General features: G+C 40.7%; 1 protein-coding gene and 1 long non-coding RNA gene across 3 annotated transcripts; one reads left to right on the forward strand and one right to left on the reverse strand.

Annotated features, from left to right (window-relative positions):
- The first annotated feature begins 7,471 nt into the window (after positions 1-7,471).
- On the forward strand, positions 7,472-32,986 carry CNR1 (cannabinoid receptor 1). 2 transcript variants are annotated; one of them, XM_053222476.1, is made up of 2 exons: positions 7,472-7,613; positions 27,290-32,986. In XM_053222476.1, the coding sequence occupies exon 2, from the start codon at positions 27,353-27,355 to the stop codon at positions 28,769-28,771; it is 1,419 nt and encodes a 472-aa protein (XP_053078451.1). In that variant the 5' UTR covers positions 7,472-7,613; positions 27,290-27,352; the 3' UTR covers positions 28,772-32,986. The 2 variants fall into 2 exon arrangements, with proteins under 2 accessions (XP_053078451.1, XP_014925020.1); XM_015069534.3 differs by lacking the exon at positions 7,472-7,613 and adding an exon at positions 8,490-9,043 and having other exon boundaries at positions 27,290-32,985.
- A 14,310-nt stretch (positions 32,987-47,296) lies between these two features.
- On the reverse strand, positions 47,297-49,168 carry LOC128315425 (uncharacterized). The gene is made up of 3 exons (XR_008298170.1): positions 48,787-49,168; positions 47,934-48,140; positions 47,297-47,477 (listed from the first exon to the last, which is right to left on the reverse strand). It is a non-coding gene; the product is annotated as an uncharacterized LOC128315425 (long non-coding RNA).
- Positions 49,169-72,089: the final 22,921 nt, after the last annotated feature.

The following is a 72,089-nucleotide window of genomic DNA, read 5'->3' on the forward strand; positions in this document are numbered from 1 at the left end:
GTTTTTCATTATGATGGGCATGTTTTAGTTTTATTAAAACAGTAGTTTTTAAGTGCTTTTTTTTACTCAAAAATAATAAAGCCTAAAAATAAAATGATCAACTTGAGTGTTGAACTCATGGTTTGCTTCAGTGCCTCAATCAATTGGACACATTAGCCCCAATGTATTATTGCGATGTCACTAAAAATTGTCATCTTGACATTATATTATCTTTGAATCATTTTTAAATAAAATTGAATATCCGCACTTTGTCTCAAGGTGCTCTTTCAGGGTAATTCTTAGACCAGTTCATTTCTGGGAGGTTTTTTAGAGGAGACATGAATTAGTAGGGAGCTACCGTCTCTGACTATGCCACCAATTCTCCAAAGTCAGACCCCAGGGGCTGCCTCTGAAAGCTGAGCTTTGTATGTTAGGCAAAGTGTCAGATCACAAATGTCACATATCATTTCCAGCTTCTCATGTTTAGTATTTAAGGGACTCTAAAAGGTACAGATATTCTGGAGAAATCTTTCTTATTTTCTACTTTCCTCCTGTTTCTTTTTTCCTTCTGCTTCTTTTTCCTTTTCCATATCTCCTATCCCACCCATCCAATGGGTTCCTTATTAACAAAAACATCTGTTAAATGGAGAAAGAACTACAGAAAGGAAAAAGAAAGCCTTCCTCAAAAAGGTGACAGGAGAGAATACTTCAGACCACTGGAGGCATGGTCTTGACATTAGGATTCTCCTCGTAACAGATTATGACAGAAAATTTGAGAACTGAAGTTATTAAACATTTTTTTTTTATTTTAGAAAGAGAGTGTGTGAGTGAGTGAGTGGGGGAGAGGGGCTGTGCAGGGGTGGGGGAAGAGAGAGAGAGAGAGAGAGAGAGAGAGAGAGAGAGAGAGAGAATCCCAAGCAGGCTCCATGTTCAACTCAGAGCCTGACATGGGGATCAATCCCATAACCCTGGGATCATGACCTGAGCCAAAATCAAGAGTCGGATGCTCAACTGACTGAACCATCCAGGTGCCCCAGAACTGAAGTTGTTTTAAAATGACATTTACTGATGATTCATTTCCTCCCTATATATTCTTTAATAATTTTGACACTGCAAAATTGTCACATGATTTCTTTTTCTAGACTATTGTGCTGAGTTGACACACGAGATCACATGTGACAAATAACAGCTCCTCAATGAGCTTCTAGAATGATATTTCTACCCTTACAGTTGTTCCTCTGACACTTGAGAACCATACACGACACAGAGATGAAGTCCCCCTTATTTTATGTAATACCTACTGTATGGAAAATAGGAGTTGTTCAGTCTTAACACTCAGCAACATTTTGAGGGAAATGATATATTTTTTTAGTTAAAAAAATTTTTTTTAATGTTTATTTATGAGAGACAGAGAGAGAGAGACAGAGTGCAAGTGGGGGAGGGGCAGAGAGAGAGGGAGACACAGAATCCAAAGCAGGCTCCAGGCTCCGAGCTGTCAGCACAGAGCCTGACACGGGGCTTGAACCCAGGAACTGCGAGATCGTGACCTGAGCCGACGTCAGATGCTTAACCAACATAGCCAACCGACACGGGTTTAGTGGTTTTTTTGTTGTTGTTGTTGTTGTTTTTTTTTAGCATTTATTTATTTTTGAGAGACAGAGAGAGACAGACTGTGAGTGGAGAAGAGGCAGAGGGAGAGGGAGACACAGAATCTCAAGCAGGGTCCAGGCTCTGAGCTGTCAGCACAGAGCCCGACGCGGGACTCAAACTTCTCAGCCGTGAGATCATGACCTGAGCCGAAGTCGGACGCTCAACCGACTGAGCCACCCAGGTGCCCCGAGACAAATGATATTTTTTTTTTAATTTTTTTTTCAACATTTATTTATTTTTGGGACAGAGAGAGACAGAGCATGAACGGGGGAGGGGCAGAGAGAGAGGGAGACACAGAATCAGAAACAGGCTCCAGGCTCTGAGCCATCAGCCCAGAGCCTGACGCGGGGCTCGAACTCCCGGACCGCGAGATCGTGACCTGGCTGAAGTCGGACGCTTAACCGACTGCGCCACCCAGGCGCCCCTGACAAATGATATTTTTAAAGAAAAAATAAATAGCACGTTTTCCAGATTTTTATGTATAGGGAAACAGTCTTCTTGAGTTGCAAAAGTAACCCCCCAGTGGGCAAGAATTTGTAGCATGCAGTAGCAAGAACCACAGGTGGATCAGCCAATCTACCATCTCAGGGAGACGTACCATCAGGTCACAGACTGAAATTCCTTTATCTACATAGTCATCTATTACATACATCCAGTATTCTTGCTTAGGAGCCTTCAGCTTGGTGATTAGCATACTACATGCTCTTTCCTGGGCCTTGGATACAAAGTCACCGCTTTCGAAGCTCGAAGATTCATAATTTATTTTATTTTTTATTTTTTATTTTATTTTGTCTCTTGAAATGAACAGCATAGTTAAAATATTCTATGTAGTTTGATACAACTGAGAAATCAGTGGACCATTACATTGGATAAATTATTAATGGTAATAAAATCCTTCATCAAATTTTTCTTAAAGTTTTTTCCAATGTGTTTCTACTTTCACTATCTTATTAGACATTCTCAAAGACTGTATAAAAAACAGTTAGGGGCGCCTGGGTGGCTCAGTCGGTAAAGCATCCAACTTCAGGCTCAGGTCATGATCTCACAGTTTGTGAGTTTGCCCTCCCCCGCCCCAACCCCGCCATGAGTTCTGTGCTGACACCTTGGAGCCTGGAGCCTGCTTCAGATTCTGTGTCTCTGTCTCTCTTTGCCCCTGCCCCGCTCCTACTCTCTCTTTTTCTCAAAAACAAATAAACATTAACAACAACAACAACAACACAACAAAAAACGTTAGACAAATTGGTGTTTTTCCCATATCACAAAACAGAAAAGTAAGGTCTAGAAACGGTAAGTTACGTCCTGGGTCATCAGTGCCAGAGTTGCAGTTACAATCAATATCCCCAGATGTTCTGCTCCCAAGTCTCACCTATATTCTGTGTAAATCGATAGTTCTTTAAACAGGAATTCGAAAACAATATGATACTTTCAACTCTTCAGTGCTGTTGAAACCATAAAGTCTGAGCTCTACCTGTTTCCCTAACATGTTTTGGATACAGCAGACAAGGCAAGGAAGCCACAGACTAATCATATACCCCATTGGCTTTTGCGAATTCTCATTTTTACTGGCAGCTGCATTTCAAGGGAAAGCTAGTGAACTGCAGGGAGTAGATAATGGGGCTGTCTCAAGGTATCAGTACATCCAGGCCACTGTGTAAAGCAGATAATCGGCAGCATCTGTTTAGAATGGGAGCCACAGCAAAGAAGTCACAGCTGAGCCCCAAGAAACCCTCAGAATGTGAGCGCTCTGTTTACAAATCAGCGGCCCACCCACTGGTTTAAGAATGAAAGATCCTGTAGCCATACTGTGGTCCTGTCTAGATATTTGATACAGATGTAGCTACAGTGTAGCAGTAGGAGAAATAAAAACAACTCTCAATTATTGAAAGCCTAAATTCCAGGCACCAGGCTGGGAGTTTTGTGTTTATTATTTCACTTAATCTTTATAACCCAAGACAGGTAGACATTTCCCTTGTTAAGTTCCTACCCGAATTTGTGAAAACCATGAAGAACACCAGGAAGAGAGTTTGCTCGGAAGGCAGGCCCAGTGACCATTTAAGAAGTACCTCTCTTTTTAGCAACATTTTTTTCATTATTCACCATATTTTGATATTATAACACTGCTGCTTGCCCTATTTTTTTTTAAATGAAACATTTAGATGTTGGTAGCCTTTTTAACTACAGAGTTTTGATGACTATTTTGCAAGAGTTAAATCAAGGGGGACAAAAGCTGAATTAACCTGTTTCCTCACTCCCCTTATTTGCACTACATGCTTGTTTATTGTCTGTTAGGATATACTCCTCACATGGTTGGAAATGAAAGGATGATCCATCTCCTCATTACTGATCCTCTGCTTGGTGATGAAAAACAAAACAAAACATATGAACAAAGGAAAAACGCCTTCCTGTCATTTCTCAGCCTCCTTGGCTGCTGCTCAGCTGGGATGTTAAAGAGTGGGGTTTAATGAAAGAAGGTGAGAAGGTGAAAAAAAACGCCCTAATGAGCATGTGTTTAGTTACATGGGAAGATCACTGAGAAGCGGCAGTGATTTTCTTTGTGCCCGACATAAGGCAGTGGCCCCCAAGGTCAAGGAAGCCCATCATCCTTCCTTCCCCATCCATTCATTCCCTACCCTGGCAACCAGCTTCTCCACCTAGACCAGATTTCATTTTTGATGGTAGAGTAAAAAAGAACGTTATTTTTCTTCTCCAGCTTGTAGCTCTTGAGAAACATGCACAAGTGGTGCAGGAGGTTCTTTAGGCTCCTTGCATCACTGCTAGAGCATCTCGTGAGCAAGCACTTCAGATCTCAAGCGTGGGATGACAGAGCCCCAGCCCGGTCTGTGGACTTGCTGACACTTACCCTTTAGAGCGGGCAGGGGGAAGCTAAGTTCCCATCTAGCAATGCGGAGCCACAGAAAAACAAAATGCTTTAATGCTTCAAAGGACAGCCAATAATAGCTGTCGAAACTCTAAAGCAATGCTCTGAATTAGAATGAAATCGTGCAGTCATAATATCATTCCAAAAATGTCTTTAATCAGTGAGCGTTCCAGCCCTATGGTGTGAGCGTCACACTGAAAATACCAAAGAAAACATGAGGGTCAAACTTGGACAGAACTCTCAAAACTCTAAGAGAGAGTGATGTTTTTGCTTTGCCAGTTCCCAAACCAGGAAATCATTACTCATCAATCCCAACAGACCACTCTGTGGGGAGTGGGAGAGAGGCACGACCAACCGGAAGTTAAAAAAAGAAACCTCAAAGTATGGCTTCTTTAGGATCAACAGCTATCTCAGGGAGGCAGGACATGCTTCTCTAATGTTCTACGTCCAGTGAAACTATTAACATTTTGGCAGAAATAAATTGAGAGCTTTCTTTGAAGTTGAAATATGCAGTCTTAACTGTGTTCTCATCCTCTACATTTCACTGAGTGAATAACCTAAATTACACAGAACGGCAGTAAATTGGCTCATCATAGCCCTGTTCTAATTTTAAAAGGATAAAGAACTAAAAAAATGAGACAGGCTCACATGTAGCAGTGCAGGGACCGGTGAACTCTGTTAAAGGGCTGCCAGAGTCTTTCCCCAGGAGGTCATGGGTTCAAATTCAACCTGGGTTTGTGGTGACCAGAAGCATTCAATGTCTTGCATTGAATGTATGCGTGTCCTCAACATAATACTCCTAATAGGGGTGCTGACAGTTTGCCTTTGCCACTCTTGCTGACTTTCTCAGGAGTATAGAGGCTGGCCAACCACATGTGGAAACTGAGTCATTTCCTCCCATTTAAAGGTGATCCTTGCAAAAGGTGAACTTTGAGGCATGAAAAACCATCTTCCTTTCATGCTGTTTCCTGTCTGCTCCTCTTCTAGCTCTGAGGAAAAAACATAGCTGCTCTTTGACTGGCGGGGGTGTGGGGGGTGGGGAGGGTGTCTAACATCCTGATGGGCCCAGGACAGATTGTAAATTTGAAAGGCATACAGGCATGCCCACAAACACTGCATTTTTCAAGCAACAAAATAACTCTCAGTTTCTACAAAGCATTCAGTTGTAGTGATAAAATGCCAGGTCACAAGTCAAATTTTGACTCCATTACTGAGCATTATCCTTGAGCTCTAAACGGAAAGTCAGTACAATTCACCAGCTGTCAGGCTCCAGCCTTCCCCCTCACCCTGAACAACAACAGAATAACAGGCAAAATAGTTATAGCTGTTGGAATCACTACTTGATTAGATTCTTAATGACTGGCTCTGTCCACAGGTCACTTCAGCCAGCCACTCAACAAATAGACTTCAAGCTATTTAGATCCCAGGATTCTGCTTGGAATTTCATAGAATTCAGTGAAAAAAAAAAATCCACCCTCAATCAAAAGAGATTCAGGATGACTCAGAGACCCTTAAGGTAATTAGATTGTTCCTCTTTATGAAAAAGCAAAATTCTGTGTGAATGAATTGAGACATTTCCAGGGAGTACCTTTCATAGGTTGTAAATGGTTTCTACCTGCAGATGTGATGTTGAACGCCAAGGGGTAGGTTGATGAGCAGGAGAATATCCCATAAGAGGTACTCCTGGGGATGTGTCAGAATTGTGTGTGTGATGGATGGTAAAATCTGGGCTGCCCCAAGAGCACAGGTCACCAGTCTGCAGGGCAGAGTGGCAGCACCCTGTGCAAGCCTTCCATGAGTTCTCCAGTTCTCCTGTAGCCTGAAAGATATGCTCATCACAGCAAGAAGATCTACCTAGATCCTTTCTTTTAAGGGCTGGCAATCATTTGAACGCGGGCTGCCTGGAAGTGGCAACACTTTGAAGCTGGAGTCAAGTCACCAACTCACTTGGGAAATTAGAGGCTGGGAGTCACAAAATGGGGAAAACTGTGAATATTTCCTCCTGCCAAGGGTGTAGGTGAATATAAAAAAACGTGGCCCCTAAAAGAAAAAGAAAAAGCAACAGATGCTGAAGCCTCCTTCCTTGCCTCTTACAGCTGTCTCCCCAGTGGAGGTAGGCTGAAGACATTTCCTCTGCTGTGGGTAAGGCCTCACCAGGCATCAAGGTTGATGCCCACAGATCATCTCACATCTACCCACATATCAGTTATTCCTACATCTGTTGATCGTTGTTGATAACCTATTCCATCGACCTACCTAGTAGAAATCGATAGTTTCAGCTGTGGACTTTCAAATGGCCATTTCCCTGATGGAGAAATGGGACATACTCTTTCTAACCTAAAGTAATCTGGGGGAATTTTCAAAGACTGAACTAGCACTCTGCAGGAAACCTAAGATTGGCCTGATGTCTCCAAAAGGCACTTACTTGCCTCTAGGGTTCTGAGCCACCAACCTTGGGCTTCCTCCCCACCAATTTCCCTTCTTCCTTGCCACATAGTCCAATTATGGGGCCCAGATGTTATGACTGCTATTGGGCTCTGGCCTGGGGCTAGAGGAAAGTGGAAGTTGCCACCAGAGGGCTTGCGGGATGAGGACTGGGGCAGAATTTGCCGGATCTCTGGCGAGTGTCACAAAATGAACGCTGAGGCAGCCACCGAGAGAAGGGCTGGGAATCGAACCAAGTGCCTTCGGTGGGGCTCTTGGGAAGCGGAGTGACGTGGCTCCCTCCGTCAGGTGGAAACCGCGCAGTTCTCCCTCGACCCAACTCACGAGAGATAAAGATGTCTAAATAACCACCAGCGCCGCCGCCACAACTCTGCCTGGGCCCCGGAGGGAGGAGGAGCGCCTTTTCTGCTGAAGCAGCGACTAGGGCTTGTTTGTAGGTTCGCAATTCACCATGATAAATGTAAAGACCAATTAAGGTTTGATCCGTGCACACGGGAGGCAGACGGCGGCTGATAGTGGAACCAATTAACGAGCATGTACCCTAATTCCTGTCGCGGCCACCGGGCGCACCGCGGATCCCCAGGCGCCTGCGGCGGCTGCCCCCGAACCCCGCGCGCCCCCCGCCCGGCCCTGGAGGGGGGCGTCCTCCTCGTGCGGGAAGGTGCGAGGAGCGGGGTCCCCAGGGGGCTGGGGAGGGGGCAAGCCGGGCGGGGATGCGGAGAGCCACCCGCCTACGGAGCCCAACTGTTTGTAGCCGGGGCGTGCGGGTGGGGCGCGCCGGAGTGGTCCTCGCGGGGCGGAGGCGGCGGGGGCTGGACAAGGCGACTAGCGCGAAGCCAGCCGGTGCCCCGAGGGCGGAGGACAGGTGGCCGCGCAGCCGCCGCCAGGTAGCAAACTGCTCCGGGGCTGCGCGGCGCGGTCCCAAGGCTTCGTTCGCCCCCGGGCCTGGCTCTCAGTTCCCCGCCGCGGGGGCGACCTGGGGAAGGCGGAACGGGCGGGTGGCCGCACCCCCGGCCGGGCGCGCCTCGGCCTCTCCCCTCCTGCCCCCCTCTCCCTTCTGGCTCGGCCCGCTGCCCCAGACGTGACCCCCGAGCAAGGTGTTGGCGCTGCGCGCAATCGGGGCGCGCGTGATTAATGGCCCCGAGGTCGGGGGCAGCGCAGGCACGAGCCCCTTCTTGGCTCGGCCGGAGTGTGAGGGTATCTGGGAGGAGAGCCAGGTCCTGGCCGTGGGAGCCCCCGGGACCGCGGCGGCGGCGGTGGCGGCGGCGGCGCAGGAGAAGGAGGAGGAGGAGAAGTAGGTGACGCGGGCTGGAGAGGCTTGTCCCCTCTGGCCCCGGGGCCGGCGCCACCGCAGGTCCCCCGCGCCAGGAAAGTTTGGAGCCACGGGCGCCGCGCTGCGCGGCGCGCGGGTCCCTCCCCGCGCAGTTCCCTCGGTGGGGTCTGTGCCGCCGCCGCTGCCAGGGCAGGACAAAGGCTCATTAACACGTGATGGGACCGCGCTTCATAAATGGGACTGGAGCGAGAGGGAGCCAGAGCCAGAGCGCCAGCGGAGGCAGAGGCGGGGACCGCACGAGTGTGGCGAGGCGACGGGCGCCCGGGCTGGCGGAGACCTGCGGCCCCACGCCGAGCCAGGCGGGGCGAGTGGGAGGACCCATTGAAGAGCCCGAGGAAGGGGCGAGGCTAGCGGGCGGCGGGAGCGGAGGGGTCGCCAGTCCCGGTCGTTGTCGCGGGCGGGCGCTGGAGGCAGGGGACGCCGGCGCGCGGGCAGTGTGGACCGACTGACTTACTGACCGACCGACGGAGGCACACCCCGCTCCACCCCACCCCACCCCACCCCACCCAGCCTCGCCCGCATCCCCGCGCCGGCGCCGCCTCCCTCGGCCACCCCTTCCTTCTGCACTTCTTTTCCGCCTCCGCCTCTTCTTGGCTCCCGCGGCGCCAGTGCCTTCCCCTGGCCCGGGCGGGGCGCCTCGGCTCCCGGCAGAGCTCCGTGGAGTCGGGCGGAACGTTCCGTTCTAGCAGAGAAGCAGCCCCAGCGTTGGGCGAGAGGTGCCGAGGGAGCTTCTCCCCGAGGACCGGGGGATGCGAAGGGTAAGACCTGGCAGGGTTGCGTTTGGAAATACTTTTTTTCCGCCTCCCGCCCCTTCGGGTACTGACCGGTGTGGTCCCCAAGTGTCCTTCGTGGAGTTCTCATTCCGTGTGAGCGAATCGTGCGTCGATGTTTACTTAGCTGTGTAGCCCCAGCTTGCAAACTGTGGTCTGTGCTACTTCTGGAGGTTTCTTCCATTTACTAGTTTTTGAATGTGTGTGCACTAACGTGTTTGTAGAAAACGTGTAATTGTGCATGTTTGAGAAATAGGCGCTTGAGTTGGTGCTGAATGTCTGTAAACCATACCAGCAACTAAGTCCTCCCAGAGAAATCCATCGATCTCTGCACCAAACCTAGAAACGGTCTAAAATATTAAATGCCATATGAAGAAATGTATGTCAAATAATAAACTTTTGGTATGGAAAATATAGCTGCAGGAGCCACTCTGCTTTGAGGAAAACTAAATGTACATTTAATATCTAGATTCGAATGTTGATGGAACCATTTAACTCCGAACTAGCCATTAGATGAAAAAAGTTGCTGTGTTTTTTGAAGACATTTCTTGGTGAGGCTCACAATCATAAACGGCTCACCTCTCCAATGCAAACGTTTGCAGTGATAAACACCAGAAGCCGTCATTTGGTCATTTGAAAGTTTGAAAGCAACATGCATGTTTCTAATTTTAGTTTTAAATTAAGCAAATGAGAAAAAAATTAGTAATCTAGTAATCATTTTGCCTCCCATCTTTTTTATTTCCCTTTAAATGCGATTCTTGTCTTTGTTGTTGCTTTCATGATATATTAAGCATCCTTGGACATTTAATAAGAGATTAGAACAGATTTACTGTTTTTAAAGGTGTTGAAAGATCTCTATGGGTCCCATAACTTCTCCTCATTTTTTATTACCAAGTTAATATCTTTTCAACAAAGGGGGAAATGCAATTTCTTAGCAGAAACTCAGTGGACATTGAGTATCAGTGGGGTGACCACTGCCATCAATCTATTTTGCAGAATATTGAGAAGCTCAGAGCAACTAACCTTTAAGGTTCCCATAGGACTTTATCTGATTTAAAGTGTTGCTTTTCTAATCCCACCCTACTGACAGTTTGCAAGGGAAGATACACTGATTGATTTTTCTCTGTCCCTTTTTTTCCCCTTGGTAGTCCTTCTAGCTCCCCCCATCTCTAACCCAGTTACAAGCAATTTTATCAAAATAAAAGGCCATGCATAGTTTCTTAAGTGAGACCTATAATTTTCTGATTATATCCATACATGAACAGAATCCATGCACCTCCAGAATTTTAAATGTTGCCTGCTGCAAGCGGTTACTGATGGGCACAATAGCAGTGGCTGTAGTTGGGCAAGATGCAAGAGGATGGACATGGTTTTCAAAAAACTAATCCATATGAGGTTATCAAGAGAACTTACTGTAAACAGACTCTTTTTGTTCCAAAGATGTCTCCCACTCCAGGCAAGGAGCAATCCTGGCTGAGGTAAGTATCAAGTGTCTGATGGGGAGAGGTCTCATTGTGTTCCTAAGTCTCTGTGGGGGTAAAGTGATACCACAGGGCGGAAATGCTCAGCACTGACCTTTCTAAAATAAAATTACTATGCTTGCATACTCCTTGTCAGGAAGGCAGATTAGATATTCACGCCTCCCCCCCAATTTAATAGGTAGCCTCCACATGTATGCATACAAAAAGAATGTTGTGGCTAGTCCCTTCAATAAGCCATAGGTGATATTATTTAATTTGGTGTGTAAAGTTTTACATTTTGGTGAAAATCCGATTTTACGTTGGAGTAGTGCTGGGCTTTGTTTGTTATCCACTGTTTTCTGTCTTTTTCTGTTACCCTTTTCCCAGTGGACTGTGTGCCTCCCTGTCGCCTGTGAGATCGTTCTTCTCTAATAAGCCTAGCTGCAGGATCAGTGTGTTCTTTTTGGCATTTCAAAATGTTAAAATAGTGAAATTGTTAAATGTTACCAAGATGAAACTGCTGGGAATGAAATTCTCTGGGAGAACCACTCTATCTGTGGCATATTATAGTCTATTCCAAAAGAAAACTCCTCGCATCGGTTTACCTATTTTTTCAAGAAAGAAGCAGCCCCATTGATTGTGTTGATAAGTGTTTAGTATGCAGTGTCAGCTTATTAATTACTAAGGCAAAGCCTGAAAAACTCTTTCAAAACAATCTTGTGACATTCTTCTTTGCTTTGACTGAGAATTAACATGAACCACCAGGAAATTTAGACAGGCTCCTGGGTTGCCTTGCATATTAGTGTTTGGAATTAGAATTGGAATACTTGGCTGTTTAAGACTAAAACTATTATGAAATGGAACTTATAATAGCAGTTTATAGTTCACCACGCTTACCAAATGTTTCTTCCCAGAAAACAGTTGGCCTAATAAGAAAAGGGATTATTTCCCATAATTAGCTCTCCAGGAATGCTGCAAAAAAAAAAAAAAAAAAAAAAAAAAAAAGAGAGAGAGAGAGAGAGTAATACATTGAATTTGGAGATACCTAACAACACATGATGAGTAAAATGAGATTTGGTTAGAGCATCTTGAATTTGGTTAGGAAGATGGAGCCTGTCCTTGAGGTAGCTGCCTGTTCTTCTTGGGGTAATTACGTTAGCTCAGTTGCCTAAAGGACACAGAGTAGAGCTTTCTTTCCTGCAAAGACAGACAGAAAGAAAGAGAAAGAAAAAGAAAGAAAAGGATGCCGTGTCTTCACCAGTGTGATCTGTCTCTTCTGTTTTTGTATTCATCATTTTCTAATTGAACTGACAAATTAGTTAGAGGGAATCCAGCCTTTGGGTTTAAATTATTTATAATTCTGCTTTTGCCTCTGAAAAGACCTGGCCCCAACATTGTTTGAAAAACTGCTGGGGCTGAGTTTATATATTGCACGTCTTTATTTTGAGGGACTGCAAGGTCTGCTTGTTTTTCTTTTCTTGACCGAAGAGTGATAGAGAAGTTAAAGAATAAGAGGAAATCAAACCCAATTGTACTTCATATTGGCAAAATTTTAACTTCATCCCCCTCCCCCATCTTTGGCTCTTTCTCAATCCTGTCCTCATAACAATGTTAACTTTCTGTTACATCTGCATAAATGCTGTTTCTGAGGGGTTGGGGGATAGGACACTTTGCCACTGAATTGTTGTCTAGTGTTCTGATAATCATTTAATTCACTAATCTGTATCTTCTTAGATTACATTGGGTTAACTGTAGAACATAGATCAACTCCAATTTCTTCCAGATATTTTCTGGACTAAAAGAAGCAATAAATGTCATCCAGAATATATATAACATGAAATTACATACTACATAATTAAAAAATTTTTTTGAATGTTTATTTTTGAGAGAGAGACAAAGTTTGAGTGGGGGAGGGGCAGAGAGAGAGAGGGAGACACAGAATCTGATGCAGGCTCCAGGCTCCGAGCTGTCAGCACAGAGCCTGACGCAGGGCTGGAACTCATGCACCCGGGAGATCATGACCTGAGTTGAAATCAGATGCTTAACTGACTGAGCCACCCAGGCACCCCTGTACTGCATAATTTTATATGATTGGGATGTATAATTACACTTGTATACATATATGTGAACAAACTTTCTCATAGATGTGTATCATGACCAACACAAAAGTTTAGACCGATTGCCTTTATATATTTCAATATATAATTCAGATTTTAAATAAATACCACAAATTTGGGTGAAATGTCCAAAATTAAGGCAGCTGTGCAGATGGACACAGAAGACTCAGGCAAAAGGAGTATCCACCTTGAATCCAAACAAGGAAGGCTGTTCTGATTTTCCAGGATAGTGGAAATCTGCTCCAATCTCATGTCATCTAAGAATCTTGTAGAGATGCCAGGATGGGCATAACTACCTTTGATTATGGTTTTCTCATCAACACTGACTGATGTGTTTAATACAGTTTTCACCAGTCTTGCTAGTTGTTTATTATTTTTAGAAAATGAAGTTGGGAGAAAAAGTACAAGGTTATTACTCTGTCACAAAATGCACATCAATATCGTTATATTTGTAACATATAGCACATTGTCGTGCTATCACAAAAACGTTAAAACTATAGGAAATATTAGAGGGGGCGGGGAAGGGAAGGTTGTTTTTTGTGGTTTTCCAGGGCCTCTCTTGGTCCCACTCAAAGAGTTTGATGTTAGAAGAACTTCTACCTTAAACAGGCCTGAACGGATAATAGGTATGTTTATGACCTATCAGTGATAATAGATCACAGCCATTACATAAAGTAATCAGTGCGATTACCTCTAGTTCTTAACAGAAAATATTGAGTAAAAGGTTTCCTGGGTCATATATCTTCACTGAACAGGGTGCCTCGTGGAAAATAAAGCACATTTCATTGTAACAGTTTTTCTAGTACACTTGCCATTGCAAATACATTCTTGAGCTAGTTTTCATTGATATTTTCCATATATTTGAGGCATTTTTCCATATGGCATACTGACGAATCACTTCAGCATATCCTTTAATTTAAAGTTTCATTTGGCCAGGTTGATGTCATAATTTAGTGAGCATGAGGTTCATAGTTGTGTTTGGATGGGTTTTCAAAGGAAGAATTGTTTACTAGCCAGACCTGAGCAAATGGGCCTGGCGGAGTCATAGCAGTCGTTCTGGAATACTACAAATTCTGTTTTAGCCCCCGCTGGAGAAATTTTCACACCTGCACTTGAGGAAAGCTTTCAAAGTTTTTCTTTGTTTGTTTGTCTTTTTTCTTTTGTTCTTGAATATATGAGTTGAGACTGGTTAGTGGGAATCAGTGTCTCCTAGCCAACTCTTTTTTTAAACTATGGTGCTGTTGCATTATATCCTGTATTTTTGAATACGCTTATTAAGGTAGGTTTTGCATTTTGTTAATGCAACAAGGGATTCAAGTTCCCATTTCTCCTAACCTAGATGGCAAATAGTTTTTCCCTACAAGCACAATATTTTATTATCTGACTCTTATCCTTCCACTGGAGTTTGGATTCTTAATTGCGTAGAGTTTGGATTCATTGAGTAGAAATTTGATATCTTTGGCTTGATTCTTTACCATCATTATCAACTCTGAAAAGCATTTAAAATTTGTTTTTGACTTCAGGAGATAAAGTGCGGTATAGTTTCCTAAATCTGACAATGTAATATCTATTTTTTTATTCCTACTAGCAAATTCCATGCTATTGCTTTTTAAGGAAAGGCAGAGGCATTTTTCAAAGATGTGCCAGGCAATCTGTTGTGGTAGTTGAATATACTGGCAAATGCTTTCACAAACTGTGTATGTCAGTAGTATATTTAAATATAATTAAAATAAAATACAATTAGGAAATAATGTTTTTCAAAGTTTATGTTTAAATGGAAGGGTTCCCTTCTTCCCTCATTATTTCTTCATCTGTTCTTTTAGACCATATATTCAGAGAAGAATGTTGGAATATGAGTTCTATAAATTGAGTTAAGTTACAAGGAGCTTTACATTTAAATTGGTGATAAATTCCAGTGTGCTTTTTAAAAAACAAATTTCTCCTTGCACATATGGACATTCATACTATAGGAAATTTTAGAGCACTGACTTCTGTCGGTCAAGAGGCTAAACAAGATGTTTGTAATATAGCAAGTAAACTGATATCATGTGTAGTGTGCCTTTGTCACTCATTTCCTTTTAACTCAGCTGTATTTAAAAATCATCAACTTGATTTATCCTTTAGAAAAGAGACTTAATGTAATGCCACTATGATCTGTGTATGCTGGTTTATTCCAGTGTGGCTTGTTCAGTGGACCAGATTTTCAACTCATTTCGATGCACTGCTACCAGAATTTGTAAATGTTTTCTCTAGCATTTGTACAAGTTGTGGTGAGCAAGTGATATGCATGTGGAGAAGGAAAGCTGAAGAATTTAATACAGAACCAAAGTAAGCAAAAGATTGTCCCAAGAGTCCTGTGTCTTTGCATACATGGGGATTTGACTTCAGAAGATAGACAACTACTTTTGGAAATTATATCAAACTTCTTACAAACAACAGCCAGAAAAGGGAAAACCTTTGAATGATTTTAGTCCTCAGCTAAGGAAATGAAGGATGAGTAATCTATGATCCATTTTTATTGATGAAGTAATTAAAGAGGAAACAGTCTGCCCAAAGTCAGATATTTAAGTACTTTGGGATACATTTCCATGTATTTATAGCTTTTAGGTATTTTTGCAAGATATATGCCAGCTATAAGCAGTATGAATTGCATAATCTAATTCTGTAAGTTAATTTGCAGCCGGTCTGCATTACTTAGACCTCCTGCAAGATTTCAATTTTAGTTTGTTGTTTTCTGGGTTCATCTCCTGCGATACATTATTTTACAGTTTGGGGAAGAGAAGAACAGAAACAAACATTTCCAGCTTAAAAAAAAATAAGCTGAAATGTTACCTACTTTTACTGGTTTCCCTTCTTTTATTCTCAGCCATCCTTCCCAGGGGTGTCGAAAGGAATGGCTACCAGTTCTAGAGAACTTTGCACACATAGACTTTGTAAATAGAATTAGGAGAAAATTGTGTGGAGTTCTTAATTTATGCCTCAGTGCTGGGTAAGTACATATTATATCTTGAAGCCACATTGCTTTGTTGGACAAAAGTATAACAATAAGTTTGCTGAAGAAGTGCAGAGAAGCCCAGAATTGTAGACTGAAAAACCTTGAGAGGTTCCCCACTCATTATGTTTATTTTCAGGAGAGACCACATTATTCTATTTCAGTCACATAGAAATATCTTGGTTTTAAACGTCTTTTAGAGACTACTTTGTCATGAGTGGGCTCCCTTAGCAATCCATTTCAATGATCTAAAAGCCTGTACTCCTAGAATATTCCTTGTTCCTGTCTAACCTCAATTCTTCTTAAAGGTTAATTTTTATTTCTCCCCCTCATTTAGTGTTTCTCATGGGCCTCCGTAATCTTTAACAGTAGCTTTTAAACTTTAGAGTGTGTTAGAATCTCCCAGAGGCCTTGTGCTCCAAATCCTAAGGTTTCTGACTCAGTAGGTCTCAAGTGAACCTGAGAATTTGGAGTTTTTGTAAGTACGGCTGGTGGGGAGACTACCCCTTATGAACCTCCGACCTGTGAAAGAACTGTGTGCACTCACAGACCACTGTGTGACTTCTCACACTGTTCTTTGAGATGTGTCCTAGATGTCCAGCCCATTCTTACCTATCTTACTTCCTAGTTCTTTACCTTCACGTCACTTTTTCTGAATACCTGCAGTTCCTCAGCTCTGTGCATAATCGCAAAATTGCATCACACAAATCTCAGGAAGAGTTTGACCTTGAATGAGTACAATAAAATTACCTTATGGTTTCAGTGACATCAAAATCCTATACTTGCATCCAATTTGCACACTTACTTCTTAATCAGAACTACATTTTCAAAGCATATTCTCCATCTTTACTGAAACCTAGTTCAGTTCTGTTAGCATACAATTATTTGCATCTTTTATTGTATCTTTTTCTTGAGAGACAGAGAGAAAGCACGCAGAGAAGGGGCAGAGAGAGAGAGAGAGAGAGAGAGAGAATCCCAAGCAGGCTCCCTGCTGTCAGCACAGAACCTAATGTAGGGCTCGAACTGACAAACCGTGAGATTGTGACCAGAGTCGGGCGCTTAGCCAACTGAGCCACCCAGGCACCCCTATAATTATTTGCATCTTGAAAACATATTTTTATGTTTGTATCTTGCATGTTAGTACACATTTAATTTTTTTTAACATTTCAGCTAAAGAAACTGGCACATAAGTACCTAGTTTATAAAATCATGGTTGAAGGGAACCCTGGCTTTATACAATAAGAACTTATTTAAAATTATTCCAGTAAAAAAATGATAGAAAGGAAATTGAACTATTTAGAAAGCTACCATATCTTGATTTGTATGAGTACTTGAACAAATATTCACTTACCTTGTGAAATATTCCATTTTAGCCCCTGTAATGATAAATATTTTTCTGTTCTTTTTCATCACATAATTATGGCCTGTGTTGGTGATTTTGTATCTGCAAATTGGAGAGCCAAATGTTTTGTAAAATAGAAATGAGTTGGGTTTGTTATTAGAATTGATTTTGGGCTCCTGAGATATCCCCATCTTACATTTAGCATCTGTTGGCATAAACATATCATTTGTTTTTAGTAGAACTACTTTCCTTTTCTCATCTTTAATTACTTTCTTGAGGCAGAATTCCAAATATTCACAATTAATTTTTATCAATATATTAAATTTTCTCAATGCCCTTTTGCCCCAGAAAAGCAATTAAAAATTTAGTTTTTGTATGGAGTAGTAATAACCCATTTTAATCCTCCATAACATATTTTCTTATTTATGTTTTAATTAATTCAGTTGTAAGATACATGAAATGTTGTAGCAGGAAGAGAAGTTGCTCAACCAAAGCAAGAACTATGTCCACTGAATAGAATAACAAATTGATTCCTGAGGGTTTATAAAAGCCACTCCATCTAGTGGTTGAATTTTCACATAAACTTCTCTTGACAAGTTGTTTTCAAAACATACTTGCACATGGGGAAACCCATTTAGGAAAGATTAATGCATAATAACATGTATTTGAGATAGGGAAAAAGTTCATTATCATCATCATTTCATACATTGTCTTTAAAGGTCTATCAACAGCATGTAAGTAGGATTCATTCAAGGTTGTGCACATCACAGAAATCTCTCTGTATATCATGGCTGTGTGCCTCAACATTGAGGTTCATGACACACACCGGGGTAACCAAGGATAAGAATTAAAGGTAGATACCTGTTCTTTTGCCTCTAGCTTCCACTTGCCATCAACATAACTTCTGTTTAATCGTGGGATAAAAGATCCTGGGGTAAATAATTGTTGATGCCTTTTATATAACCTTTACATTTGGGGAGTTGTTTTTTTTTCCAGGTAACTCTTTCGTGTATTAGACCAAAACTCAGTTTTAATTCCCTAACATAACCAGCTGACTTTATGCCAAGGAAAACTATCCACAGTTAAATACCATTCTGCTAAGATAGATCTGCCATGCTGCTGATGAGCACCAGTAAGCATTTAGGTATTGAGTACCTGCCCTGTGCCAGGCAGAGGGCATGCGAGGCATATAAGACAGGTCCCTATTCTCAAGGCGTTCATGATTTGAAGGGTTCAGCAGTGCCCAGTCTCTCTCCTGGGAGAAAACCTCAAAGCAAATATAGGAAGGGGATTACACAACCCAATTATTGAGATGCACAACCCAATATCGTTTGATGATGAAATATCATATGCCTATTACATGTTTTCATATCCTACTGTATTCTGTCCTCTGTGGGAGGAGAAGGACAGATGGGTGGCTTTTATTTGATGGAGTGGAGTGGGGTGGAAAATCATTCCTCTTGCTTCCTTGACCCAGATCTATTACACGGGTGTAATACATGGATATGTATTTAATGTCTACATTGCTAGGCACAGAGTATGTGCCCAATAAAAATGTGTTACGTGAAGCATGCGAGGGCCTGTAACTTTGTATCCATCAGCCACATTGCTGTAGTAACACCGCTTTATGATCTTTGGGCACCAGAGATCTGTCACAAGCACTCCCTTGTTGGAGCCTAAGGTTTACAAAATTTCTTTTTCCTTGATTCCAGCCACCATCCTAGGAACAGGCCACAGAGAGTCACCTGTCTGAGCCGACCAAAACTATTCTGCTCATGGTGGGAAATTGAGTGATTTCACGGAGTTTGAATTTCTCCATATGGGAATGAATATTTCAAACTTTTGTTCACTAACAACCATCATGTCTCATTCAGACCTAGAGAAATTGTCCTCTCTCTTCCTCGCTGGTATCGTGGAAACTCATTATTGTCCACATTCCTTACAATTAATCGAAGGGGAAAAAAATCTGTCTAATTCTTTAAAAATAGTGAAAAGACAAGTTACATTTTATTTATTATTTGCCAACAGTCAGTGAAAATAAGGTGCTAATCCAGGGTTAGGATTTATTGCTTATAGTTAATTATCATACTTGTCCCTGGAGACCACAGGGCAAGAATGATTTGCAAGTGCTGTGGGCAATCTTTTGCTGTCAACAGATCTTCCTTGAGATTTTAGTTGTTTATTGTGTAAAGTGATCACGTACTGTCTAGTACCTCCTTTTCCCAAAATCAATTCTTCCCCCTTCCGTAGAAACAAAGAAAAGTGTCTTATTAAATGGTCCCTGGACTTCAAAGTTAAGCGCAGGGACTTGAAGTTACACAGACTTGGGTTGAGTTTAGCTCTGCCCTCTAGGTAGAGACCTTGGGCAAAGCATTTTACCACTCTAAGCCTCAGGTTTTTCATATGTAGAATGGGGATTATAATAGCACCTAATTCATGTAAATATATATATATATATATATAGCACACAAATATTCTAATTTTTCTTACTAAAACATTTGGGAATTGGAATTTTCTCTATTGTGCATTTAATCACCCAGATCACCCAATCACTCTGAGATCTGAACCTGGAGAAACAGGACTTGATTTTTCATTGGACTTAATTTGTATGCTCATGGATTCAAAGAGAATGTATTCTTTTGTTGAAAGATGAGGGAAGAAGCTGAAAGGTATGCTGCACCATTGGACAAAAAGTAGCATGCTTTAAACTACTTCTGTCTTTGGTAATGAACTGTCAGATAATCTATCTGCTGGGTTCTACATATTTTATGGGCTGGAATAATACATCACTTTTGACTTTTAATGGCCAAACTTCACATGCAAGATAAAGACAGTCTTAAGGAGTATTTGTATATGGACCATGGCTTCAATTGAATTGAAAATTTTGCATGTTCTCTTTTAAGGGAAAGCTGCATCAATTATGCTTGATCACTTCCTTTACAGATATGTAGAAAAAGTAGCTCTCTCTGAAAAAAGATATAGGCACTTAGAGGAAACATCAAAACAGCAGAACAGGGGTGCCTGGGTGGCTCAGTTGGTTAAGCAACCAACTCTTGATTTTGGCTCAGGTCATCATCTCATGGCTCTTGAGATCAAGAACCCATGTTTGGCTCTGTGCTGATAGCAGGAAGCCTATTTGGGATTCTCCTTCTCCCTCTCTCTCTCCGCCCCTCCCCCACTCATACTCGTGCTCTCTCTCTCTCTCTCTCTCTGTCTCAAAATAAATAAACTAAAATAGATAAATAAACTAACTTTAAAAATAGTAGAACAAAATTAAATGGCAAATGGATAAATAGAATTGGCTGTAAAGCCAACAAATCATTTCATTTATATCATTAATTTGCTTTTGTATAGGCTTTTCTTATGGAATCATCACCTCATAGTGAATGTTTAATCTGATGTAGTTTTAAAGGTATTAATTCTTAAGCCCTAAAACTATTTAAATTTTAATAAACCTTAAATGTTAAATAATAAACCTTTAAATGTTAAATAATTTATAGCCTTATAAATGCCTTAATGTCTATTTAGTTCATATTAATGATGTATTTTTATGAAATATATTTTTTTACTAACAAAGACTAACAAAGAGAAAATGGTGCATTTAATAACTTCTATTCGACATTAGAAAATATATGAAAAGCTAAAGCTTTGAGGACCAACCAAGCATTACCTACATAATGGAATTTTCTTTTATATATGGGAAAAGGAGCTGACATTAATACAAAGAAGAAGGATTATGTATTTTTGCCTGAATTATCAGGATAATTAAGTCAATCCTTTATTTCTCTTTGCTAGAAGATAATGCAAAAAGTGACCAAACTACTTGAATAATTCCCAAACTCTGGTGGTTATGTAAGAGTTAGAAAAGACTCAGTTGCCCATTCAGCCATAGCAGAAGCATCATTCATAGAGTGACAATGTTGGCCCATGAGATTTGCCATGTATATTGAGGACATATCTTAGACATAATGCAATTATAAGGGTCAACTAAAATTTTCCTACCAACTTTAGAGAAATATATTATCAAGTAATTTTTTCTTAATCAAATTAGTAGAAACCAGACTTGTTCCTAGAAATGAATGGAGAATAATAAATACATCCACTGGCACCTTCATTCTCTTGAACCTTCACAAGGCTCTTTTACAGGGCTAGTTGAGCAGAACACAAAGCCAACAAAGAAATTAGGGAGAACGATAGGGTTAAGCAAGGGCCTGGGACTCATGCATTTGACATTTTGGACTCTTATCAGCCTAGAAACTATGAGATTGGCATTGTCTCCTTAAAGCATTTATTAACGTAGGATATTAGAGAAGGAGCCTGGCGGAGGGGGGGGGGGGGGTTGCTGATACAGTCTATATCAGGAGCACTGGTCCTTCTGATGTGTCTAGAGGGTTTTCTGCCCAACTAGATGTGACATCCTGCAGGGAGCAAATGTTGCCTCCTGCCTGTTTCCTCAGAGATGCCGCATAGGCCAGAACTGCAAAGATTTGGACTCCAGATAGAACAGCAATAAATATCTAAATTATTAAAATGTCTCTTTAAAACAAAGAAAGTCTTCAGCAGGGCAATGAAGACTAAAATAGCCTGCTATTAATTATATTGATATAGAAAAGACTCTATTTGAAGTCTTGTTTTGATATTCAGTGCTCACCTTAATGAGGACACGGATATTTTATACCCTTAAGGGTTATAGAAACAAAGATGTGACTCTAGGTAGACTTTAGAAAACTTTATGCTGCCGGTGTACCCAGAAAATTTCTTTGATGATACCGCAGCCTGCCAGTTAATGCAGAAGTTTGGGGGTGGTAGATGGGAAACAAGTGTGCGTGTAGTGAGATGGACAAACACAACAGGTGATGTCATTCTAAAAACTTGAGTTGTTTCTTTTTTTAAATAATAGATTCAACACAGGGAAATATTTTTCATTTTTATAAAGGCATAATTTATAGCTTAAATTACTAGAACAAGTTGATTATATTTTTAAAAACAGAATCCTAGGAAAATCCCCTTAAATGTCATTCAATCATCGTTTTACTATAACAGTAATAAAAACCAACAGCTTCTTTAATAGGTGCATCTACGCACCTTGCTAGAAATTTCCAATTATGATTTTCCCAGTCGCACACAAAAACACAATTAATGGCAGCTGCATCCCCCAAAGCCTAAACTATATTACTAGTGAACTCTCAAAGAAAATTCTCAATGCGAAAGATAATCAGGTGAAAATTACTGTAATAATCCAAACGTAGAAATAAAGGGAAGAATTACTGAAATGCAGAGGACCACTTTCCCATCATGATCCCATTAACTGTTAAAATAGCCTGTGCACAGTGGTACTTTGACATTACTAAGATCCTTGAACTGCAGAAAATCCATGTATACTTTAGAACTGTATTCCTTAATTAAGGTTGCCTGATACTGGACAGAAATTACTCTATATTTCATAACCACACCATGCTCTGGCTCAAATGTAACAAGTTAGTTTGTTTTAATGAAAGTCCTTGGTTGCATTAACGTGGAAAATGTGAGCACATATGTGGTGATCTTAATACAGAGTAAGTCACAGGCACACATGTTCTGCATTGATGAAGAAAGATCTGTGATCTTTTGTCATCACTGAAGAAGGTTTATAGCTCTTCCAGATACTAAAATTTTAATCCTTGAGGTCATGCCAGTAGGCAGATTTACCTAGATGGGCTGGCATAGGAAATAATGATTTAGTAGGAGGTAGTCTTAATTACTATTGACAAAATGCCTTAATTTGAGTTTGTAAGAAGCTTGAATATAATACAGAAAGCAAAATGGCTTTATTCTGGTTACTGTTAGTGCTTAAAACAGTGCATAAAGTCCAAAAGCAAAAATTCTGGGGTCTGACAGACACGGGTTCCACTACAAACTCTTCGTCTTCCGGACAATTTGCTTAACATTAACAACTAATGATTTCCATTCCTTTATGTGAAATGGTGACTATAAATAAGCACCTGATAGACTTGTCATGACAATTTAATGGTAGAATATGCATAAAGTCTCTGGAATACCTGGGGTATAATAGAGTTCCAAATAAAGTTTCCTCCTCCCTCACCCCTGTGTGCATCTGCTATTTCCTTCATGCTTTAAGTGCTGAGACAAAAATGAAAACTGAATAAGCAGCCTGTGATCTAACAAAGCAATGTGTTGTCTTGAGATAATAATTTATGGTAAGAGTCATAGTACTAAGTAATGATAATAATTAATATTTATTGAAGATTTACGTTTTGTGCCAGGCACTATGTTAAGTGCTTTACCTGCCTTTTTAAAATTTAATTTCTATGGGGCGCCTGGGTGGCTCAGTCGGTTAAGCGTCCGACTTCGGCTCAGGTCACGATCTCGCGGTCCGTGAGTTCGAGCCCTGCGTCGGGCTGTTGGCTGATGGCTCGGAGCCTGGAGCCTGCTTCCGATTCTGTGTCTCCCTCTCTCTCTGCCCCTCCCCCGTTCATGCTCTGTCTCAAAAATAAATAAACGTTAAAAAAAATTAAAAATAAAACAAAAGAAAATTTAATTTCTAGGACAATTCTGTGATTTAGGCAATATCATCATCAAACTCATCCCCATTTTGCAGATGAAATGCTGAGGCTTAGAGAGATTAACTACTCGCCCAAGTACAAGTCTCACAGTAATCTTGCTCTTCTAACTCCTAATTCAATGTTTTCTTCATTACTAGTGTTTTGACTGGTTGGAATTAGTGGGGAAAAGAAGGGAGATAGTAGTAACCCTGGCTTCAGTTAAAGGGTTGATGGTTCATCAAGGCTAAAAGCAGCTCTAGACATACTGTCTAATATGGTAACCACTAGCCACATGTGGCTATTAAGAACTTCAAACATGGCTGGTACCACATGTTGAAGTGATAATATTTTGGATCCACTGGGTTAAATAAGATATTAAAATTAATTTCACCTTTTACCATTTCCTTTTTTTACCTAGATAGTGGAAACTTTGATATTGTATATGTGGCTCACATTACATGTTTATTAGACAGCACTGTTCTAGAACCAGAACATCTGGGTTCATTCTGGCTCTACCACCTACTGGCTGTGTGAATGGCAGGTTACTTACCCTCTCTGTGCCTTTCATCTGTGAAATGGGGATAATAACGGCACCCACCTCATAGGGTCATTGTGAATGATAACCAGTTTGAATACTTACCTGGCAGGGGAGATATCCTGATCACGATAAGCAATTTGATACACATAAGAAGGTCAGGATGCCACCTACACATAAGCTCTCCAGAAGTGCTTAAAAAGGGAATATCAGCAAGATTTAGTAGTCTTCTTATTATAAAGGCCAAGAAAGAAGAGGAGTCCACGGTAAGTTCAAGGTATGAGCTTGGACAACTTAATACAGTTATTCATAATTCCATAAGAAATGTGAAAAGAGACATGACTGGAGGCCATTTGCTGCAGCAGTATCTGTAACAACAAGAAGTGATAACCTAAACCTTCATCAGAAGGAGGCTGGTCATGTTCATTTAGTGGATACGTGAGGCACCTGCTGAAGGGAGGGAGGGTTCATGGACCAATGTGCAACTGTCTTCACGTATATGGAAAAGCAAGCAGTGGAACAGTATGTATAGCATCTTAGTATCTGTTAAAAATAAAGCAAAGAGGAAATGAATGTATATATCTGCTTGAATATGCATGCACAGTATCTTTGGAAAGAGTAACAAGGACCTTCTTGCCACTGAGGAGGAAAACTGGGTGGCTGGGACATGGGGACGAGAGAGCCTGGCTTTGCTGTATGTCCTTCTGTGCCTTTTGAATTTGGAATCGTATGAATGTAATATATACATATAAATGATCAAAATTTCAAATAAATTAGTTTTTAATTGGGCAGCGTGAAGGACGAGTTAGTTACTTGACATAGCAGGACTTAGGGGTTGGAGTTCCTGGACTGGCTCCCGGGAGGAGATGTTGGGCTCAAGTTTTGATTTTCAGGCCAAATATCCATTGAATTCATTACCTTTCTCTCCTCTAATTTTAAGAAAAGACAAAGAAGTAGTATTAAATCACTGCTTTAATGCACCCGTTAATAAAATTCAACTGCCACTATTAGGTTCACATGAACATTTCTAAGGGAGACCGGCCCTCTCTTTCTCATCTGCTATTGTGCATCAGGCTGGTGAAACACATAAGAAAAAAAGACACCACTCCTGTGCTTGGAAGCCATTTTCTAGTTATGGAAATAAATATGTAAGCTCATGATTAAGTGATATGGTGGGGCCTGTAATAGAGGGAAAGCCTGGGGGTACTAGTTCTGCCTGGTGGGGAGGGCTAGCCAAAGAGATGTCAGAAATGGAGGAAACTTAATGTAACGGAGAGCTTGGAAATGGGTATTTCGGATGGAGGGAGGCTAAGAGGAAAGAAGGAAGGTGTGCAGGTGTGATCCAAAGAGCAGCATGCCTTCCAGGGCCAGAAAGCGCTGTGTTTTAGTACGGGTGGGAGTTGAGAGGCAAAAGTCAGATTTGAGGATATGCCAGGACCATTCACAGCTCTCTCACAAATCGTGGCCATTTCTGAATCCCTCAGATTGCGGGTGAAAATTTTCATTTGTAAATGGAGTTGTTTAGCAAAGGGAGGTTTGCAAAGAGCAGAGTTGATTCAGGAGACAGCCTGGACTCAGGTGTGGCAGAATGTGGGGAGGTGGGCCACATTTAGCCACTGTCCCTGGTTCAAATTACTGTATAAACGGAACAACCCCCCCCCCCCACATCGTGATACTGAAGGTATTCATTTAAATTTTATTTTCTTTGCCTCCATATTCTGTTTCCACTCACACTAATCCTACATACTCTTGGCATAAGCATCCTTTCCTTGGGGAAGCCTCCTTCAACCCCCTAGACTGGCTGCTCCCACAGCATCTTGCATATCACCAGTCACAGCTGCCACCACACTTCATCATAATTACGGGGTCAGCTGTCAGTCCTCTGCCACACAGTATACTTCATGTGACAGGGACTCTTTCTCGATACTCTTAGCCCCTATGCCTACCTACCACAGTGCCTGGCACATAGTGGGTGCCCCATAATTTGTCAAAGGGGTGAATAAATGAATCATTAATTCAGATAGGTAGGATCTCTGTGTTTTAGCGGGAGGACTCAGATCATTTAAATTTGTTCCAAGGTAGTAACTATCTCCCTCTCCAATAGGAGAAAAATACAATTAGGAAGTAAAATGCTGGTTTTTATGATTACTTTAAAATTATTATAGGTATCACTCAGTCCTTCTAATATCTTTAGAAGCAAAAGAGCCTAATAGCCACGTTTTAAATAAACATTTATAAATAGTGAAATCAATTTTCTGGATGTTTATTTTGAAACAAAACCAAATTGCTTAGCTTAGAATTGAAGAACCCTTAAAATTTGGCCTCCTTTTCTCAGTCGTCCTCATTTCTGGTGCCATCTACCTGGAAAGACTGGGACTCCATAAAGGCCTGTTTCCTGTCTCCCAGCATGCTTGTGTCACTGCACCACTCATGGGGGACACTGTCAGGAAGCACTCTCCCATCATCACCGCTTTCCAGGGTTAAAGATCTTGGTCTTCCCATGAGCCTCAGTGCAAGTTTGCCCTTCATGACATTTGTCTTGGTTGGTGTGGACATTTTTGAAATTCACCTCAGCCATAGCTTGGTCCAAATGTCTCCTCTGGGAGAGGAAACTTGCCTAATGGAGACAGGCCAGAATCCAGATCTTTTCCCACGGAAGGATCCTTTGGTTCTAAGCCTCTCTTCCTCCTCCTTCGCACTCAGCACACAGGCCGTACAACACAGTTCCTGATTCCACACCATCTTGCTTTGGGGTTGTGCTGTATGTTCAGTCTTACCTGTACGACAAGATGGTAGAGTCTTCAAGAGCAGACGTTGTGTGACACGTCGATCTCCCCCATCCCCACCAGCATCAGGACACTGTGTGTATGTGACAGTAGAAGCCCGGTGGTAAACACTTCCTAATGCGACCATGAGGTGCATGCCATGCCCAAGGCACATTTCCTTTCGCTTGACTATCAGGAAGTGTGTACAGGACCACACAGTGACTTAAATCCAGGCAGCTTAAATAATGAAAGAGATATTTTTTGGTGGGTGCCACCAACATCACCAACTTCGGGTGGCTTTTCTCTGACTGACTGACTCATTTTGTTGATTAAATCTGACAAGAATTTCATTTAGGCTCAGAGACAGGAATGAAGTAACGTGATGGTACACATTTGGGATATTTACAGTAGGTTTCAAAAAAATTATTGTTATTCTCCCAGTCTTCTCACCATTCAGCTTATTTGTTTTCCCTCCTGTTAGGATTCCCTGCTGCGGGTCTCCTCCTCAGTCATTTTGAGTTTGGCCTAATCCAAGACGGAGGTTATGAAGTCTATCCTAGATGGCCTTGCCGATACCACCTTCCGCACCATCACAACAGACCTCCTCTACGTGGGCTCCAATGACATTCAGTACGAAGATATCAAAGGTGACATGGCATCCAAATTAGGGTACTTCCCACAGAAATTTCCTTTAACTTCCTTTAGGGGAAGTCCCTTCCAAGAAAAGATGACTGCAGGAGACAACTCCCAGTTAGTCCCGGCAGACCAGGTGAACATCACCGAATTTTACAACAAGTCCCTTTCATCCTACAAGGAGAATGAGGAGAACATCCAGTGTGGGGAGAACTTCATGGACATGGAGTGCTTCATGATTCTGAACCCCAGCCAGCAGCTGGCCATCGCCGTCTTGTCCCTCACACTGGGCACCTTTACGGTTCTGGAGAACCTGCTGGTGCTGTGTGTCATCCTTCACTCCCGCAGCCTTCGCTGCCGGCCCTCTTACCACTTCATCGGCAGCCTGGCAGTGGCCGACCTCCTGGGCAGCGTCATTTTTGTCTACAGCTTTGTTGACTTCCACGTGTTCCACCGCAAAGATAGCCCCAATGTGTTTCTTTTCAAACTCGGCGGGGTCACCGCCTCCTTCACGGCCTCAGTAGGCAGCCTGTTCCTCACGGCCATTGACAGGTACATATCTATTCACAGGCCCCTGGCTTATAAGAGGATTGTCACCAGGCCCAAGGCCGTGGTGGCATTTTGCCTGATGTGGACCATAGCAATTGTGATTGCTGTGCTGCCTCTCCTGGGCTGGAACTGCAAGAAGCTGCAGTCTGTTTGCTCAGACATTTTCCCGCTCATTGATGAAACCTACCTGATGTTCTGGATCGGGGTCACCAGTGTGCTGCTGCTGTTTATCGTGTACGCATACATGTATATTCTCTGGAAGGCTCACAGCCACGCGGTCCGCATGATTCAGCGCGGCACCCAGAAGAGCATCATCATCCACACGTCAGAGGACGGCAAGGTGCAGGTGACACGGCCCGACCAAGCCCGCATGGACATCAGGCTGGCCAAGACCCTGGTTCTGATCCTTGTGGTTTTAATCATCTGCTGGGGCCCTCTGCTTGCGATTATGGTGTATGATGTCTTTGGGAAGATGAACAAGCTCATTAAGACGGTGTTTGCCTTCTGCAGTATGCTGTGCCTGTTGAATTCCACCGTGAACCCCATCATCTACGCTCTGAGGAGCAAGGACCTGAGACATGCTTTCCGGAGTATGTTCCCCTCGTGTGAAGGCACCGCACAGCCTCTTGATAACAGCATGGGGGACTCGGACTGCCTGCACAAGCACGCCAACAACACAGCCAGTGTTCACAGGGCCGCGGAGAGCTGCATCAAGAGCACGGTCAAGATTGCCAAGGTGACCATGTCTGTGTCCACAGACACGTCTGCCGAGGCTCTGTGAGCCTGACGCCTTCCTGGCAGCCCAGGAAAAGAAGTTCATTTTTTTTTAAAGCTTAAAATCTAGAAAAGTCTGTCGTCTCATCGGTTATATTTTTTTAAGTTTACCATGCTCAGTGAAAGGTGATTGTCACCAGGATCAGTTATCAGTTCTCTAGCATTTCAATAGCATAGGTACTGAAACTCAGTTCTTCAGGAGTTTACAGTGAAGAAAGCCTGCTGCTTATGTGACTGAAGCTTCTTCAGAGTCTCAGTGAAACGGGAGAGAAACCTGTGGCTACACAGTTTGAAGTCTAAGTAACCACAGGGAAACACCGTCAAATGAGTAATGCCTTTGTAACCACAACTTTCATTATAATGTGAAATGTATTTGTCCATAAGTATCAGAGATGTCCATTTTTACAAGTTACAGAGTACTAAAGTAGAGCTATTTTGTAAAAATGTATTGTGTCATGTGAGATGTGTATCCGTGTTTACTGTGTGTTATTTATATTTGTCTAGTTCAGCAAAACTGAAAGGTAAACTTTCATGAGAACAGTGGAACACAAGCAGCAGATACGTGCCAGTGAGATCACTTTTTAAAAAATTATTGCCCGTGACTTTTAGACACCTTAACATTTTTTTCCAATCTATTCAAATTTGACATTGAAATAACCATAAAGGTTTATTTTTTGTTAATGCAACGGGAAGAATTTGAAGACTATCCAGAATATTGAGCAGAATTCATTGACACTTAAAAATTTGTTAGCCCTGCATTTTCATACGTGGACATTTATTATCTTCTGGACTATAGCTGTTCTGTTGGGTGATGGATTGCAATCAGAATGGAAGAGAGAAGGCATATTGACTTTTCTGGCTGACATCTCTGACTTTCTTTAGTCTTTAGCTATTACTAGACCTCTTAAGACAGCATGTGTCAATCTTAATGTATATTGTTATCACTGTGCAATTGCTGTTTACTTGAAGGGTACTGCATTCTTATATTCCAGGTTTAAATAGATTTCATGCCTGGGTGGCCAAATGAGTCTTCATTTTTTCTTAATTGAAAAGAAGTATTGTCTGGATCAGTAAAATTATACCGTGTGTGAGTGTGAATATAAATGTGTGTGTGTGTGTATCCCGTAACTGTTACAGTAATGTCGTAAAGTGAGAAAACTGTGACCAAGTGTAAACCGTATCACTCGCTGCATTCTTGCACATGAAGTCAGTTTCTAAAATTGAGTTCTTCCAGAAACCTTGTTGATAAAAATACTCACCATAAACGTTCAGGAAATTCTCCTCCCTTCCCCCAACCTTGAGAGATTGGGTCAAGTGCTACTAAATTGACCTTTAGATAGTTCAAAAGACCAGTGTCTGGCAAGGAATCATCAATGACAGATGCAAGTGAAGGTCTGTATTTACCATGTCAGTGTTGGGAAATGAGTGTCTTGGTTGCTGAGCACCTAATGTCAACCAAGTCCACGGATCATCAGAAGGGAAGTGGTTCTAAATAAAGCCCCCGTGGTAACATTTTTCCGTTGAGTGTGTAGTGATATGACCCTGTTTAACTAGCACTGTACCCCTCTTGCTGAAGTAGGACACCAGGTCTGGTCCATGTGGCGAAGGAGACCAGTCAGACAGTGGGCAAGACAGAGAAAGACAGTGAGGAGCCGACACGCTTGTGACTGAGGCTTGGATGACATGTGACTCTTTCTATGCTTCATCCAGATGCCCTTGGTGACAACCCCGGACCCAGCTTTGACTGGGTAGGTTTGGGCTAAGGAATAGACCTCTCCCCTGCTCCTCGTTAGCAAGATCTCCTGGAGTATAAAGATGAGCATGGCTTGCTGTCTTTTTATGCCCCAGTCTCATATTCTTTAATGGTGCCATGGGTGCTCAGAATTAGGCCCTTCCCCAGTTAGCATTAATATTGCTTCAGAGGCCACTTGACCCTGACAAATTACTTATAAGCAGTCTCCTCCTTAAACAGATAAAGCGTGGCTCCTTGAAGGACCCAGAGGCCTGGGTAGCATGGATTGAAGTGGAGAGGTAGCATTCATCGGGTGATTTCTAGCTCTCTAGATAGATGAGCAGCCTACCGGGGCAATCTTTTGTGCAGTGTATGGCCTACAGCTGAATGTGGACTGTGGGCCAAACTGGGATGCATTTAACCATCTGTCTATATGGCTCAAATGTGCCTGTTGGTTGCTTCACTTTACCTCTCTGTGATATGCGGGGGAGGGCTCAGGGTGCTGGAGGATGAATAAGGTCTCTTTAGAAGAAAGAGAAAAGATTATTTACAAACACTCACCAGGGTCTGGTTCCACTGAAGAATCGCTACTCGTTTGTCCGCATTATCCTTAATATTAATCCATGTGTCTCAGAGCTCACCAGGCAGGACCAACTTTCCTCTCACAGCTACGAAGGCCTGGTGAAGATGAAATTCTTGTTACTTGTGAAAAATTCCAGGATTCATTTTCGAAACTGTATTTGTGTATACGCGATGTAGATTTTATAGTGTGCTGTGCTTTCAAGATATAAATCATATATAATAAATTAAGGGACAATGGGGCTGACGGCACTAAACTTGGTGCTTATTGATATTCTAAGAAATATCTGTGAAATATCATCACATACGTGTTACACTACCTTCATTTTAAAACATTTCAGTTACTTTGAGTCACTTTGACACTTTTAATATCATTTCGTAACCCAAGAGACTCCAATGTCCTCCCTAATGAATATACTCATTAAAATTACCATTCATTAGTATCCCTTAATTAGGCCCATTAACTTAAATATAATTTAAATTTCAATAAGTTTTATAAGGTCCAACCTCAGACTTACCTACGTACCTCTGAGGATAACATACTTGTCCTGACCATGCATTTCACGATCACATATGTCTTAAAAAGGGCCAAATTCCCAACCTGTTCAATTTCTTCAGAGTAATGATGGATCTTTCAGCCCTAGGCCAATAGTTTCATTTAGATAAGGAGGGCTGTTTCCAAGAACCTCTAATTTTCCATTACCTATGAAATTTATATAAAAGAAACGTGGATCTGGGAGGAGCTGCAGACATATGCCTACACTTGAGATGATTCCCACACCTTCCCGTCATGTTGAGTCAGGTCTAACTGGCATTAAGTGTCAAGGAATTTGGGCTGCCTGAACCCACACTGCAGGGAATAGGTCCAACCAGCAGATGAGAATTAGGCCCTGGATGAGTAGCACTCTAATTACTGTCCTGTTGATTCATTTTTGCCATTCCACATCTGTAAAAGAGACCACCAATATCATGCGCAGAATTAGATTTCTCACAATCTAACTGTATATTTGTATGATATTTTAAAATCTCCTAAATGCTGGGCAATGGCTATTAACAATTGTCTTGCATTGGCCTTCTGATGAAATGTTAACAATGCCTATTGTAATATAGACAAAACATTTTATCTACTGATTTGGGCTGAATGTATGTAAATAGGTTTTAAAAAAAGTCAGATGTTTAAGCAGTGGCCTACAAATCAGTAATTTTCAGATAGAATAGTTTCTTTACATTGCTGTGGCATCCTAAAACCTATCTTCACATAAACTTAGTGTACTAGCTTGCTGGGGATCAGAGTCCCCAAGAACGGAAACTTTTTCTTGTGATAGTATGAACCAAGATACCAGGCTATCTGGATTCTTATTTCCAATGTTTCAACTGGGAAACATAACTCTTTATTGTCTGTAAATCTAACATTATTACTTTTCCTCTTAGAAGAATATCGTATCGTTAGATGTTTGTTGAGCTGGTAACACCCTTGCAACTGCGGCAATATCTTCGTTAGTAATCTGTATAATACTTTGTACACAAGTACTAGTAAGATTGTTATTCAATGTAGCTTCAGTCATTAAATTACTATAGCAAAGTAGTACTTTCGTAATATTTACAGTGTATTAAGCCCACACTATATTTTATTTCAGTGATATAATTAAATTGTTATTTATTCGAAGAGAAAACATCCCATCATGTCTGTTGTCCAAAGTTACGTGGAATCAAATAAAAATTCTAGATTATCATGAAGAACACAAACGCCTTTGAATTCTGCCTTATTTCACAGTCTAGCATTAAAACACTCAGGACTTAAGTTCTAAAAGATTGCTGAACAACTGATTTGTTCCCAAAAAGCACTCATGATTTTATCTGAGAAATGAGGACAGATTGGATTCATGTAGTCATTTTTAACATAGGCAAAACATGCATAAAACCATCATTTACATAATAAAGAGCAAAAGCCTGCCATACCTTTTAAAAGCATTATTTCATTAAAGGGTTTAGTGATTTTGCAGTAAATTAAAATAAATATACTGTTCATAATATGTAAATGAAATTGGAACTTAGCAGATTTAGCAAATTATATAAATCTGAAGAATTTATAAACACATAGTCTGAACCATGTGTAAGAGATAATTACTTTTTAACATAACTTATAAAAACATAATTTTATTTGTACAATAAGAAAAACTAGTTTGAAAATTTTATGATGAAGTAAAAAAAGCATTATAATGAAGTTTTTACATTATTATTATCCAAAAGTATGTTTCCAGTTGATTTTGAAAGAAAGTAGTATTCAAATGATAAACTGGCAAATATTTAAAAATAGATTATATTTTGATGACAAAATAAAAATTTATTATTCTGCCTATTTTAGTAAACACTGTAAACTGCACAAGCTGAATGCTTCTAACAGAAAGCAAATGACATGTGTTCTTTGTTCTTAAATTTTACATTGGTACTTGAGGGGAACAAGATACTTATTTCAGTGTCTTCATGTAGCAAAATTAAACACTGATCCCCCATCATTAGTGTTACTATCTATAGTGAAATATACATTTAGAACAATATAGAAACAGGAAACCAATTGAGGTATGTAAGAAGCTCTACCGTGTCCCCCAGAGATGGTTCTCTAAAGAAAAATTCCACCCTTACGTCTAAAATATTCTAGAAGAGTTTCTTTTGGATTGAAGGTGATACAGGTGAAGTTTTGGGTTCCATACTGGAACATAGAGAGTGAACAATACACATTATCATTGTTCTTCAGCTCCCTGTCCCTGACTGCTGGTGAGGGAAATTTGGAGTGTACATATCTGATTAGTTTAGGAGGTGATGAAATGTGAAGAATGGGTAAGTCTCTGAACATTTAGAAGTACAGGTCATTGGGCTACTGCCTTACGGTCTTCAGAAGTTTCTGGTAATATTAAGGAGCTACTATATAGGATTATAGGATACATAGTTCCCTGTAACATATCCTAAGGAAAAAAAATGATAGGAAGGAATGGAATGGGGTGAGGAATTAATTAAAATAATACAAATATAGTCTTGGGTTAATAGAAAAATGAGATTCTGGGATTCCCCAGTATTTTTTAAAAATGTTTATTTATGTTTGAGAGAGACAGAGAGAGAGAGAGAGAGCAAGCAGGGGAGGAACAGAGAGAGAGAGAGATGGAGACACAGAATCAGAAGCAGGCTCCAGGCTCTGAGCTGTCAGCACAGAGTCTGACGTGGGGCTTGAACCCATGAACTGTGAAATCATGACCTGAGCAGAAGTCAGATGCTTAATGGACTGAGCCACCCAGGTGCCCCTGGGACTCCCCAGTATTAACTGCAGTAGCTTGTTCATTGCTTTGAACATGGGTGCTCAAATATTTGTAGAGCAAATGAGTAACTTTTTTCTTAGTGCTAAGAAACAGATGGCTAATGCAGCGCTTAAGTTTATTTTAATAATAATAATGTGAGAATTCCTAACATCTTTAGGTAAGCCTGATCCTTTCAAAAATGTTCAAATGTTCCTTACCAGTATGCAATCTTTTTTGACCAATATCAGAATCATGGCAAATCTCTAAGACACCCAGCTTTGACTGACAGACGAGAAAAAATTATTAGACCCAGAATGTAGCTCTGGATCAGTCACTGTCTAGTTGTTTGGCCTCAGACAAGCTACCACATCTGATTTGGTTTTCTCATCAGTGGCCAGCTCTGAACATATCAGTAGTGTCAGATGATATCGGATGTTCTGAAGAGACTTGAGAACTGTGGAGGGCTATACTAATGTAAAGTACTCGAATTAGTCCATGTTCATATAATTCATTTTGTCTTAGTTATTCAGTTAATGTCTACACCCATCCTTTAACTAATAATCAGGAATAAAGAAGCTACACTGTGCCAGCACTTTACATTGGCACTTTATATATATTTTATTTAATCTTGAAGCAACTCTATGAGGTATATATTCTTAGCCTTTATATTGTAGGTCAGATAAAAGCTGAATGAGGTAAACACCACATAGTTAAGTTTAGAATCCACGCCTTCTTTAAAAAAAAAATATTTATTTATTTTGAGGGGGGTGCAGAGGCAGAGAGAGAGGAGGAGAGAATCCCAAGCAGGATCCGTGCTATCAGCGTAGGGCTCCATCCCATGAACTCTGAGATCATGACCTGAGCCGAAAACAAGAGTCAGACGCCTAACCAACTGAGCCACCTAGGTGCCCCAGAATGCAGGCCTTCTTAGTTCCAAATCCCATAGTATTTTTTATTAAATCATAGTGACTCCAGTCATCCATTTATTATTCATTTAAAACCGTACAGTCCACAAGTATTTATTGCAAACTTGCCATGCTCTAGGAAATGAAAACTTTAAAAACATCACCATTGGTTACCAGGATGCCTAGTAAAAATAACGCCCAAAGTTCTATTGTTTTGCAGTACATTTTCACACATGTAGCACCAGGAAGTCAAGTATCTTGCCAAGTTCATATCAGTAGTTTGTAGTAAGTTGAATCTCTGGAGCTCAATCCTGGGTCCTTTAGTTCTAAACTCTGGATCTTTCTGTCTCATCACTTTGCAAGGGAGCATGGGATGTGAGGAGGTATGTGGCTCTAACCAGGACTTGCATTTTCCTTCCTTCCTTCTCCAGATGGTAGGAATTAGAGAACTTGATCAAATCTATTCTGGATGTTAAAATAAATTTGTATTCTTTATTACTTGCCTAGGAAGATTCATCCCTCACTTTGGGTAGCTGAAACAGAGGCTGAGGAGGTTTGATATTTTATCCTCAGAGCTGGGTGCTACAAATATGATCATGATCCCACCTGCAATAGCAATTTTTTTCCAGCTCTTTGGCCACTTCCTAGACCAAAGTTTTCACTTTAGTTCCTTTAATTTAAAAAAAAACTTGCTTTATTTTTAACTTGTACATAGTATAAGGCAGCTAGGAAATAATTCTCTAGCGGTCAATGAAATGTGACATGTTAAAATTGTAAAATACAATTTAATAAGTATTTACTGAGAACCTACCTTGTACTTGGCACTAACAATAACGGTCAGCATTTATCTCATTTATTATGAGATGCATCATCTTATTTAAACCTCTCAACCAGGCTGTGAAGTATTATCATTCCCATTTGACAGATAGTAACCTGCACAAGGTCACACAAGTAGTAAGTGGTAGCGTTTGAATTTGCTCTTAGCTACTGCATTACTGAGTTGATAGCCACAAGCCATTACCATTTAGCAAACTGTGCTGTACATTTATTCTGTTCGATTCAAGCAACATTTATTGAATATCTACCATAGTAAGTCATCGAATTACTTAACATCTAATGAAAGAAGGTGAACACTTAAACAGGTAATCTCAGTGCAATGCAATCTGTCTAAAATAGAGGAAGTTATCAGAAACCAGAAAGGGCACAAGTAACTGAATAAGGAATATTGATTATTAAAGCTGAATATTGAAGACCAAGTAGGAGCTTATTCAGGAAAAGAAGAAAGGGAAGATAAAGAATGTTATAGAGGAGATGGAGATAAAGAATATTATAGGGAGAGAAATTATGGTGGGGAGGGGAGGCAGGTGAGAGACTGAACAGAGCATGATATGTCCAGAGAATTAAACATAGTCTCATGTGGCTGGGGCATGGTACCCATAGGAGAGTAATGAGGACGAGGGCCAGGGGCTAGATCACCAAGGGCCATAGATGCTAAAGAGATTTATTTTTCTTGATGCACTCCACTGTGATTTATAGAGGCCTGAGCAGATTTATAATATTAGGCAAAAAAGGTCAAAGTTTAGGGAGCCTTTTCTCCAGTTCTGCTAATTCAAAGAGATTTTTACAAAGCATTGTATACATATGTAAGAGTATCTCTTCCCACTTGGCTCAGTAGAGTGCCAAGAGGTGGGGGTGGGGGTTCCATATCCTGTTTCCCTATTAGCTGGCCACATATTTTCCTTCATGATGACATTACTGTCATTGTTAGAAAGAGCATTGTTCACTAGGAACTGAGGGACATCAATTAGCCCCTGAAACAGAGCAGTCATCAGTCACAAAGTGTTCCTGGTCATTATTCACCTGGGCGGGGGCAAACCCTCTGATCTCAGGATGACAGGGATGGTATTGAACACCAGCCCTTGAGGCCTCCAACCCTCTGCCCTCCTGCCCCCTTTGTAAATAAGATTATTGCTGCTGCTTCTGCCTGGTTTGCCCAAAGAGATATAGAAATCCTTCAGGGGACAAATAGATAAGGACTAAGAGGGAGAATCTTTTAAAACCTTCCAAAGCAACCCAACCCTACACCTGACCCAAGTGTAATTATTTCATTCATATTGAATAACACAGACTACTCTTCAATTAAGAATTTGAGGTTATTAAGGGAAGGAAACAGCTAAAAACATTTTTTAAGTTACGCTATGCAGAGGGGAGTAAAGCTTTAAAATATTCTGTCATGAATCCTTTCCCAATTTAATTGCCTATTTCACAGTTTTTGTAAAGATCTTACTATACATATATTCACAAAGTCTACACAAAGAAAATTTGTGTATTTGAAGGGGGTGGGGTTGGGGGTTGCCATACTTTTTCCTTTCCTTTTTTCTTCCTTCCTTCCTTCCTTTCTTTCTTTCTTTCTTTCTTTCTTTCTTTCTTTCTTTCTTTCTTTCTTTCTTTCTTTCTTTCTTTTGATAGATTTTATTACTTGCATTTACAAACCTAACAACAATTTTTCTGGTTTGTGCCTCATTCAGATTTCTGATTAGTTTAGATAGGAATGGAGGCCATTTAGCCATTCAATTCAGCCTCTGATTGCTTGTCTTGTTAAATCTCAATCTTTTTAACCTGGGTGACTATGAGCAAATTGTCTTACTCGGTCATCCAATGTAAGTATTTTCAAGTATCTCTTCCTATTGATTGAGGAATTAGAGAAAAGCCTTACAGAATGCCCTTAGTTTCCTAACAGAAGGAAAACCCCTATGAATTTTAGCATTATTCACTGAAATGAGATCAATCCAAATATCTCTTTGAATGACCCAGGAAGAGAGGAGCTAGACAGACAACAAGATAACGTGGCTGTGACAACAGATATGGATTAACATAGATCTTGGTACAAGTTGCCCCTTCCAGTGGCACCTCAAGAAGATGGGGGCACATTTGCTTCCCGAGAGCCCCAGTTGCAAGCCTGCTTGGTTGAGGTCCCTGGCTCTCACAGACATTGCAATGCCCAAGTGGAAGAGGAAGAGCAGAATTCACACGTGGGAGGAGGACTGTTGGACAGTGTTTTCTTTAGCAACAATTCTGATAAGTCCCAAAGCATGAGAGCTCTTTGTTCTAATCATATTATGTCCAAGCAAAGGGAAATAGGAAAAGAAATATTGATTCTGAGAAACTGATTATGAAATTAAATTCTTTAACAAGGTGGCCTCAGGAGATGCTTGCAGTAGAACAGAAAATTCTTGAGGCTTGGTGAGCATGTTAACAGACTGCCCCTGGTAGTTTGAATCTAGAAACAAATAACGCCATGGTTAAAATGCGGTGCCCACCCATGGAATCAGCTTCTACGGCTCTCCTTTTCTAAGAGGCATACAGCTATCCTTCTTAACAATGAAGAGCCAGGTCTGCTTCTAAGGAGATTAGGCAGGTAACCAAGATTTTATTTCTCATCTTAGGTGGAAGGATAAGAATACCAAAGTGAGGGAACAGTCATGAACCAAGGGCCTTGGTGAGGCTCAGTGCCATTATTCTTATTGCTATCATCCCTGACAGTACATACCACAGTCAGTCTAAAAAGAAAGTTTTTGCCTTTGTGTCCAGGGCTAGAATATTCGGAGTGAACCAAATGGATGTCAGGCAGTAGGCCAAGAGAAACTAAAAGTTTAGGAAAAATCAGCTTTCCTAAACACTTGAAAGTTTGGGGGCTTACTTGTCATGGCACTATATATTTGTGCTGGAAATCTGAAGCCATCTGCACAAATGACAGCAAAGACAGAGACAGCGCAGTTATCTGGAAAATGGGAACTAAAAACACTAGCTTTTGTCTAGGGATGGAAGAGCAGGGATGAGGTATAAACCGCAGAAGAGAGTACGAAATTTGCAAATGAAAATGAGCTCAGTCCAACTGGCTGGGTCTGAACAAAAATTCTGTAGGCGACTGATTCAAGTGTTTGCAAAGATATTAGATTTAGAAACTTAAAGTAAAGACCAATACACCCAAATATACAAAAACACAATAACCAATAGATTTAACATTACATAAAGCAGAAGCTTCTAAACCTGGATGTATGAACTGGTCTATTTGCTTTTCTCCTATATACAGAGAATGAGTGTTCAAGAAATGTAGGGACCTAATCAGGTGTGGCTGATTAAAAACCTATGTCCAATTTACAATCAGCACTTCTGGGCTTGAGGATAAGTCTGTTCGCCTACCAGGTAGTCAATGAAAAGCATCTTGGCAGACTTAGCTAGACAGGTGTTTTAAGACAACTTGATATATTCAGATTCAAGTTCATAAAAAAGACCAATGGGGAGGGAATTATTTCCTCACAAAAATACTTTGCACCTGCGAAAGAGCTCGTAGCAGGGTACGCTTTGAGTGGTCAACTCCTCTGGTGGATTTAAAATGCAACTAAATGTTTATAAATCCAATTTATAAGAACTTTTCAGTTACAGCTCTGTTGTTCAAAGTGAGATGTTCCTGCAGTTTAACACTTCTCTGCCCATCCTACCTTCTAATTCCACACAAGTGTTTCTTGCATCCTTTTGTATTCGCTAACCCACAACTGTTTGCTGTGAAGAGACTGACGAACTGAACGTATGTGGTTCTTCAGGGCACAGGACCCCGCCACAAACTTGACATTGCGTTAGGGATATAGGCGAGCCCCAGCTCTTCACAGTAATAGTGAGTGGAATAAAGTGAGTAATGAAATCCATAAATAATCCCCAGATGTCCAAATCCTCGATAGCCAAATATGAAACATTCTGTAAAGATTGTTCCACTGATGCTGACAAGTGGGAGAGGAGGCCTATTAAAGTCTCATGCCCTCTCTCACTGACCTCGATCTGCTGACAAAAATAGCAGGCAGGCAAGTGGTCAGAGGGCGGGCAGCACCAGGCCTGGGAGCAGAGACACTGGGCAGGCTGCCTAATTAGCTCCTAAATAACAAGGAGAAGACCATAAACAAGGCGGAAGCAAGCCAGAGGGGATTTTGCTTCCATTTAGCAATGAATTTGTCCATGTCCACTGGATGCCAAGTGGACTAAGCGCTTGGCCACTGGACTAAGTGCTTGGGCCTAGCATGGTAGCCTGGACCCTCTCCTAAGGCTATCGGGGACGGCCCTGGCCACTGACCGTCTCCTGCCGCAGTGGCTCCTTACACCTACAGGGGCTCGGCGAGGCTGCTGTGCTGCGGTGGAAAGGGTGCAAGCCCGGGCTCAAGGCCTGACGTAAGAGCAGCCTCTGCGCTTGGCTGTACTTCTTCCCTGCCCTGGAGATGAGGCCCCTGCAGTCCTCGTGGCTGCATGGGGGGCCAACTGGCCCAAACTGCGATGAAGTGGTATCGCTGCCGTAGCTCTACCTTAAGTCTGCGAAGTGCGGTCTTGACGGAAGGTTTTCTTGGGGAGGGTTTAGAAAATGAGCGAGCAGTGCCAGTGATGTCAGATGCGCTGTGTCTTTCCACCAGCGTCCACTAGGCCCGATCCTTTTGTTCTGTTCCACCTCCCCCCTAAGCTACCTCCAAGGGTGCTGACAGCCTGAAGGGGAGTGCGGTGTGTGCAGCCAACACTGAAGAGAAAAGTGGCAAACCTCTGCCACATAGCTGCCCTGCTGGGACGATTCTTTTTAAAATATGGTTCTGTCTTCTGTGATCAAATTCAGTGTCACCTCACTGTCTCTGGAGCCTCCTGGGTGACTCAGTAGCAATCAGTCCGTGCATAGAATTCATAGATGGAGTCAAACTCTTTGCTATAGATGTTCTGTTTTTCCAGCGTTCATATATATATGCAAAAAAATTGAAGGCATTGAAATAAAAAACAAACAAACAGATGCTTCTCAGAAGATTCAGCGGCACACTTGAAACTTCTCCATGTCACTGATACTAGTGTTTATGTCAGTACCAATTTTACTTCTACTTTTGGAAACATAGATTGAAAAACTTGTGCCTTTGACTTCCCCAAACAGAACTGCACCATGATTCTCAGCTCTCAAATATCACATTATGATGCTTTGGTACAATTGCTTTTTGCTACATTGTTCTTAACTGTTTAGCTGGGCTAAAGCACTGCGCAAAGACCAAATTGTTTTACTCCATTTTTTATCAATAGTTGTCATGAACCAGAATTTGATTATTTGTTGATTTATATGTTATTCATTCAACAAACACTTGTGCCAATCTATCCCTATCCTAGGAAAATAAAAGCCCTTAGGAGGTTCTATGGTTCTGCGATAATTGATAGTACACATGCAGTCCTCTGCAGCCATGGATCTATGATTCCTCAATTTAGAATATCTATTACATTTTTGTCAACATTCACTTCTCCCTCCAAAAATGACTATTTTTACCAAGCCCCATGAGATAGGAAGTCACCTGTTAGGTGTTAGGATAGAGAAGTGTAAGTGACACAAGACTTCCTGCTAAGAAACAATATTGATTCTGTGCATTTCACACTGCACGGGACTGGTTTGCAAGGCAGGGAAAGGTGGAGGATGTTAACCTCACAGATGGGGGCAATGAGCGGTTGCTAGGGGAGGAGAAACTGTGGTTTCTCCATTAGAAATGAGTTCAGATGAACAAGATCCTTTATTGCAAGATTGCAAACGTCCTCATGACATATTGAACTTCTCAGTCATTCATACCTTAGTATACATACATGTTTTAAATAATAGCTTCGATTACATGTATTTTTAAATAAGCATTTTTACTTCACTTACTATGTGTACTGTAGTAGATGACCTCATAATGAAAGCATCTTTCTGCAATACTCAGGACAGTTCTTCCCCAACTTAAAAAAAATGTCACCTCATGCATAGAAAGTGTGTATCAATTACGTGAGAGTCGATTGCTGCAGCTGCTCATGGCTAGAAACCACTGCCCTGAAACCCTACCCAGCCACCCTAAGGACTGTGCAATGTACCTGTAACCTATTTCTGGCACATTGGCTGTAAATGTCTGACTTAAGGAAGCTGATTTAATTGGGTAATGATATAGGATAGGGAATTTTGGAGCTTGACATATTTGGAGGGAGTTGAAAGGCTTTGAACAACCAAAGGGTAGCAAGAAGTCTTCAATTCTTTTAATCTGTCTGAATAGGAAACGAGAGGGGTTTTCTTTATCAATTGTTAGGATGTCACTAGTAAGGTTTAAAAGCCATATGGTTCTGGTGCTTAGTGGGGAGGGCCTTATAACCTATGACACTATATAAAGCCTAAGCTTTAAATAATATATGTCTACTGTATACATTCTGATATATTGTCAACTTCCTCTTCAGATCAGACATCGACTCTTCTGGTAATTCTCCTGGGAACATCTTGATCTTGTATGTGAGAAAGCCAGGAGGCTGCTTGCACCACCTCAGTCTAATGCCTTTTAGGCTTCCAGAGTTCCTGCAATGGAATAAGTGCTTAGTCTGTACTGAGAATTTCAATTTCTAAATAAACATTGTAGTAAGTCATTGTTTCTGAATAAAAATGGTTGAAAGACGGTTTTGATGGGCTGCGATGTGAGAAGTCCTGTATTCTTTTAAAGTTAGTAATAATGCCGTTGCTCACATATATGGCATTTTCCTCTACTTGGCAAGTGTTTTCCAATAATTTATTAGTTTCACTCAATTGAATGCATTTGCCCTTTGATCTTCATGGTTCTTATTGTAGGCACATTCTTCTATTTCCCAATAATTGTTATGCCCAGAATTCGTGATCCCCAAAGACCACTAGGGAGCCAAGTCCGATGCAAAAGCAAAGAGCCTTTATTCGAGCTAGCTCGAGCTCAATCCCCTACCTGCACCGAGGCAGCGGTGAGATACCAGGGAAAGAGAGCGAGTTTCAAAAGGACAAAGGTTTTATTGGGGCCTAGGGGCAGTTGGTGAGGTAATGGCTGTGGCCTCAGCCGATTGGCTGGGGAAGGGTCCTGGGGAAGGGTCCGAGTCCTGTTAGGCAGGTGAGGGGGGGGTTACTCAAGGGGAGGAGGTGTGGTCAAGGTGAAGGACACAGAACAAGATGGAGTCGGCTGGTGTAGGCCCGCCCTTTCATAATAACTGGCCTTGTGTGGCAGAATCTTTCATTTCTGTTTTAATTTCTATAATTCTTTGACCCAAGAAGTCAGAAGTCACTTACAAACAAATTGCTTTTTAAAAGCCCATCAGGCAATAGCCATTACCTGCCATTTGCAGATGTAGATACTGCCATTTACAAATGTAGATTCTAGAATCACCTGAGAATTCCTTTGCTTTAAGGTCATGTACAAATACATAGTAGGTTTGGGAATTAAAGTGTTCTAGCCACTGTAATACCCTCTTTAAATGATGTAGTGAGGGTAAGGTGGGGACAGTAAGCAGAGACTAGTGAGGAAACAAACAGTCCAATGGAATTATTCCAAATTAAACCAATGCTTCGAAAATTCCCTCAAGCTCACTGCATGCATATCTGAACTTGCAGAATAACTGAGGTTAAGTGCAAAATTTAGAATACAAAGGATCCTCCACCTGTGGGAGGTTTGCCTGCAAAAAGCTGGTGTCCTCTTGTCCATAAATCCAGAGACTCTGAGGCGGTTAAGTTTACAGAAGTTTAGCTGATTAAGAGTAGAGGTTCTGGAATCTGAGTGCGTGGGTTCACAATCCAGCTCTACCACTTTGTGACCTTGGGCAAGTCACTTGACCTCTCTCCATCTCCAGTTTTCCCCATTTGCACCATTTGAGTGTTCAGAAGAAACTACATAAAGGGCAATGAGTCAACCATTTGAAGCTTGGAAACTAATCATTCTCATCTTTCCTTATTGTCCTCAACATCTGTTCCCGAAATAACCAGTTTCCCATCCCGAAAATCTGTTGAGATAGGTGCCTTCTACCTCAACAAGTGTCCCTGTGTCATGGGGTGTTTCTTGGCTCTGTGGCAAACAACCCCTAACCTTGTTGCCCCTAGCATGGTCTAACCTTGGTCAAATACCAAGGGGCGGGGGGGGGCCTTTGACCTAGGAAATCCTCTACTTCTCATGGCAAAGTGTCATCAGGAGCACTTTTATCACAGATTGGTCCTAAAACAAACTCCAAGCATGCTACTGAAATTTACATTAAAATATTAGGGATCTCCTACTGGTTTCCAATATTCTGGCTATCCACACAAAAGATATTCCGTCTGTCAACCACTTTCTTGTCCTTCATCTAAAGAAAAGGTCAATGTCTCCACTTGGGAATTTACTTTAGTACCGCATTCAAATGCTGCCAAACAGGCAGCCCCACCCCCCACCCCTACCCCTTGGTTTTAAAATGACCTGCAGCTTAATCTACTTCTCACCTCCGCCCACCCATCAAAATGCTTTGCAGTCTCCAGTGTAGAACACTAAGAGAGGCCTTCTTACATTTGATATCAAGCATTTTCTTCCACTATAGAGTGGAAAAGCACTATACTCTTATTGAGGGAATACATCTTCCTTTCTCCTTCTCCACCCTTCCCCCAGCTCAATGCTAAGTCACCAAATATTGTTTTCAGTTGGCCCTATTATTAAGGGAGAGGGATGAATTCTTGGCATCCACATGCATTCCTCTTTGTCCTTTATAGATAGTGATTATGTCTAGTGAAAAGCATCACTATTAATGCTATTCTGCAGGCACGGCATGGACTGACCTGGTTACCTAGTGACCACAGATAAGAAGATGTCTCTAGGAAAACTTCCTCCAAATGCTAAACAAATACCTTACAAACCAATTTTAGGGATGAAAATTATGTCTAGACTAGGTTCAGCCTCAAAGACGCTATGCTTATCTGAAACGGTTGCTTAAACTTCAAGTGAAGCCAGCAGTTTGACTTTCGTTTGGGGTGGACAGCCCCAGGGATGGACCAAGAACACACCACCAGTCTCTCTGTCAGCGGTCCGGGACACGGAATTGCCCATTTGATCTGGCCTGACCTGGACCTGCGGTAGCCCTGGGCAGGCTAACCATCTGTCATCCCTTCTAAGAAGTCTTCATTAAATATATCTTCAATATATACATAAGATAAAAGTTCAGTATTACTCAGAAGGATGGACAAAAAGAAGGCCACGGTATTGGCCTTGTTTCCATTTGTATGCCCCATCACAAATTAAAAGCCCCACAATTACCTCAATCTTCTTTCCTTAGAAGGTATTTTATGACCAACCACTTAAGTACTTTAAGTAGCAGGTGAGTGGCCGGATGGTGGGCATGATCCACAGAATGTATTCTTGGCAAAGTCAGCCTGTGTGTACGGCTGGCCCTCACTCCCGGTCTTTGGGTAGGAACCTCTCCTTGTCCCTCTGGATGATCATGGAGCCCCCTGCTGGAAGCAACAGGCCCATGTTCTACCCCCCTGAGGGTAGTGAAGAGGGGAAATCAAACAGACTATAATTAGCTATTGATTTCTTCCTTAAGATTTTACCAAGATTCAATTTAAAAAACAAGGTCCTTTGAATCTAAATTAGTCCTCAGAAAAGCCCATGAAAAGCTGAAGGCACAATAGGAGTACCTGGAGCCAAGTAATTTTCAATGGCTCCATTCCAGGTGCTGTTAGGGTGTTTTTAACTGCAGTAAAGAGCTCCCTCCATTAAACTTGAAATAAAAGCCAAGTGCAAGGATTCTCAAACTTTAGCTTGCATCAGAATCAGCTGTAGTATTTGTTAGAACACAGATTTCTGGGACTTACGCAGAGTTTTCAATCAGTAGATATGGAATAGAATCTGAAAAATGGTAATTATAACAAGCTCCCAGGTGATGCTAAGTAAGACCATCATTTTCTCAGCCTCCTTTCAATATTTTAATATTCCTCTGCCTCTTTTCAGTATTTGTCTTTGCATTTAGAATGTAAGTGTCTTGGGGCGTCTGGGTGGCTCCGTCGGTTGAGCGTCCGACTTCGGCTCAGGTCATGATCTTGCATTCAGCAGGTTCGAGCCTCATGTCAGGCTCTGTGCCTCAAGCTCAGAGCCTGGAGCCTGCTTCAGATTCTGTGTCTCCTTCTCTCCCTGCCCCTTGCCTACTCATGCTCTCTCTCTCTCACTCTCTCTCTCTCCCAAAAATAAACATTAAAAATTTTTTTAGAATTTAAGTGTCTCGAGGGAAAGAACAGTCTACAATAACCTTAGTTTCTTCCACATTATCTCAAGTACTTGCTAATTGAATAAATGCCATTTTATTTATTAATTTTTTGCTTCCATCTCTCTCAAAATCTTCTCTCTTAATGAGAATGGGAGTTATACTAACAAAGGCTAATGTTCATTAAAACAGCCTAGAACCTGTGCTAAGTGTTGACATATATAATCTCACTTAATTATGACAACAATCTTCTGAAGAGTTTATATTATTCTTCCCTACTTTACAATGGAAGAAACTGAAATATAGAGATATTAAGTAATTTGAGACAGGTTACATTACTAGTAAATTCTATGCCCAAGACTGAAACCAGGGTGTCTGACTCCAGGTTCCTAACTACTTATTACTGTGCTTTCCTCATACCTCTTTGTAAATATCACCATAAGCTATTTATGATCTGCCCCTACTCACCTCTCTACCTTTTCCTTCACCTTCACATCCAGTAGCCTAGACATACCATGTTGTTTCATCATGCACCTTCTACTTTTAGTGCCTCTCCCTCTTTATGGGTCTGGAAAACACCCATTCATCTTTTGATACTCAATTCAGGCATCTCCAGCTCTACAAAACTTCTCCTGACTGCCCAGACCCAGAAGATAGACTTGACCACTGCCTCCTTTACACCCTCTTTGTACCCTATTCATCGACAACATTTTATTGCTTTTTCTGCATTGTTGTGGTCTGCCCTAGAATGTGATCTCTGCAAGGTCAGAGACTGCATCTAACCTGGCTTTGGTATCTTCAGAACTTAATATAGATCTTTATAATGGACATTAATAAACATTACATAAAATTCCCCTATTCTCATAATATTTCTCATTAATGTGTGAAATAAAAACATCTATTTTTTAATCATAACCTCTCATCATACCTTACTTATCCCTTTTTAACAGTAAAAAATTTTAATCTCTATATTCATTTTCAGAAGTTCTATTCAATTCTTAAAAAATCTACATCGTCTCAAATGTGTTATGCTCAAAACCTGGGTAGCTAGTTTTCATTTGTTTTTATGTCTTGACTCTCCTTCATGGTGATTCATTTCCTCGTGTGGTTTGTAATTTTTTAATTTGTGAACTCATCTTCTGCAGAGCCTATTTTTCCCTGGAGATCCTGATTGCTCTGAATGTGGGAGAAAAAAATAAAACACTTTTGAGTCCTTTCAGATGTGTTTTCACTGGGGATTTCAAGTCATTTGATAGTCCAAAATCAGCTTCTAATGCTAATTTCATGGTTTAAGTTTCTGTACCACCCTAGTAGAATAAATTCAGACTAAACCTGCATTTGGCACAACCCACATGTGGCTTTAAATTTCTCATAAGCAACTCTTTCCCTTTCCCCTGAGGCCTTGGATAAATAGTAAGCTTTATTTCTGTTTTTCTGAGCTGGTAGGAAAAGTTTTTCTCGATCTCTTTACAAATAGAGCAGCTCTTTAAGACTTTAAGCTCTGTGCACAGAGTTGTTTTTCAGCCTCCAACCTGACACAAGTCCAAAGTTATGTCTCTGGTACCCAACTTCTGGACTCTAGGTATGTATCTGCCCAACTCCCTTGGGCAAGTGGCATCAGCTTCTACTTACTGTTCTGGTTTTGGAGTCTTTCTTAACTTCTGCCACTTTGGATTTCCTTTTCATTTTTTGAGCTATGTACTAAATAATTGGTAGAGAAATCTTTTTTCCAGCACTTGAATTTGCATCCTTGTCTTCTCAGTCTTCCATGTTGTTGAAAGTCCCCCTTAAGATTTTCAAATTTTTTCATATGCTTTTTTCATGTGATCTACCCAAAAACTGTCAAGAAAGATGAACGAGGTTGTAGGCCCTCTTACACTAGGTAACTCTGTAGATTGAAACAGTCTAAGAGACTTAACTAAGTGCTCATAGATATTAAGTTGCCTCACCAGTTTGAAAAACTCAGGTCTTCTAGTTTTAGCCTAATGGTAAGGTCCAAGGATTTAATCAATGCCTAGTAAAGACAAAGGTGGCATTTTAGCAGGTAGTCCTAAGAAGACCACCAACTTGCTTTTCTGTGGGCTCTGGACTGAGGTTGATTCTCTGGGATCTTACCTTGCTCCACTCTTCTCTCTCACATCTATATCCTTTCTCCTGAGTATTTTGATAGATATCTACCATTCTCAAATACACTAAACTCATTCTTTCTCACCAGGAACCTTCTAAGATGTCTCCCAAACTTTATAAATTTACCCGAAGCACTTTTTGTCCATAGGATTCATTCTCCCTTCCCTAATCACAGTGAAGATGTTCATCGCCACCCTACATCTTTCTGCTTCAGCTCCATCCTTTTAGCTCACACATCATTCTCTCATCTGCAAATGGAAGAAATTAGAAAGACAGATCAAATATAAGCCATAAGAGAATGATTTAAAGACCTGTGGATCTACTTAAGAATTAAATACCTGTAATAAAAATTATGTACCTTATCTGTCTTTCTTGATCCAAATTATTATACTCTAAGCTCTCCATGGGATGAAAACTATCTCCAAATGCAGTGTTCTCTGAGATGTTTGGGTCCCCATGTAAAAATAACAAAGCCTACATATGGAAGACAGTCATGGTACACTCAGAACTGGCCCCTTCAAACACACCCAGCCCAAGAGCCATAGGTGTCCTAAAAAAGCAAGAGTAAGGGTCAGAATCCTAAATAAGGGAATTCACTTGGGTCACCCACTTTCTTCTACTTTAAATCTTTTCTCTCATTGAATCTTCTTGGTTCCTGAAATGTTTGGCTTTGTGTCTTAGCTTTTTGTTTGTTTAGACTTGTCTCAATTTAGCGAGTTGCCTCCAAATGTTTTCCTTGGCCTGACTACAATCCCTTTGGAAACACGTTCTGGAATGTTTTTGTCACAGATCTCAGGTGACAATAAGAAACACTCTGTTAGCTGGATTTCAAAGGGTCCCATTCCCATCTTCCATACAGGAAGAGAGATCAAACCCGTTTAGTCTTTGAATACTAATGAAATACCGATAGAATAGATAGTGCAAATGTATACATAAGTCCTACATCAAACATTTTATTACACACTCTACATAAATTAGGAGCAAATGTCAGATCCTCACACTAGATTGAGGAAAATTCTGCCTCCCTGCCACCAAAAACCCTGCGAAAGCCAATCAAAAGTCTCACTAGCTCCAAATTTCATTATAAGCAGAGAAAAAAGAAAATATTTACAAATGGAAATCAGAAGGGTAGGCACTCCTGAGTATTGGCTTCAAAACATCTTGTTAATTAGTCAGTCTTTGTGGTCTCCTTACTTTAGGTCAGTGTATGCAAGGGAAATCTATGTAGAAGCACTTGTTTTTCTTGGATTACTTATTGCTAGTAAAAGACATTTATGCCAAAATGGAATGTTTAAGGTTATCTTCTTGTTGAAGATGACACTTGTCACAGTGCGATTGCCAGCAACGGGAAGAGTTAAAGCGAATAGTTTAATATTATCATGTCTGAGATGTATTCCATTAGTGTCACAGCATGTTGGATTAAAGACATTTTTCTAGCATGTTACATCTCTACTGTCCCTTCATGTTTATGGGCTGCTGCACCAAAAAGAATGAAAGGGTCACCCAGCGGTGATCTGAAGATGTGTTAGGATAGGAAGCTATTCTTTTAACGCATTATCATTATTATTATTTTTGTTCATGAAAAGCACTCAAAAAGCTTGGATTAAAAGGTTGGCAATTCAACTGTAGACAATGCACAGTGTTCCGGGGGCAAAGGTGACTTAGATGATTCTACCCTGCCATCATAATCGCCCCGATTTTGGCACACAGATCCTTTAGATGGAAGGTATTAAGGAAACCAGGTTGGCACATAAAGGCTGTTTATCTTCTCCTGTGGTTCCGGTACAGAGCTACTGCCTTCTGATAATTTGACTTATTTGTGGGCTCTCTGACTCTGGTCAGTAAGTGCAGTCTGAGAACTTGATACTTGTGTAGAGAGAACTAGAAGTTTGTGGAACATGACAATCTTGTCCACCAGGAGTCCACTTACGTGCATCTACTGGGGGCAGTGAAGGATGTTGTTGATGAATGTTAGCACGGCTGCTCCTGAAATCCAATGTTTTCTTCGGGGTATAATATTGCTTTATTCAGGGACTCTGCAGGGTTTCTGTGGCATTGGGCTTTGTTTGAAAATTCAAAGAATTCTCCAATGACAAGCTTGGCCGTTGTAAAAAATAATCAATTAAAAGCCCAAGCGCTTTAGACACTATGAAAGCAAATCACAAATGTCCCTGGTTTGCATCTGAAAAAAAAAAGAAGAAAGATTGAATGTTATTTTAGTATCAAGGACATCTGTCACCTAATGGGGTGAATTCTGTCTACAAAGAAACTATAAGCAATGGAAAATGCCAAGGTCTATCACTGTGTTTGCAGGTTAAACTAGATAATATGTTCTAAATATTTTATTGTGTAATTGGTTTGATGTTATTGCTTTGCAGGGGCTGCAGAGGTGTGGAGAAAAAGGTGACTGCCTTTCTTCACGTGCCGTAGTCCTATCCGTTATGCTAGTATTTCCACCATTTGGTCACACTGATTTCCTAGAGACGTTTTCCCCCAGCGTAATGTGTTTTGTTCTTATGCATTGGATATATCACCCTCATAGAGCTGTCTCTTTCCCCACTGCATGAGCTTTATCGGTATCCGGACATAGCATTATCCACACAGCACAGTTATATTTCTGGGGTCTGCTCTGGATGCGAACGGTCAGAAACATTCTTTCTGGCAAATCTGTTCAGGAAATAAACATGGAATATATCACCTTTGCCTTGGGCAAAGAGAGGGAAGAGGACCCTGAGCTGTACATTTCAGATAGAGGCTTGCTCCTGCCATAAGAGGTGAGAAAGCTATGGATCCCAGGGAGGATTACAGCCCTTGCCTGGAGCAGAACGCGTGGCTCTGGAGCTCCAGAAAACAGGGCCTCACTACACACTTTGCACAGCCCAGCTCTGTTTTCTCACACGGAGAGGAAAGTCAAGAACAATAATAATGGCTGACACCTATATTGAGTGCTTACCACCGGGCATTCTAAGTGCTTTAAGTATATTAAGTCATCTAATCCTCTCAATAGCCTATTTATGTATGAAGCAGTTGAGGCACAGAGAAGTTTAGCCCTATGTCCAAGGCTACAGAGCTGGCAACAGCCGAATGGGAATTTGAGTCCAACCAGTGTGTTCCATGTTTGTTACTCTTCAAATCTTACTGAATCTGCATTGAATGTCATTGTCAATGCAAAACACATAAGTACTGAAAAGAAGGGTCATGGGTTGAGCTCAAATTTTGAAAACACACACCAAGTACTAGATACTATGACAAACAGTAGTGCCTAAGAAACAAAGATAAAGCCCGGATCTTCAAGAGCAGCTGTCTAAAGGAACAAGTCAGGTAAAATAGAATAATATCACCATGATTGTCACTGTCGTGGTGATGTGAGTGTGCGTGTCTAAAAGAGAAGGACACGATCTAGTTCTTGTCAGATTTGTTTTCTAGAGGAGTCTCAGCTTTTCCTTCACAATGGGCCCTTAAGTACGGATGACAGTTGACATTTCAATCAGTTTTATACTCATGGAGAGACCCTTCCTGTCCCCCTTCGCTTCATTTTGCATACTTGTTTGCATATATCTTCATAAGTGATGAACACATGTTTCTTCATTAGACCAGTTTTTTTTTTAATTCCTATTGTTTCTCTTATCCTCCAATCCCTTTCTTTGAAAGTGCTTATTTCTTTCTTTTCCCCTCAGCCCACCTCTAGGTGGTTGTTGCTTTCTAGACAGCATTTCACTCACTATCAGGACACCCTTTCTCGGCTGTGCTGAATATTTGAGCTCAGACTGCAGGTCCAGAGATTCTTAGATACCAGGTGTAGCGCCTCTGCTATTGAATTACTGAGTTGGGTCACCCCCAGTCACCTGATTAGGATGAATCACCTCATGATGGAGGGTGAAAGAGGATGAGGAAAAGTTCAGAGGAGGAATCCCAGGAGGAAAACAACCTGAGGTCTAAGAGGAGAAGAATGTGTTGGAGTAAGAGTCACCAAATGATCTCGAAGACTCAGAGGAGATTCTCTCCGTGGAGGTGAAATGGAGGAGGGAAAGGCCCTGCTGGTGAGAGAAGCCTGTTGTGTCCTCTTCCTTGATAACAATAAACACCAAAGGACCAGTCCAACCCCTTTGGCTTTAAATCAGGGTTCCAGGACCTGTAAATAGTAGGAGGAAACAAATACTACTGTGGAAATAGGACTGACTGCATAACTGTGGTGCCTGGAACAAAATGAAAATGCAGGTCCCATCATTAAAATGTTAAGAACTTTAAGCTCATGACAACAAAGTATTAAAGCAGGCACAGGACCCTTCTAAGTGTGGGACCCTATAAAACTCCACAGGTCACAAGCCCTTGAAGACAGCTTGCTGGGAAGCCCCAGTGAAAGGAGAAAGTGTCTCCTGCTGGAGAACCGTTTATCTCACAATTGATAATTGGGTTTTGCCTGTGGGCCCAATAAAGGAGAAGACACATGACAATGATAGGCACACTGTTGGAGGACTTGAGGAAAAACATACATTTTATAAGCAACTGTCAGACACACAAAAAAATCTGTGATAAAGTTGTATGAGCAGTTAATAATCTCCCCAGCAGCAGAAAGCTATCATCTCTGTCTGTGTGGGTATTTGGAGATAACTCCAAATTGAAAGATATCGCCCTTGAGGCTACAGCGTTAGATTCAAAGGTAGTGAAAAAAAAAAAAAAGGAAGGGAAAAGAGGAAAAAAGAAAGGCCTAACTTGGAGAGACTAGATGATAAAGAAGAGAGAGTTGCCAGAGAAATGAGCAAGAAAGGCTGTGTGCACGCTTGTGTCACGTGCACGTGGGCTGTGAGGGAGAGGGAGGGAAAGACACCCGTGAAAAATGCGGATGGATAAGCAAATGGGAAATTGTATAGGTTAAGGACTCAAAACAAATACTGAACTACAAACGATTTTCTTAGGAAGAAAAATGGTCGATCAGTTGAGTGCATGGGAGCCGGGGGGATGGGCTGGAAGAACTCTGATTAATCAGCTTGGAAATCCTTAAATTAGTAACTAATGAAAAATAAACTTGCTTTTTTCTCTCCTCATTAATTTGTATTATGTGAAGGAAATTACATTGACAGTAAACAGTAAAGAACTGAACATTTTGTTAAAACAGAAGATACAACTGTATTATTAAATAAATACACAGCACTCCCTCTCCAATTAGCTACTGTTTATAGAGTGCAATGCGATTCCCAAGTGGAGGGTGCTACAAAATTGTGTGTTATGATAGTTTTGATTACTGGTAAAATGACCACAAATTAAGGAGGGATACACGCTACATGGGAATACGTGTTTGAGAAAGCTACCATGTAAGGAAAAAATTGATACAGATGAGTGTTTTCTGGTTCAAAGGGTCTGAAAACCTCCTCCGGGAGAATGACAGATGCACATACCAGCTTTGCATGTTGCACCTGCGCGGACTGCATTCTGGGGTGAGTTGGGGCCAGAAAGGGTCAGAGAGAACCCATTTACAGCTGTTTTTCACACTGGAGTTTTTCTACCTCTTGCCCAGCACCTGAACGAAACTGACAGGGATTCTGATAAATGCACCACAAGGACAGGAAATCTTGTCTGTGTCACTGGGCTGCTGTCACATGGGGAGGCTCGAAAGGGAAACTCCCACAGACTCTTGGAAACTGGGCTTTGGTAGACCTTGGAAAGAATCTGCACTTGGAAAGAAGACCCTGGGTCTTTCTGGAATGGGCTGTAAGAGCAGATCTCCAAATATAAAACAGCAAGAGGAGCAAGATGAGTGGGGTACGGAAAAGAGACGCAGGCAGGTGGGAAGGGCCTGGGGATCAAAAGGCTTTTTGCCTTACGATTTAGGGTTGTTCTCTCTCTCTCTCTCTCTCTCTCTCCCCCCTCCCCCGTGTGTATGTATGTGTGTGTACTATGTGAGCTGTGGGATTTAGGCAGTAATTTGCCCTCCTTTGAAACTTGGCCTAAGGACAACATGAGGAGACTTGGCCTATTTGTTTAATGGGAAAAAATGAGAACAAAGAAATGAAAGCATAAAGTTGAATGTGGAAGGGAGGCAACTCAGGGTATTTGTAGAGCAAGGAATCCAGCAGTTGTCAGCAACCAAGATAAGGAATTGATAATTAGGACTTCTAAAAGCCTGAATAATTTTATACCAACAGTTTCAGTGTGGCAAGGCCACATAAAGTTTTTGGCTCACTTTTTCTTTGCGTTGGGTAAAGAACACTGGCCCAAGCCCATGCTTTTTCTGCATTAGGAAACATAGTCACAGTGATCTAGAATTACTTCATTGGGATTAACACTGACTTGGCTCTAAGCACAGCAGTCAGACTCTGCTGGGGCTTTACTCACAGGTGGCCATTCCCAGGGCTTGACACTTCACCGTGGGCCAGCCTTTGGGTTTTGTCTGGGTACCAACAAACAGAAATAGATCCCTAGTGCAATCTGATGCTCAAATTGACTATGTAAAGGATGAAACTATGAAAAATGGTGTTGGGAGGGGGAAGCAGAGAGAAAAGGATAAAGCTGCTAGAAAGGCAGTTAATGATGTAGCTGGGCAGTACAACTTGGTAACCCTTTAGGGCCCTTTTACTCTGAGATTTCATAATGCCACAGCTTCCTGGGGAATAGGGAGAAAAATAGAAAAGAATGTGAGAAAAGCAAAGAAAAATCAGAAATTTAAAAATAGCTATTATTTAATTTGCACATTCTATAAACCAGGTACTAGGCTAAGAGCTTTACATAATTTTTATTCTTGAATTTTTATCACCACCCCATAAGTGTGGATCTCCAATAATAAAGTACCTGTGAGACAGGTTCTAATCTTCTCTCCTTTTTGCAGATTAGGTAATCTGGTCCTAAAGGAAAGACAGTCCCTAGCCTCAGGATGCATAGCTGAACAAAAACACCTGAATCTGTCCAACCCTGGCATCTTTACCCCATGATGCGATGCTGTCTCCTCTGAATATGGCCTGGAAAAGGAATTGAGGAGTCACCTAAATTAAAAGGATCAGAGAGGAAAGGATGAGGAGGTAAATGTTCTCAGTCTCTGAGAGTTTTAGAAGAGTTTGCAGATATGAGATAGAGATGTTATTCATTAGTAAGAAAGGGTCCCCTAATTGTTCAAAACAAACTCTCAGGGAAGATATTTTCCAGCTCAATATCTGTTCCTCCACAGACTGGAAATAACCAGCTTTGTTGAATGACACCTTTACTGAAAGTTAAAAGGAATATAATTGGATAGAATTCTCTCCACACAACTTGGGAGGTGGCCGTTGATGGAAATGGTTACTGTCCATCTTTAAACACTATTCATTCTTGAGTCATCCCCATGTGAATCATATAGCTCCTTCTTTAGAAAACCAAATTCAATGCTTAGTCCACCTTCCTGGCAGCATGAAACATGCATGAAGGATGTTAATCACTTATTATTCCCTTCTCTTTATGCTTTGAAATGGAGCAGAAGAGCATGTTAAGTACTTGGCAAAGTGCCTAAAGCAGAGAGGACTTAAGCAATGTTAGTTTTCTTACTCTGCTTTCCCTCAGTCATTCTTTGATCCCAGGGTCTCCAAAGATTTTTGATAGCACTCCCATCAGTTAAAGAGAGAGAGAGAGAGAGAGAAAGAGAGAGAGAAACCTGAGAATGAGCCATTGTGGTGGATACTGTGGTGCTACATTTAGATCTCCTCTTCAGAGCCCATGCATATAATCCCCTGCTGCTGGAAATATGGGTTGCTGATTGTCACAATGGCATCCTTCACTGAATTGCCCTCAGCTGAAGCCACTCTCTTCCCAGGGGATGGCCTATGGCTAATAACTGGCCAATGAGGAGGGAAGGAAGGCCCAGCCCCCTTACCTTAAATCAGAAAAACTCTGAAGGGCCTTCCCAGCTCCAGAGCTCACAGTAGGATCTACCGAGGCCTCAGCTGCAAACACATTGCGGGTCACCTTTCTCCCTGTGCCCCATCCTACCTCCTCCACTCCTGGAAGGTGTATCTTCCGAGAGCTCCCCCAGTCGACCTTATAAATGTAATTCTTTACTTCAGAATCTGTTTCTAGTGATTCCAATGTGAGACAACTGTTGGGTATATTTTTATAATGAATATTGCATTCAAATGTTGAATATATGAATATTGTATTCAAATATTTCACTATTGAACATGCACAAAATATATTTAAAATAAAAGTGGAAAACATAAGTTAAAGTTTTGGTATTTTCTTCCCATATCTCAATGAATTCTCTTTTGCAACTTCTCTCCTTACCTTTACACACACACACACACACACACACACACACACACACACAGAAGACAGTTCTTACTCAATAAAAAAATGAAAGATTCTATCTTAAGTGTCATGGGGAATATAAACATGATCTTACCATGTAGTTGGGAAGGAAGGAAACACTTCTACAAATAACCAATCAACAGGACTGCATAGGGAGAAATTAAGGCATGTGTGTAATAACATGTAAGAGTCACCAAGTTCCCTAGCATACCCATGGGAGCTGAGGCCATTCCAGTTAGGGGGATTATGGAATGATTCCTGGAGGAAGTAGGATAAAAGGGGGTGCCAGTACTTCTAAAGAAAAGAAGGATGAAGGGCAGGCATTCCAAGAAGGAAGGATCAATGAGGAGTCTACAAGGTAGTTTTGGAAAATGAAGCGCAGAGAAACTTCAGGTGTGTAGGGTTTATGTGGGAAAGAAGTACAAGACAAAGCTGGAAAGGTGGGTGGGGCAACCTTACACTGGTGGAGACACTCTGAATATAAGGCTAAGGAGTATGGGCTCTGCTTTGTTGGCAACGAAGAGCCAGAAAAGGTTTTTGAAGAGTTGAGTGGAAGCCTTTCAAGAAGGTTAGTTTGGTAGCAACATGCAAACAAAGTGAGCAGAAATTGTACCCAGGGTACAGAAAATTTAGCACTAAAAGGGAAATAGATTATCGGCACATCAAGAAAGAACTAGGAGACATGAGTGAGAATAGAATGGAAAATATTCATTGAAAAGATGTCAGAGAGGAAAATCTACATCATCTGAAGAATCAGGAAAACCCCAGAGGACTGGGTCTTGGGCTGTAGTGACTTACAGCTTACGATGCTATTACTAAATATGAGGACATCAGGATGGACTAACTTCAGAAAATGATAACTTTGTCCTGCCATTTTGACTTTAGAGTAATCATGTGACATCTAGGTGGAAATATTTAATAGTTATGCATGTTAAGGCTGAAGTCAAGGGGAAGGATAGAACTAGGCATATAAATTTCAAAGCCATCTGCATAAGAATCCTATTTGAGTTCTTGAGAAGGAAATCAGTCTCTTGGAGAGAGAGTCACATAGAGCCAGAGTCTCAGGGAATGGAAGAAGGAGGCAGATGAATCTGAGGTGGGGAAAGGGAGTGTTAAAAAGTGAGGAGGAAGAGATTCTCAAAGCAAGGGCAAGAACATTGTGAAGTTACTGAAGGTGAGTCCAGGAAGAAAGAACAGAAACCATCAAGTGGGGTGACTACAAGGTTATAAGTCTTTAAGAGAGCAGTTTTATTTGAAGGGAGGAAGAAGGGAAGTGTTATAAATCGTATACAGCTTTCTTTTTAAGTTTGTGAATATAGTAAGAGAGAAAGTGAGGGTGGCAGCATCACAAATAAAGGCAGTTTCAAGATAAGGATTACACGTACAAGGGAGAGAGAAAATGATGGTGTAAGAGAGAGAAAAGGTGGTGGGTCGATCAAGCAGAGGCAAGGTCAGCCAGAGCATGGGAAGGAAGGGTGCCTTGTAAACAAGCCTATCAATCCTTTAGGTCAACAGAAAATGAAGAGCATGCATGTAGAGATAGGCACTGCAGGTCTGCTCCGAGTTTCCCAATTTTTGTTGGATTTGCACAAATTCCACCCTCTGGGGGTGAGAGCTACCACTCTAGACACACACACAGACAGTATTACCCTCAGACATTCACGCACGTACCTACACACATACATACTCATACACGCCACACAACGAAAAGCTCCCGCTGAAACTTTGGTAATTTTAAAAGGGGAGTGCTTTGCCTTTGTAGAATACGAGAAATTAGATTTCTGTCTCCCTGGATTTCCTTCATTTAAAGACATTGCTTTCATAAATAAATAAGTAAATAAAATAAATAAATAAATAAATAAATAAATAAATAAATGACATTGCTGTCAACCTCCCAGTGGTATAAATGCCACCCTCTTTCACTTGTGTCCTTTATTACTGCTAAAGTCCTAAGATCCTGGCCTAGGATAAAGGGAGGCTTGTCTTTCTCCTGCACTCCAGAGAGTGCAAAGTTAATCTGTGCTGATGTGAAGGAGAAAATCTAGTTCTTGGGATCTGACTGGGCTAAGTCCCCTCTCTGCTAAACACTATCTGAGTAGCCACATCAAGATATACCAGAATTTTCATTAGAAGGGGATTGGTGTTACCTCTGTGAGGCTGTATAAGCAGTCTTCTTTATTCCACTCACAAATATGGTTGGGATAGGCTAGAGTAGACTCTGGAAGAGTTAAGTCTAGAGAGTCTAGACAAAGCAAATGAGACAGCCTGTGGATATATGATAGAGTGTATTCGCAGAATAAGGAGCCATCTGGTGGAAAAGGCAAGGCAAGGAATGGAATGGGGTATGGAGTAGAAGATCTACGTTCAAATCCCACCGCTTTGACTTGATAGTTGTGTGGCCTTGAACTAATAACTTTTCTGCTTCCTGTTTTGGTTTCCTCACTGGTACCCAAAGGTTAATAACATCTATCCTGAAGACTTGCTCTGAGGATTGGAAGGGAGAACACCTGGTGCATGGTGGATGCTCAGTAACTGTGGGGGTGGGGCAGGGAATGGCTGAAAACAGGATGAAGAAACTGCAAAAGAAAAGCTTTCTTCCTTTCTGTTGGTTGGAACAGGAAATCCAGAGGAAAGAACGATCTGTTTTCCATAAAATCTAGGGTGGGAAAGCATAAATTTGATGTAGGAGATAATTGAAAAAAGCCAATGAAGTGCCATGAGGAGCAGAAAAATATGTCCAAAGATTGTCATAGCAGCAAGTACTAAAATATGATTGGAGGTTCTGAGAACTCTGGCTAGATTGCTTTTAAATAATTCGTAGACTGTTGAATTATTTGTAAATGGCTGAGACAACAAAGCATTTCGGTGCTTGCGTTCATGTACATTTGGCAAACTCTCCACAACTGTTTGAAGGAGGGCAGGATATAAGCAGGAAAGGCTAAGAGGAAGATTACAGTTTCCCAGATGTGTGGCCCCCAAGGCACAGAAAGACAATGTTGCCATGAGCATGGAGAGATAGGGAACAGGATCATGTTGATTCGAACTGAAGGATCTATCTTGGTTATGAACCTCAAAGAACTTGGGAGACAATGAGTCACCACATCCCATTTCATATGCACAGAAAATTTGGAACGAAATCAATTCAGCAGTGGAAACTGGCCAGTTACCTGGAGAATCATGAAGTGAGGAATGCTTCTTATTCAAAAGGCAGCTGAGGTTATTCTCCAAAAGCCAGGCGCAGGCAAGGAGAGGCAATTAAATTTTTCTATGCCCTCTGGAGACGCCTGTGAACTCTTTGGCTAACTTCTTCCTGTAATTTGCTGAAACCACTGCTAATATATTTCATTTAAAACCGACCAAAGACATCATCATAGCTCCAGCAGCGGGCAATACTTAAACTCATACAGGCACACACACACACATGTCAAGTTGCACACATACCTGCCACCCATACACACCATATGTATGCTAGGAATATGCTTTAGAAAGATGTGACAGGGTTTGGAACACACAGAGAGGAGACAGAACCAAAGAACTTTCTTCCTTTTTCTCACACATTCTTCCTCATTTAAGCGGATTTCCTATCCCTACCCAAATATGGCTCAAGGAAGTGGCTTGGTGAAGTGTGGAAGTGTCTAGAGGATCTTCTTCCTTGAATTATTGTTGCCAACATCCACCATGATTGCTTTGCTCCTAAGTGACAGTGCTGATCCTGCCGTGGGACACACATTCACACAGGCTGGATCTAATACTACCTTGCTTGGCCAAACAACTGATGACTTTTGTCCTCGGCAATGTTAAAAAGAGCCATGGCCAATCTCACAACATCTTTCTCTCATTGTCACTTGGGTACCATGGATCTGGGACTGAAATACCTCAAACAACATCTATAGCAAAGATGTCCTGTCTCAGAATGAGTAGTGATTATTAACAACAACAATAATTTCACTCAGAGTAATAGCCCAAGTCCTTAGAGTGGCCTGATATGACCTATAAGATCCAGCCCCTTTCCCTGCTGCTACAACCCCTCACACAACGTACCCAACCACACTGGCCTCCTTGTTGTTCTTTGAAGATGCCAAGCCTTTTTGGCATAGCAGGAAACTCTCTTTCCCCAGACATCCACTAGCTAAACCCCTTGCCTCCTACAAGCCTTTGGTCAAATTTCACCTTCTCAGTGAGAACCACCCTGACCACTTTATTTGCTGCAAACTGCCTGGTCCCTCTGGGACCCTGATCTCACTGACCCTACTCTGCATGTGCCTTTTCACATAGTTTCCATCATCTTTTAACATACTATACACATGACTTACTTATTGTGTTTATTGTTTGTCTCTTTGGATGAAGTATAAGTAAACTCCATTAGGGCAGGAATCTTTGTTTTATTTGCTGATATACCCAACTGCCTAGATATTCTCTGGAAAATAGTGCTGAATAAATATTTGTTAAGTAAATTAAAGTACCTAACTTTATGCTGGATATAGTTCAAAGAGCATCAAATTTACTTAAATCCTATAATAACTTGTATGTTTATTATTCTAAGTTTACAGATGAGGAAAATGAGGCACAAAGAGGTTAAAAACTGGCCCAAGGCTATCCTACTACTAAATGATGGAGCCAGAATTCAAAGCCATGCAATGTGATTCCAGAGCCCATATTTCTGCCTCTCAAGAAGTCCACATTAGGAGCCCATGCCTAAAAAGAAAAAGGTTCTCACTAAAAGAAAAGATTATATTTTCCTATTTGCTCTATGGCAGAATGATCTTAAACACTCACAGAGATTCTGTTACAGCAATGGGATTTTAATAATGCTTTCAGAGTCTTGTAGCTAGGATGAGGATTGAATATGCTAATAACTGTAAATAGCAATTCCATTTACTAAGCATATTAGTGAGTCTCTAGATTCAACAGGTATTAAAATATGCTAATACGGTTACTGAAGAAATTGTTGACCCCAACGGGTTCAATTTGGAGCAGCAAGCTAATTATCTCAACCAAAAGTTACCTGCAATTGCCTGGTTGCTTTTTGATATGTTGATGACTTAAAATGTGAACCATCCATTTATTAATTTCTGCTTGTTAAACTTGAAAAATCTGTGCCATATTATTTTTAATTGCATCAATTAAAATGAGAGTCACATACATACTATGGATGTCATTATGTGTATATAATTAATAAGATGCTGAGAAAAAAGTCCACTAAGTTATTAACATTATAAAGCTCATCAGTGAATAAGGGAGGATTGTGGATTTTTAAACCTCATACTGTAAAATCATAAATATCTTCATATACATGATCACCTAACAATTCAGATCATTTTTAAGGAGAAAACCCAAATCAGCTTTTCCTTATTTTTTCAAATTATACTAGAAGATATTTCATTTTTATTATATAGTTTTTACTCTGAGTTTCTTGTTATTGCCCCCAATAACAACATAGCACCAATATCATGATGTAGGAATCCAATGAATTAAACAGGTGTATATTTTTGTGTCTGGCTTCTTAAGCTCAACATTATGTTTGCGAGATTCATCCATGTTGTTATGTTTAGTGACAGTCCATTCATTCACTTGGATGTGTAACATTCCATTTTATGAATAAAGCACTATCTATTTATCCATCTTATGGTTAATGGACACTTGGGTTATTTTCAGCTTGGAGCATTATAAATATATATCCACAGATAATTTTCATACATGTTATTTAGCATATATTTGTCTCCATTTTCATTGTATATATATACTCAGGAGGGGAATCGCTGGGTCACAGTTTATTCATACGGTTAGCTCCAGTCGGTGATGCCTATGCTCCAGAAAAAGTCCCTGAGACAAAGTCATAAGTGCCACTAGTTTACTGAGGCAGTAATCCCAGGAAGCACTGGTAGTAGAAATGGAAACATAAGACATGAAAGAAAGCCCTTAAAGAGTATATAATCGAAAAAGTCACCACTGTGAGCGCCTAGAGCTTAATAGAACATATGTGAGTTATCCCAACTGAAGGGGGAGGAGACGAGGGTATTTATCTACCAAATCCCCATCTGTCATTGGTTGAGAGGTGCACGGGGAGCATTAATTTTCTGGCATTTTTAGTTTGTCCTGTCTGAAAGCTGAGTGTGCTCGTATCCAACATAAAGCTTTCAGACAGAGAGTCAGAAGTCAGGGTAATAGGTAATAATAGTCTTGCACACTAGAGCTAATGCTAAGATGTGGGCCAATAGCTTCTGTTATGATAGGTAAGCTCAAAAGAGAAAGGAAAAACTCCATGTAGTAAAAATGAAGAGGCAAATCAAAACCAAAAGAGTACTCCGGAATAAGCTACTGCCCAAATGAGCTTCATATCAGATATGGGCTCTAAAGTCTAGAGCTGGGACCAAAGACATGAACTTGGCCTGTATGAGTCTGGAAATGAATTTCTCATGTTGAGCCCTTGGCTGGAGGATCTGTCTTGTTCATAGGATGGGATCTAAAAAAATATGTTCACTAGATCAAAATAAAAAGAAGCCTGCCTGTTTGTCCAGTGCTTTAGCTGAGGAGAAGGTCGAGTTGTCCATGAGAAATTAAAATCCCAGGCCTGTGCCACATATAGATGTGGGGTCTGGATTATTACTGCATGGTACAGGAATAGTAACCTAGCAAATTCAGATCAGAAACTGGCTCAGGATCAGTGAAACTCCTTGGACTACTGGCAGAAGTGTTTGAAATAACTCTAGAATTAATGGAGCAGATTCCTGCTGCAGACAACTGAGCCTCAATCCCACTATGAAACTCTGGGAGGTAGTGTAGTATGATCCTCAGAGTTAACTCAACTGAGGGGTAAGGGACAGGGCTGTTTCTCTATTAACTCCAACAGTCATTTATTGAGTCCATTATTCAGGGGATCCTAACTCCCCAGCTCTTTTGGCAGGGAGTCTCATGTGCCAGCCAAACCACTTCTGGCACCCAAAGGAAGTCCCCAGATAAGAGTTATGGGTGTTTGCTGTTGGAAACTGTCAGGCTAATATCCATGGCTGTGGTGAATGCTGAGAAGATACACGCAAGGCACCAACAGTGTCTTCCACACAACATGACATGACAGGACACGAGAAGACACGACACGACACTACAAATAGTAGTATACACCCTCACCAGCTGGGTAGTGTTCCATTGCTTCATATTTTGTCAACAATCAGTATTCCTCCTCCCTTTTTTCACTTTACATATTCTAGGGAGTGGTTGTTGATATATTGTTGAGCCTTTATTTTGTATTTTCCTGATGATGGTTAATGAGGTAGAGGACCTTTTCCTAGGAGCATTGACAATTGGCTATGCACTATTATGATGCACAATCAAGTCATTTATTTGCTCATTTTCCTATGGGTTGATCTTGCTTATTTGAAAATTTTTTTTGTATTTTCTGGATGAGGTTTTTGTTTTCAGCTGTGTTTACTGCAAATATCTTTACCTACTTTGTGACTTCTTTCACTCTCTTCCTGGTGGCCTTTGATGAACTATAATTCTTAATTTTAATTTATCACAATTATTAAATTGTTTCCTTTATACTTGGCACACTTTTATATCCTGCTTAAGAAATATTTGCCTACTCAAACGTCATAAAAATACATAAAAATGTCATAAAAATGACAGAGTTAACTGTCATCCACCTGGAAGTGATTTTTATATATGATATGAGGAAGGGGTCAAACCTTACTTCTTTCAGAGTAGGCATCCAATTGCCCCAGCACCATTTATTGAAAAGATCATGCTTTCTATCATTGCACTCCCCTATAGGTTAAGAAATTCTGGTTGGCAATTCTTTTATTTTAACACGTTACTCATATATCTTTCTAGGTCTCCTGGATTTCACCTTTCTTCCTGGAAAGTCAATACTAAGTCTTATACATTGCAGTCTTCAAGGCATTGTGTCTTTTTGTTTTTTTTCTCTAGATGTTTTTAATATTATCTTTGTCTTTGGTTTTCATCAATCTTACTATAATGTGTTTAAATGTAATTTTCTTCATATTTACTTCAAAAATGTTTTAGTTTTGTTGTTGTTGTTGTTTTAGAGAGACAGAGAGCATGAGTGGGGGAGAGGGACAGATGGAGAGAGAGAGAGAGACAGAGAGAGAGAGAGACAGAGAGAGAGAGAGAATCTTAAACAGGTTCCACACTCAGCATGTGCAGACTCAATTCTATGACCCTGGGATCATGACCTGAGCTGAAATCAGGAGTCAGACACTCAACTGACTGAGCTACCCAGGTGCACCTATATTTACTTTGTTTGACATTGCAAACATAGGTGATGTTATCTACATCCAGAGAAGTTTTTTTGGTTGGTTGTTTAGCTTCTGGTGGCATTAGAACTGGAGACGATCACCTTAATTCAATCAGGGACAGAGCTGACCGAGACTAAGCTAGGTTTTACATAAGGCTTGGTCTATTTCCCAGTTTGGCCATACTTGTAGGTCATACTCCTTCAGAGACTGTTGAAAGCCTGGGTGTTTTCCACGGTTCCCCTAGCTAGCCTTGAACTTCAATTTTTATCTTCTTAGCCCTGTGAATCTGCTGAAAGCTCTACTCCTATTCTCTGTTCTTCAGCAGCTACTTTCTATTTATCTTTTCATTCTCTCCCCCATTGTCACCTGTGAATCAGCAAATTTCCGAAGAGGAAAGCAATGTAGAATGTTGAATTCACTTTGTTTTTCTTTTTTCCATGATCTTGAACCCTAAGTTCTGGCTGCCTTGGTAACTTCTTTGGTGACTTTCAAATAGTTGACTTTTCGTGTGTTTAGGTTTGGTTTTGGGTGTCGGTTTTTTGTTTTGTTTTGTTTTTGTTTTTTTGTATTTTATCCAGATTTTCTACTTGCTCTTGGTGAAAGAATTGATCTCCTGGCAGCTAGTTCCTTATGGCCAGAAGCAGAATTTTCAGTGGCATTTTATACAGCAAGCTTTGTTAACAGGTATTTTTAACCAGCACTGTCCTGCAGTTTCAATATAATAGCTGATGTTCATAATAACAAACTGTGACATTCTGATCCTAATGTGTTTTTTTTGAATCATCAAAGATTAAAATAATTCCAGTGTTTAAGATGTTTAATGAGTTTAATTCATTCCACAGGTAATCTATGAGTACTGTATAGGAGTTTGCCTTTAAAATATTCCTGTCAGTCTTCTCTCCTTTGCCTTATGCAGCATAGCCCCGAAGCATCAATTCTGCCATGTAAGCATTTGATTAAGTCTAAAACTGCTTAAGAAACGTCTTGGTCTGTCTGTCTGTACTCCAGAACTCCCATGCAGAAGAGGGGCATTTTCCATCTGGCTAAGCACAAATTCGTGGCAGAAATTTAATTTTTATGCAAAAATATCATCTCGGCTAACAAGATGCTTGGAATCTAAAGTGTATGACTCACCTACTCTTGAATTGTTTGCTTTAAAGCTCATGTCCAAAACCCAGCTGAGACAACTGATATTCAGGAAGAATTGTCTAGGAATATTATGCCAATCATTTATTTCTAGCTACATGGTAGAATTTCATTGTGTGTGTGTGCGTGTGTGTGTGTGTATACAATAAATTTGGGTCCCCTAACCAAAGTAGCTGAATTAAAACATCTTGAAATTTTTCAGAAGCACTTGCCATGATTCTCATGGGCAATTAGGCATTTTTAGATGACTAGAAAACTACATATCTAAATTGTATTATTTGAGCTCCTAGGAGAAATATCTTTACAGGACTACGATTTAATATTCTGTTGCCACCTATTCTTGAGGGTGAATGTAGGGATACAGGTGTGACCAACAGTTTTACATCATCTGTGAAACTACTTGGGGCAATATTGTCCATCGTGTGGTTCAATATTCCTTATACAAAGCAGAATTTGAATTCACCTGGACTCACTCACGTGGTCTCCACTACAACCTGCACATCGGTGACTCTCAAATGTGCATCTTGGTCCCAGGTCTGTCTCCAGTTATACCTGGGTGTGCCACTGGCAGCTCAAACCCATCATGTGCAAATTGAACTCATTGTTAATACTCCCACTCTCTTGGATCTGAGGCTCCTTGTGATTCAGTGAATAGCATCTCCAGTTACCTCAGATGGGAACCTGGGAAGCATCCTCTGCTACCTCTCACATCTACCTTTCTCTACCCACTTCTGTCTCCTGGGTTCAGGCTCAAATTTCTCACCTGGATTCTTGCGAAGGACTTCTAGCTGTATATTTATGGCTCTACTCTCTTTAATCCATTCCCACAATTTTTAAATATGTACATATATATTTTAAATGTTTATTTATTTTTGAAGGAGAGAGAGACAGAATGTGAGTAGGGGAGGGGCAGAGAGAGAGAGGAAGACATAAAATTTGAAACAGGCTCCTGCCTCTGAGCTGTCAGCACAAAGCCTGATGCGGGGCTCAAACTCGTGAGCCATGAGATCATGACCTGAGCCGAAGTCAGACGCTAAACTGACTGAGCCACCCAGGTGCCCCTATTTCCACAATTTTTAAGATTAGCTTTCTAAAGAAAAAACCTGATTACTCACTCCCTTTTGAACTGCCAATGGCTCCTTCAGTGTCTTTAGTGTAATATCTAAACTTTTAGATTATATAAAAAGCTCTCTATAATCTGCTTCCCAACTTCCTCCTCATTCTCATCTCACACCTTGCCACTGCCATGTTCTAGAATAAGCAAAGTCTCATATCCAGACCTTCTCATTTAGGCTTTTCTGTTCAGAATGTTCCCTCTGTTCTTTGCCTGAAAAATCCAATTGGTGTTTATAATTCAACTCAGGAATCACCTCTTCCTGAAAACCTTCCTCACTCCTCCAGGATGGTCTATGATCTCGTATTCCAGGTTCCCCAAACACCATTGCTTGCCTCGTCACACTGTATTGATATTGTTTGTTTACATAGCTATCTTGTCCTTAATCTACACATTCCTTCAAAGCAGGGAACTTGGTCTTATTATATTTATTACTACTGCCCCCACTAAATAATGGGCATGGTGCAGGCTTACCAAAAACTGTTTGAATGAATGCAATTTTTAATGTGCTTTTTGGGCTTTTGTCAGTTAAAGAGAATTCCCTTTCAAAAAATTATTATGATCCCTTTTATACTTCATTTCCAGAAAGTTTAGAATTAAGATTCGTCTCAAATGCAGTACTTGGTCTTAGACCAAGGTTTCTAACCACACATCCCATTCCTATCCGCCGTTTTTATCACATAACCCCTGAGCCAGTATAACACACCCAGAGCTTGCTGTTTTATTTATTACCCTGTGGCGTTCAAAGCCCAGCACATAATGAGCTATGCAATCCAACAGACCTTGGGTTTCGGTTCTGGCCTACTATTTATTAGTTGCAAGTGTTAGATAATTTATTAAACAATGCTAAGCCTCAGTTTCCTCATTTGCAAGATGGGGACAACAATAGTACCCACTTTACTGGTAGACAGTGTTGTGGTGCTGTGATTAAATAAGACAACGCTTAGTACGTACCTCGATACCATAATCAAAGTTTAGTAAACATCGACAAATATCACTATTGTTATCAACACTATTAGCACATTAGCAGGAGAGAAGCTACTATAGGCAGACATAGTTAACCTTCACTGCTCTATCCTGAAGGTAGTAAAATGTCTGTCACATTGGTCATTGCTCACTAAGCCGTTATTACCATTAATCCTTAAGGGCTCCAGATAAGTGAGTTTTTGTTGTAGTCTTAAATCGCCATAGTGATTTTTAGTTTTCTTTTCCTCATCTCATGTTGTCAGTTATCCTGCATTATTATCAAAAGGTTCCCAGAATTTACATATTCTGGTTTTCTGGTGTCATGATCATAAACATCATTATCATGCCACCACTGTCACCACCATCAGCACACTGACCCATACAGACCCTGGGCTTCCCTCTCCCTGAGACTGTTCCTTTTATTATCCCCAACCTAACAGATTCTGTAGCCTTCTCTGTTTAAGTCCTGCATGGAGACGTGGGGGCTATAGGTCATGAGGCTGGGTGTTCCAGGCAGAACAGTGCAATAGATGGAAGGTGATCTCAAGAGGGAAATGGCTAAACTGTATTGAGAAGCTGACTGTGACTGGAAGTGGCACAAGGAAAGCCAGGAGGGTCAGTGAGGCTGAGCTTAAGACTATGGGTACATAGTCAGAACTGAGCATAGGGTAAAACAATAGGAAAAATGAATCAAGGAAAGAAGGAGACCAGGAGTCTACTTGACAGCCTCAGTCTTTCTTTTTTTTTCAACGTTTATTTATTTTTGGGACAGAGAGAGACAGAGCATGAACGGGGGAGGGGCAGAGAGAGAAGGAGACACAGAATCGGAAACAGGCTCCAGGCTCTGAGCCATCAGCCCAGAGCCTGACGCGGGGCTCGAAATCCCAGACCGCGAGATCGTGACCTGGCTGAAGTCGGACGCTTAACCGACTGCGCCACCCAGGCGCCCCATGGCCTCAGCCTTTCTAAATACTTCAACTTCCAAAGCCCGTTGGAGAATTGATTGGCTTGAAAAGGTGCTACCTCAGCACCTTTCCAGGAGGTAGAATTTCTTTAACCAAGGCCAAAAATTTTTATGCCACAGATAAAGGATTTAATCTGCAGAATTATGTGACTATTGGAGTGAATGACACGGTCAAGACATAAGTAACTGGATACCTGTCTCTGTTTGAACAGAAAAAGAATCTCTACAGTAGGAAGACCCTGAAGACCTAAGTTCTTACAGGAAGCAGTATGATTAGGAGAGATGCCAGTAAGAGAGGAAAGGGAAAAAAAGAGGCAGAAACTGAATGTTAAACTTTATTTTATGAATTGAACTGTGCCTGGAGTCACAACATAGATTCTTAAGTTAGCAACAAGGAATGTCCCTTGCAGATCACAAAAACACCAGAGTCAGGATAGTACTGGCTTGGAGCAGCCATAGCAGGATTTATGCAATTGAAGCAGAGGAAGCCCCAGGAGATGGTGATGGGGAAGTTGGAGGTGAAGGATGGTAGAAATTAAGTAGAGGCACAGAGGGAAATTGAGTCAAAATGCCTCATGGTTTCAAAAACTGTGAAGGAAAAAGAGTAACCTAATTTTTTTCACCTTCTACCCTCAGGTACAGTCTCTTGCTTGAATGAGTTCCCAATCTAAATCCAATAATTCTCAAGACTAAAGAAAAATATTTTAATGTAAAAAGGAAAAGAGCTTAAACTTTTTTACTTTGTATATTTCTATGATAATAGAATATTATCATAGAAATTGACTGTTATCATTTATATCTAATAGGCTTAAATCTGTAAACCAGATTTTATTTTACTTGACTTCAAACACAGTGACTTTATCTTTCCACAGTATCTTCTAGCACATCATCAATTACTGATGTGCAGTTGATTTTTAAAAAATAATAAATAATAACCAGGAATATGAGCTAAGCTTGTTTTTGCCATAACATTAATATTACTGCAGTACATTTTAACATATTAATCATGAGGCAGCATCTGATTATTTAGTATTTTCCGGAAGCAACCCAAAACATTTATGATTCTATCTTTCAAATCTCTTTCATTCTATTGAGGTTTTTTTTTTTCCCTAAAGATTTTGAATGAATTCAGAATTATATACATAAATGTTTTTAAATGATGTATAATTTTGATTAGGACATGATTTCCACATATTCTTAACCATATATTTTATTTTGCTGGAGGAAAATATACTGAATTTCCATTTACTTGTCCTATTATATAGAGGTTAAGCTAGATGATTACTAATGTTGCCAACTCCTTTAAAAGTGTATGAATTTATATAATATTTTTAAAAATTCATAGATAAGTGCAATTCTTCTCTTAAGAAAATATAACTTTTACTCAACAAATTACGATGACTTCTTATATGTAGCCATTTATAATGTTCATAATTCTAGAGGGAAAATCATAATGAGTATCACCAAAAAATTATTCAAATGGATAATAAACGTATTATGTCCTTTGAAAAAGATTACTACAAATGATGAATAGGTCATAAACAAAAATCATTGAGCATTATATAGAAGAAACACATAAACCAAATTAATGATAATATTTCCAATGACTCTCTATCAGACTTTGAACATAATTCAGTTTTATTACATGCCTCGCAGGGTTCTTAATACTATGAGTATTACAGGAAGTATACAATATGCTCTCCTTCCTCATAGTATTTACTATATTAAATTTAGAAACATGGCTAACACATAAGAAATAAAGGAAAATGTAACACAAAATATTGTGCTATTGGGTCTAGTGCTCTACACAAGATTTAATGGTTTCCAGAGAAATGTTAAAAGAAAATAAGACATAAGAATCATAATTTTCTGACAAGAAAACTAGTAAATGCTCAGAACTCTTACAGCAGACCTTAAATCCTGTGTTTCAGAGGCACACCTGACAAGCTGCTTAGTCAATAGTGCATCCTACCTCCATCCTCTTTTCCATGTTTGAATGACAAACATAAATATGAGAACAGCAATAGCATTCAAAATTAAGAAATTTACTTAAAAATTGCTACTCTGGATCTAATGTTGATTAACAAATTTCTATCCTTTAGGTTAGGTTCACTTCCATGTAACAGAGACTCCAAATAACAGTGGTTTTAACAAGATAGAAGTTTGTTTCACTCTAAACTGAAAGTTCAAAGATTTGAGGGACCCTAAAATTTTCAGGGACCCAAGCTGTCTCAGTTTTGTTGTCTATCATTGCCACGGGGACCCTGTGATTCAGTTTTGGAAAGTTTGAGAAATAAATCTGTCATCTTGGTGGGACTGACAAAGAATTTACAATTATCTTTAATCTACCACAAATGTAAAGAAAGCAAAATACTGGAATGAGTTGAGTCTGGTAGATATTGTTCATAACAACCAAAAAGACTGTTTAAAGTTGTACTTGGAGCAAGAAGACAAAGTAAAACACTGTTTCACTGATCTGGATGAATGACATGAAATAGCATGAATGACAGACAGAAAGAAAGTAAAATGTCTCAACTTCTATTTTGCTTGTCTTTTCTGTTAAGCAGAAATGTCAATCAGATGGTAAAGGGCAAAATTAACATTGATATGAGAGAACTTCCGGCAAACATAAGCAAACAGACACAAAGAGAAGAATTTAGCTGCTTGGAATGATTTTTTCCCCTGCCTTGAATGACTCAAATTCCAGTATTTGTAAACAAACAACATTTATTGAACACATAATATGTGTCTGGCAGATTCATAGGAACTAGGGATTTATTGAAAGAGAGAGAGAGAGAGAGAGAGGGAGAGAGAGAGAGAGAGAGAATTCCCTGATTTCAGGGATCTTACAGATTAATAGATGCTGAGATAGAATGCCAATTTGCTGTGCTATCAGTGGTATTTGATGTCTGAGGGATCACAAACAATAGGAACCAATCTTAGCTGGGGTA

This window comes from Acinonyx jubatus, chromosome B2 (genome assembly GCF_027475565.1).
Source record: "Acinonyx jubatus isolate Ajub_Pintada_27869175 chromosome B2, VMU_Ajub_asm_v1.0, whole genome shotgun sequence".
Taxonomy (NCBI): Eukaryota; Metazoa; Chordata; class Mammalia; order Carnivora; family Felidae; genus Acinonyx; species Acinonyx jubatus.

Excerpts from the sequence above, each read along its gene's own strand:
- CNR1 (XM_053222476.1), top strand. The coding sequence starts at position 27,353 with ATGAAGTCTATCCTAGATGGCCTTGCCGATACCACCTTCCGCACCATC.